The 72,089-nt window shown below is 41.7% G+C and overlaps 3 protein-coding genes across 6 annotated transcripts in view; 1 reads left to right on the top strand and 2 right to left on the bottom strand.

Moving 5' to 3' along the window:
• The window catches only part of CHTF8 (chromosome transmission fidelity factor 8), a 3,038-nt gene extending 1,509 nt beyond the window's left edge, over positions 1-1,529 (top strand). Inside the window, exon 3 of the mRNA XM_072422582.1 lies at positions 1,131-1,529. Within this exon, the coding sequence (XP_072278683.1) occupies positions 1,131-1,352 (222 nt within the window). The 3' untranslated portion in view covers positions 1,353-1,529. The remainder of the gene's footprint in view (positions 1-1,130) is intronic.
• Positions 1,530-6,094: 4,565 nt separating this feature from the next.
• HAS3 (hyaluronan synthase 3) lies at positions 6,095-11,762 on the bottom strand. Its single transcript, XM_072422401.1, has 3 exons — positions 11,095-11,762; positions 7,927-8,028; positions 6,095-7,405 (listed from the first exon to the last, which is right to left on the bottom strand). Exons 1-3 carry the CDS (start codon positions 11,758-11,760, stop codon positions 6,476-6,478), a joined length of 1,698 nt encoding a protein of 565 aa, XP_072278502.1. The 5' UTR covers positions 11,761-11,762; the 3' UTR covers positions 6,095-6,475.
• Positions 11,763-29,298: 17,536 nt separating this feature from the next.
• On the bottom strand, positions 29,299-65,937 carry TANGO6 (transport and golgi organization 6 homolog). Of its 4 annotated transcripts, XR_011922241.1 has the most exons (19): positions 65,860-65,937; positions 64,890-65,551; positions 63,455-63,571; positions 63,071-63,221; positions 60,713-60,849; positions 60,327-60,492; positions 59,883-59,956; positions 58,162-58,274; positions 57,501-57,677; positions 56,659-56,791; positions 56,079-56,267; positions 55,832-55,963; positions 51,531-51,893; positions 51,394-51,451; positions 49,350-49,502; positions 42,415-42,566; positions 42,192-42,305; positions 38,573-38,689; positions 31,277-31,413 (listed from the first exon to the last, which is right to left on the bottom strand). XR_011922241.1 is itself a non-coding variant. In XM_072422593.1 (18 exons), exons 1-18 carry the CDS (start codon positions 65,921-65,923, stop codon positions 31,237-31,239), a joined length of 3,132 nt encoding a protein of 1,043 aa, XP_072278694.1. In that variant the 5' UTR covers positions 65,924-65,937; the 3' UTR covers positions 29,299-31,236. The 4 variants fall into 4 exon arrangements, 3 of the variants coding, with proteins under 3 accessions (XP_072278694.1, XP_072278695.1, XP_072278696.1); XM_072422593.1 differs by lacking the exon at positions 38,573-38,689 and having other exon boundaries at positions 29,299-31,413; XM_072422594.1 differs by lacking the exon at positions 38,573-38,689 and having other exon boundaries at positions 29,299-31,413; positions 56,659-56,788.
• Between the last annotated feature and the right edge of the window lie 6,152 nt (positions 65,938-72,089).

Below are 72,089 nucleotides of genomic sequence, written 5' to 3'. Positions count from 1 at the left end.
TTTTTGAATTGATATTCATTATAATGTAATAGCGCCATCTAGTGTTAACTAATAAAACCACACCAAAATAAAATCTGCAAAGAGCGATTCATGGCAGGAAACTGAAGGATCCGGATTATCGATGGCCGGATTTTCGACAGTGAACCTGTAATAATAAAAGCTGAATTAAAAAAAAAAACACAAAACCGCCTCTAAGTGTGTAATACACATGACAGCCACTAGGTGTCACCAAAATACTACCCTTGCAAACCCTGAAATGAACAAATAGATTCTGCAAATTGAACCAAAAAAACAAATATTTGGAGAAGTTGGATAGTCATGTAAAATGTCTTTTTCCTGCAAAGCAAGTTCTTTTTTCTGTTTGTATTTATAATGTACATTTTAGCCTTGGAAGCTTTGGAAATCAGAGGAAAGGTATTTTTTGTAGTCCTTGAAATGTGTGCCTTGCCTATCTGTGAACTCTAAATGATGCCTTAGGAAGGAATATAATATGGTTGCAGCTGATATTTGTTCAGTTCTCAGTGCTGTGCTTATTCTGAGACAAGGTGGTACTCCCATGGGTGCTTAATATGCCATGCATGGTACAGTATAGTACTAAAGAGAGCATTTATTGTAGTAGGTGTGTGCAAAAATGGCAAACATATGGCCAAGGCTGCCAGCTAATCTTTTCCCCATAAGTAATTTACCAGGCCCTCTTCTGCACCGTGTCTCTGGCGGTGGTAGAGCTGCCCTCCCGATTACTGGTAGGGTAATGATCAAGAAGCAGCATGAAAGGTGGAGGAATAACAGGTTGAATAAGGCAGATACAGGGAGATCCTTTCATTGTAGGTCTTCAAGTACAGCTTCCAATCCAGCAAGGAGAACAGAGAGCAATACCGTACTAACACCACCAAATCTGGGGAGGTCAGCCGTCAATCAAATGACTTCACACTGCAGCTATGAGGTTTAAGGCAATAGAAAGGCATTGCTGTTCTAAGACAAAAAGCAGAGTTTTAGGAGCACCAGTAAAGCACATTTCTAGATGTCCCTTACAAAACAACAAATCTTTAATTTAAATGTTTGTTGCTGCTATTGTTGATGCGATTGCATACCACTGAGACTGATTGGGGCTTTGTGTACTTTGTCATCAGGGTGTCCCCCTTCTCATTATTGGCCATCACATCCTCTATGGGAAGATCGCACGTTTAGAGAAGCCCTTTGCCGTTCTGGTGAAGAGTACCCGCGCCCCCCAGGAGGAAGACGAACCCGCTGCTGTGGAGACCAGCTACACTGTGACTGCACTCATCAAAAAAAAGATTATTTTTAAGACCAGGCCAAAGCCTATCATCACCAATGTACCCAAGAAGGTGTGACATGAAAGTGGTTCATACAGAACGCTGGACTTCTATGGAAGCGTTATGCTTGACGTGCAGCAACCATCCCGCTGAACATAATCATTTCTCTATTTTGTATATCGGGGCTTCTTTTTTTGTTCTAAATATGTACAGGAAAACTACTTGTTTTATTTATATAAAGAATTAAGAATGACATGATTATGTGAATTGTTATTCATTCCTTTCCCTGTATTCCAAGGGCGATACAGCAACAGAAAATCTGTACAGCAGTATGATATTCAATATAAACAAAGAATGCAAGGCGATGCTGCAAGCAAAACTCAGAGCCGGTATGTTTGTATCAGTCGTTTTATTTTAGGAACAATTGAAAAAAATCTTAAAACGCATATCACAAAATAAATAAAGATTTGTAAATAGTAAAAACTGTACAAATACAGACAGCATTATTCAGGCCAGGGACTGGCTCCTATCATGCTCCGTGCAGAGGCCATGCTAACACCCTGCATTGTAACACGAGTCGCTCGCTGCGTCCTGGAGGTTTATCATATGGAGGTGGATCAAACCTGAGCAAAGGAAGACGGTAGCATTGTCCACAGCCACCAGTTGGGTGCTTCGTTGAATGATTGGTTTAAGGGCTAATTTGCTCCGAGGAAGACAGACATATGGGTGCTTTACCCGAACAACTGCCCGCAGAGCAATCTGGACCCACAGCATTCTCTTCCAAATGTACAAAGTATGAGACGAGCACCGGACGAAAATTTAACCTTGTCCAAAGATAGAGGCAGCTCGCTATTTATTGGCAAGACCATCAAAGGCCTTACTAGCCACAGTATAAGGTAATGGAAGGAGGGAGCCACATCAGCTTACAAAGGACATTTTATATCTTTATTGCTATATAGAAAGTCACAGAAAAAGCATTTCAGGGGCTCGCCAGTATATAAAATCTGATAGCTAATTCACAGATGAGCGCTCAACCCAGAAATGTTTTTAACCTGGGGTGGAAGAAATTATAGATGGGTAGAAGCCCCTGAATTGTGACCCAGCTCATTAGTCACCACCCAAAAACAACCGGGTGGTTACTAATGTTCTGGGTGGTGCGCCCAGCCAAAAGGGGCCGGGGGAGAACACTGCAGATACTGGATCTCTATTCCTTTTGGATCCTAATGATAACTTTGATGAATGGGACTGGTGAGCTCCAAAAATGCCTTTTGCAGCTTTCTGTGACTTTTTAAATTGCAATATAACTTGAATTTTCTGCACCTAAGCTAATGGGACAAAGCAGTGTGTGCAGAGTAAAAGGTTTGTAAATTAATTTATGCCAGGAGGTCCCTATAATGAAGAGATTCTTTTAGAAGCTTGATGGTCCTTTAATCAGCAATAATGACCTGTTAAGTTGCTTTTATCATTATTAACCTGGCCCAGGTAGGCTGTAGGCCCATGGAGATTTATGTAGTATTTGGCTTGGGATGAAGATGCCTTTGTATAAGGGCAGCACTGGTGAACTGTACAATTCCTGCATGACGGTCTCTTTTGTTCCCTACATGGCATTGACACTCAATGCCTTTGTATAAAAAGTGCACTTATTCTTCACACCTTCATTAATTGGCAGATTTTAGAAACATCCCTACACAAGCATAAGTTGCTGAAGTTCCTTGCACAAACCTGTTCCTCAATCACTTTCATTTCTGACAATGTTGATCTGCAAGATTGTTCAGTATGGCAATCCATCATAGGTAAGTCGGTTCATCAAAGATTACAACATAATCTAATGAGGAGGAGCCTTGTGAAATTCCACTCAATGCTACCCGAATACACAGAACTTCTGTAAAGCAGCCCAGGAGAGCAGGGATGGGATGTCTGCACAAGATGCGTCACAGCCCTGAGCTTTGTCCTCGTGTGAGGATCGTTCCTGACCATGGAGCATTTTACTATTCAAATGTAATTTTGTAAATGAAAATGTTTTATTTATATTCAAAAAATTTGGAAATGTGAGCGTTAATTTATCTCTATCCCTGGACCTTAGGGGAGTTACTTCAGATGTTGTGAATGGCCAAGTATGAGCAGATTTTATTGGATTCTAATTAGATCGAGTGGATGAATCTTAAAGGGTCAGTCCACTGAACTGTTGAGGTTTGTTCTGTAGGTGGGATCTCAGTGTAGAGTTCCCATGCTGTGTCCATTATGAGGGTCTTCCAACCACCCTGCTAAGCTTTTATTTATATTATGGGCTGGAATATTTGGGAGATCATACTCTTGGAGTAGTAAGGAATTATTAAAGGCCAGGGAGTTGCATCAAGCAGCTCGCCTTTTGCAGGACCGATCCTTTTCTCCATTTTCGGTCTACCATTACGCTTCTTTTTAGTAACCTTTTACATTTTCTGATTTGCCAAGGAAGAGTAGATGGGTCAGTGTTCCCCCAGCTCCTTTTAGCTGGGTGCAGCACCCGGCACTTTTCAGTAAGCACCCAGCTGTTTTTAGGTAGTTACTGATGAGTTGGGTCACAATACAAGGGCTGCTGCCCCCCTACAGTTTCTTCGCAACCAGCTTAAAAAAAAATTCTGGGTTGAACACTGTCGGTGTAGCTGAGCTATAGATGTGGGGCTTTGACCAAAAATCAAATCCTCTTAAGTAGTAAGAATGTGTGCCTGGTTTTTGTTGCTATCTGTGTTTGAGGAGGTGGATCATTATCACTAGGACAGGGAATAATGGGAAATCCATATTTGTCACAGTGGTCTCTGGCACAGGAGGTGAATTGAAATCTTCACTTGGAAATCTTTAGATGGGGACACTAAACTGGTGACAGCTGTCCAGGACTAGCTTTGCTTTTATTTGCATCATGTCTCTGGGATTTCTTGAAATCTAATCTCAGAAATCCTTAACACTGTAAACACCATTAGCAAAAAGAGCAAAGAGACCAGAACCTTGTAGGGCAGGGGTGTTGTTTTGTCATTCAAAATGAATGGCGCTGCAATGCACCAACATGCTGCATGTGACTGCATTGTGCTGCAGTGATTGAACCGTTAGGATTAACCCCAAAGTAATGTGAGGCATTAGGTGAAAGGATAACATCACTTTCATATAGAGTACAGTTATCTTTTGTGTCCCTTTCCTCAGCTAACCCACCCTACTCCTTTATATTTACTTACTGAACTCCAGCAGATGTGGTCCCAGTTGTTGGTTTACATTCAATGCCCTCCTGACCTTGCTTGCACTTAGCCCCATACACTTGTATAGGGCTGGAAGACAAATCTGTGTGTGGTGGTGACAATATCAGCAATACAAGTGAAAAGAATGGATCTCCCCAATGGGGACACTAGCAGCAATAAAAACCCAACACCTAACCCTTACTATTCCTATATACAAAACAAATTGTTTCAGCAATTTATAAATTTTTATGGTATGGGATAGGTTAGATGTTGGTGACTTGCTGGACAAATTTGTATTCTTCTGCAGCAATTTTGAGAACAAATCCATGGGTGCCAAAACCCAACATAAATACTCACATATTTTTCTTCAGACACCAAGAGATGTAAGCTGAACTCTGGGGAAATTACCGAATTGCAAGTTTAACCTCCCTGGCGGTGTGAATATTAAGTATTTTTGAATGTAAAAGCGGTACATTTAAAAATATTTATTATTTTAAATTTCCCGCCTGGTCTTGCCCCCCAGCCACACAGTTCCACTCCCAAGCCACAGGCTCACACGTCTCATGCCCGGCCGGCATCTGCGTTCCCTAGCCTTGCGTCCCCAATGTTCACACTCTGGGGACGCAGATGCCGTGTGGGCATCTTTAGGGGAAGCAGATGCCAGGCATCGCTGGAGAACGCCGCAGGCCCTGCTTACCAGGTAAGTGTTTTAAACTCCCTTGCAAATCCACCCCGAGTGTGTCTCAGGGTTACCGCTTTTGGTACTGCAAATTAGTCCCGAGCCACACTCGGGAATACCGCCAGGGAGGTTAATGTAATTTGTGTTTACTTTCCTCATTCTTAGTTTCCCCAGCAGCCAACTCTCTTCTCTACCCAGGGCTGCCATTAGGAATTTCTGGGCCCCATACTAGGACCCAATGTCTAAATGTTCCAGCATTGCAAATGTCAAGCTCCCTTGATCAGGGGCCAGAAGTATTCCTTGTCCCCCTAGTGGCGGCCCTGCTTCTACCATCTGACACTTCAGGCGGTGGCTGGACCCTCAACATTCTCATTTACAATGCAGAACTACTTTTCCTGCCTTGTATGTGATGAAATCAGAGTCAGCTGCAACCAATGAGCACACAAGAGCGAGTTCAAAGGGCCGGTTACACATCAAGAAAGAAGCCTTACAGGACGGTGAAACCGAGAAACTAAAACTTCTTTTTTATATTCCCTTTGTGCAAAACAAGCATTCATCTCTTGCAGCAGGGGGAAGACTTACTACAAAGGGAGTTTTGTAATTTTCCTAGAGTTCAGCTGTGAAAACCCAACTCAAACCAAGTTTCTGGCAAGTTTTTTGTGTCTGGAAAAAGGGATTTTTCCTCACTTCCTGTACAAGAAGTAAGGGTTTCCTATTCATCAGTACAAGAAGAGGGAGAATTCAAAGTTTCAGAATGGAAAAACGAAGAGAGCAACAAAAGCATTCTCAGAAGTTCTAATTCTTTGTTACTTCTTTGGAAAGTTTCCCACGATCTGTCAGGAAGTGGGGGGAAAATCTCCCAAAAAGGGAAACAATAACAACTTGACAAGAGGCTCTAACTTTACCTGCTCTGTCCAAAACAATATTTTGGTTGAGTTGAGCTTCTGGGGCAGACTGGATTAAATAAAAGAAACCCATTTTAAGCAACCTGTTCCTTGCATTCGATGTAGTTGTGCAGTGTTTGCTCACAGTGATTGCTTTGTCGGTGGCACCATACCAATAATACTGGGTATGTTAAGGCTGTGCCACATATGGCTCATATTGCTTTGGCAACTTGCTCTTCTTATTGTGATCTGCCTGAGGTATATGTATGCATAGTGTAGTCTTGTCTCTGTTAGACTTTGCTGGTGATAAAACTGTCCCTGGTGACCTTGTTCTTCCACCATCTTTGACTCTGGTAGGTCTTGCTGGTTAACTTTTGGTTGGCCCAGCTCTCATCACGCTTATGTTGTCATCCGAAACAAGACCTCACACATTCACACCTCCGCCAATGCCAGGTTATAAAGCTCTTGTTTCTTGCCACAGCGCCTGGCAACAATGGCTACGTACAAACTGAGCAGCGCTAGCCAATAACAGCCATACAATATCGCTCCTGTAACCAGGAAAAGCAGTTCTGTTTCGGTGAATGGGTCCTGACTTTGACAGTACGCTGTGTACACTAAACCACCCAGAAGGACACAGAACCAGACTGATACTGGTACCACCCCAATGAAGTTCACCACAAGCTTTTTCCTCCCTGAGGTACCCCAGCCGGACTTGTTGATGGTGATCACGGCAAACATTTTGGCTGGTAGCAGGCTCGTCATGTAGAGAAGAGAATACAAAGACATGAAGATCATTTCAACATTGCCCCGGAGGAAGCACGCGTAGGTGGCCTTCACGATGCCAACGAGCTGAACGGTTAACAGGAAAAGCATGATGTTCCAAATGCGGCCACGGTAGAAGAGCTGTATCACAGTGGCCACCAGGAAGAATGGGAAGAAGCCGGTCACTACAGACTCGTAAGTCATCCAGAGGTGATGTTTGTGGAACCACAGAGCGTTGTACAACCACTCCCGAAAATAGGACTTGCTCCACCGTGTCTGCTGGTTTAGCCAACGCAGGTACTTGGTGGGGGTCTCTGTCAGGCACTTGGAACGTGCTGTGTACTTAGTTCGGTAGCCCATGCTAAGCACACGATTGGTGAGGTGTCGGTCATCTCCAAAGCTGCATTTCTGGCCCAGGAAGGTCTGATGGTACCAATCCTCCAGGAAAAACTGCAGAAGGTTATTCCGATACATCCCCAGCGGGCCGCTAATGCACTGCACACAGCCAAAGTAAGACTGGCAAGCTCGCTCCACATTAAACGCCATCCAGTAACGCACGCTGCTCAGGAAGGAGATCCAGGAATCATATTTGTTCAAGATCTGGAAGAAATTTAAATAGGAGATCAAGGGGTGGATTCAATCTATAAAATGAAATGACCCTACAGTGTCTAGGCTGGCCCATAAGATTTCAACTGCCACTTTTTAGTACAATAGGAAGCCAGGTCTGATTACAATGGACGACAAATTTACTTTTTTTTTCTCCAGTTTCCACACATCAGCCCATGTGGTCTACTATAGAGTTCAGGTTTCTGTGGGCAACATAATATTTAATGCTCTATAACTTAACACCGTTGGATTTTGTAAAATGAGTGCACCAGAGACAAATGTTTTGGATTAATGCTGGTGAGTGGACCACCCTGTGGTGTCTCACATCAGTCATACTGGGATATTTGGAATTAATTCTTCCCGCGTTGGTTTCCTTGTGCCCATCTGCCCTCTGATATAAAGTCTTGCCCTTTTTGGGGACCTGACCTTACCAACAGAATCAATGACATCCACAAGGGAAGAAGTATACACTTTAGGTTAATTAGCCATTCGATAAAAAAGGTTCTGATATTTACCTGTACATCTCCTCCAACTCCACCCACTTTTGGGTCTTCTTCTAAAATCCGCAGCATTTCTGCAGTGCACGCTGGGTCCAGCACAGTGTCAGAATCACAGACCTACAAACAGAAAAGGTGTACAATAATGTGGATAAATGACTTGGAAGCAATATTCCACATGTAATAAGTGCAAGTATCTAGATCAACAAGACAAACAATCAATATAAAAATTCTGAGAAGGAACCATGGTAGCTGCATGACTTCAGCTGCACTATACGCAAAGGCAAACTGCTGCTCCAATGTGATAATCTCAGCACCCACCATGGGTCTACACTAACAGTCAGCACCCACCATGGGTCTACATCATGGAACTCCATCTCCTCTTCACTGCATTGTCTTTTTCCATCAGCCTTCCTCTCTACTCCATCTTCCCCCCTTTATCATCACTCCTCCATAACCCAACACCGCTCCTAACTTTTATAATGCCAACAATTGCACACTCATCAGCATATTGTAGTATTATATTTATTGCATAATGCAATGTCTGTGTAAAGGGGGTGTCTCATGTTCCCCCATACCTGAAAGTACCAGGATTGGTATTCACTGGTAGCCTAAGCTTTCCAAAAAAAGCAGATTTGTGAAGCTATGTAATGAAACATTGTGAGCAGGCAGGAAGGAAACAGGTGATGTCCATTCTGCAATAAAACAATCCTACCTGCCTGTTTACGCTTTTTTACATTTTTGTTAAAGTATGATGTCCGGTATCTGCCCGCATGTGCAATGGCTACATCATTCCAGCCTGATCAACACGGCTGAAGATCCAAAATCAGAAGGGGACTGGAAGAAGATGGCAACCGTAGTGTAATGTAAAAAAAAATAACTCCATGGACACATCATTCTTTAACTAAAAAAAGATTGTGAACAGCCAGTTATGTTTACTGCAAAAGGGAAACTACCTGTCCTTTCTGCAATCAAGAATCTGCCTGCTTGCAATTTTGGAGTTTTATTGTTCAGTTCTCTTCCTTGGCTTCCATTTCACCTTAGAATCAAATTCATCTCCTGTGCTTTGCCTTCAAATCCCTCCACAGTTCTTGTCCCACTTACCTTTCTGACCTGGTAGAAAAATACTCCCCCTGCTGCTCTCTCTGCTCCTCCAATGACCTACTAATGACTTCCTCACTCATAACCTCGTCACACACATGGCTCCAAGACTTTTTCAGAGCCACCCTACCTCTCTAGAACAGTTTTCCTCTTCATATTCAACTTCCTCCTACTTTCTGCACATTTAAAAGAGCACTCAAAACCCACCTTTTTATACTCACTTACCCGTCTTCTTCTGTCTCTTAAACCCTCACTACTTCCACCATTCCATATCTCCCCTCGTATTGTGTGATACTTCCCCCATCTCCTAGATTGTAAGCCCTTTGGGGCAGGGTCCTCTCCTCCTCTTGTGTCACTGTCTGTAGCTGTCTGTCATTTGCAACCCCTATTTATTTTACAGTGCTGCGTAATATGTTGGTGCTATATAAATCCTGTTAATAATAATATTAATAAAGTGGAACCCAGGGTAGTAATAAAGGATCCAGTTATGGCAGCCTGGTATTCATTAACACATCAATAATGTATTTAAATGCAATCAGTGTAAGTACCTGAATTTGGTTTGGCTTCTTTCCCTTGCAGTCCCTGAGAAAAGCCATAAAACCACACTAAAGGGAACTTTCCTATCCCCAGAATAAGTAGGGTTATCCATGCTTGTTTCACTGTTCTTGAAGTTCCTTTCTTAAAATACCTGACTGGGCTGTATATGAGAAGTTGTATAACCATCTGCCTTTATTACTTTCTGCTGAACATAAAGTTTTAAATATAGATTTCTTGCATTTTTTCTTGAATGTAATATCTTAAAACAAAGCTGTCCAACTCCAGTCCCCAATCACGACACAAACAGACCAGCATATTCATATAAATGAAGCTTGTTCTTAGTCTTTGTGAACCATTTTACTACATTTACTGCAGGCTGAAATAATACTGAAATTATGTGCAGATTCTGGTCCTCCAGGACTAGAGGTGGACAGCCCCATTTATGATAGAGATAAAGACGGGACAGGTATTTGGTGGAGGTAAAGAATTAAAGGGGATGGTAAAGTATTTTGAGGGAGAAAGTAGTGGCAAAAAAAAAAAAATGGGAGATGGGGTGGGAATTAATTCAAAATAAAATAGAATGGGTGGGGGCAGGAACAAGAATATGTAAAGCAGAGCTTAGACTAAAGCAGCGTACAACCCTTATATTATTTTCGCCTGAGACAAGCGTTCATGCTAGTCCCAGGTGAAATCCAGACATTTGTACAGCTGCCCCCAATGTCATTCATTGATTTCTCCTGGTGGATCAATGAACGTTTGAGAATAACCACTGAGCATTTCAATGGAGGATAGCACAGCTGGGTGCTGCACCCTTATCCTCCCCTCTCCATAGAATAGAACAGCACTGTGTGTACAGCACCCATTCGTCTGTCACTGGAACTATCACAAAAGATCATTTCCAGCGACAATTATCCTATGTGTGTACATAACGTACATGTACAGAGAGGGAGAAGCACAACACAAGCTGCCAATTGCTGGTGCTGCAAAGCAAGGAACATTCTAATAAGCTGAGAAAGAAGCAGAATGAGAGATGATGATAATTCAACTTAATGAGACACAAGCTCATTGCTGTGCCGTCATAGGAGTGAAAAGAAGACATAATTGTTAGTTAACAGCAGCAGAAAAAAATCATGTCTCCTATTTTGCCGGACAAGGCCGTGCAGAATGGCAAAGCTGTAGAAATCCAGAACTTGATGGACAGAAATGCAAATCATTGGCAGACAAAACAGCTTTCATATACAGTTTTCCAGGAGTTTAGTTTTAAAGGAACATGAGTGTTCTAGACATGCACTTACATTTCAGGGTAAAGCTTGTCATTTACTGCCCAGAGTCAAATTATATATATGATAATATATATATATGGTGCTATTAAAGCCATGGTAAAACACTGTGATATAGTCGAAGCACAGCAACATATAATCAATATCCATGTGCTTCAACACAGCCTGCACTGCCCATAATTCCAAGCATAAAGCCTTCAGTATTTTACAACAGCAATACACAATCATCCAGCCCCTGATCACAGCAGGGCCACACCATGGATCTTACCTGCACATAGTCCACGCTGTCTGCCAGGGCTCGGAAAGCGGTGTACATCACTTCTCTTTTTCCTCCCCATTTCTGCATGATACAGGTATAGGGAAACTTCTGTACCAGCTCTTGTACTCCTTTTTCACCTTCCTGCCCCCCTTCTTCTGTTACATGGTAGTTATTGTCCCAGACATAGCAGCAGGTACCCTCAGATCCCATTACCTCCCTGAAGATGTCCATCATGTATCTGTCATCTTCCGTATTTCCATCCACCACCATCACCACCCGCAGGTGAGGGTAGGAGAGCCGTCGTACTGACTGCAGGCACTTTCTAAGGTACTCCGGGTCCTCTTGATAGGCCGCAATGCATAGCGCCACTTTAGAATTTCCCTTCGGGAACTTCTTCCTTCCTTTACGCATCTTTCGGTGCTCCAGATAAGCGAAAAGGCTTTGGGTGAGCAGGTGCAGTCCCAAGATGGCCCCGTACAGTCCAAAGGAGAGGTGGTGCCGGTCGGTGTGTATGAACTGGTATCCAGTGACATAGGCAGCGAGGATGCCCCCCAGCACCAGCAGGGCAAAGAGGCTCGTGCCCAGGACCTTCAGAGCCGTCAGCAGCCGCCCTGGCATCTGCCCCAAGACAAAAACAGACAAAGATGAATTAGGCAGAGAGCAGCACCTACCCATAGACACTTCCATGTCACCACATGTATAGCTGACAGTGCCGCGTCTACCAGCTGTGTCAGCGGATCGCGTCCACACACGTGATAACTGTAGTAATTATACAGTTACTGGTAAGGTGTCCTCATTCCCCGGAATTTACTAAAACACTCTAAAATGCCATTAACATCTCCTAATCACTCCCCTTTGTTCTGTTTAATATATCATTGAAAGGGTTTCGTAATAGCTTTTTGATGGAAAAAAACCTGTTGATGTCACAAATATAAACCTGCCTGTGCCACATCCAGGGTTACCTCAAAAAGCCCATTGTGCACTCCTAGTTTTTAATTTGAAGTACAGGACAAAGAGTCCTGATTCTGTGAATGAGCAGACAGTGCAAGAGGTGGAGCAGCTGGGCAAAAGACAATGTGCAGGGCTGAAACAACTCCATATACAAAAATACTTTGCATGCATTGCTGGCTGGGTATTTTTCTGTACTTGCAGGGTCTTTAAAGAGAACCTGTGGATGTATTTCAGATGTAGTTTATGTTATTTTGGCCCGGCATACACTTTAAAGGAGAATCTCATCTTATATCATTTTCACACAATCCTAAAGAAAAGTTCTTTATTAGGTGAACATTTACCCCAAACCTTTTTTTTTCTAGTTTAGGATATGTATGGAGGAATATATGTATTTTTCTTTGCCCATAGTTAAACATTTATAAATTCCCATACAGCTTTTGTATGAATTCTTCAGTGTAAAGGCGTTTTTACACCAAGCTGTGATAGATTTGCTCCCTGGCAGATGACACAGGATTTCCCGAGGTTTGGTGTCTAGGTGACACCTGGTCCTTAACAGAGCATCCAACAGGGAGTGATGGGCCGGTAACCCAAGTAGCCACTTTGCTGCAAGGATGTCACCAGGCCCCGGCCCCTATGCTCTCCCTAGCAGTTGCATACTCTTACTTTCTCCTATGCTTGAAGTCATGTGTGCTAACATACATTCATGTTTTTGTGAAAAGCAGCTGAAGAGTTTGTAGTGGGCGAGGAGGTTGGTACAGAGGCAGAATGGTAATACAAGGTATATGGCAAGGAAGTTGATTAGGAAAATGCCCCGAAACACCCAAGCATTTGAAATCAACTAAAACATGCAAATATACAAATAAATTTACAAAATATTTATATATATAAATCAATATTTTCAATTGAGATGTTTCAAGCATTTTTGGGCATATGCATGGGTGTTTATAGGCATTTTACCACTTTCCTAATGCTACAGGATTCTTTTTCTTTACAGCCCATCAAAAAACACTCTGTGGCCATTTGGAATGAATGGCAATATCAAAAATGGGCGTTAAAGGCTGGGGAAACAGTTGTGTAGACTAAATGTTGGAAAAAGATAGGAGGCAACAGACCTGTCATGGATCAAGCAATCCCATATGGTCTCTGGTGGCTGGCATCTTGCCAGCTGTCGTTCACTTGCACCGCTGCGCTGGTTTTTAAAGCACCAGTGCCTGCATATTTGACATCTGAGAGCAGTATTACTGGTAATGCCCGTTGTTGCTCTCATTCATTCTCCTGCAAGGAGAATTTACTTGTAGCGCCTCCGCCAAGGTGGCGGTTTATTGACGTGAGGAAGCCGTAACTGCACCACAACCTTATGGCCAGTGTGATCACAGCCTAGCAATGATTGATAGAATGAAACTTGTCTCCTGGGGGATTCTGCACTTTCACTTTTTGCATTATCAAACAAAATTCGTCTAAAGCTTCAGGTAAATTAGAAATCCCCATAGAAAGTCTTTCTTGACACGGTAATAAATGGCTCTCCTGCCCATAAACATCACTGAGAAGAAAACACCAGTCACTCACTTGGCTCATAATTAGGGCTTTCAGAGTTGCATGAGAAAAAAAAGGCTGATATGAAGGTTGTATATAAACCCAGCTTCTCAGATGACGGAGCCGAGTACAACAATTGCCGCATGAAACCCTAACATTATCCATCAGGCCAGGGCCTGTCATCCTGCAGCCATCCCTTCAATTTTGTGTTATTATCAGGCGATTTAGGTCAAATTAACTTTTGGAAGTGTTCATTTTCAGAAAACGCTGATCTGAGACATAATCTACGGATCCTGTAATACCCAGTATTGTCAGAACAACAGTGAAGCCTCTGCCAAGAGGGACTCAAGGTTCTGAGAGTTTTGCGGGACTGTTTATAACCGAAAGTGCAAGAAACGTGACCAATGAGAAATGCGGAAATCACATTCCAATTTATTTGTCCGAAAAAAGTGGAAGTTTTGTTACACCAGCACTTCCTGGTACCCAAACACCCGGGGATGGATCCCTAGTTCCCCCTCGAGCTGGAAAATTTCAATGTAACAAGGGGAAATACCATCATGTTTTTTGCTCCACCCTTAATCTTCATCTACCCAATGGACCCTAAAACATCCTAACTGAGTCTATGGTTCACTTCCTACCCCTGCCTGAGTGGAAGGAAAATCAAAGCCCATGCAAAGAACCACTTTCAAAATGTTGAATTTTGAACCACAGTTGGATGGGATTCTAGAATATGGAACCCCAGATGGCATCTGTAAAATTCTTCTCCTGCAATGGGACGTCTTGTAGTAGGGAAGAGTTATAGACTCCATCATGTTTTATTGATTTATCTAAAAAATGACTTTGGCGTTCCAACCGGCATAATTATTTCAAATACTCCTTTACATAATGGTGCCTGTTTTGGCCAGGAAAGAACAATAATGCCACATGCACCCCAAAACCAAAGCTGCAGTTTTCTGGGACTTGGGTTTTGGTTTTCTTGGTGGACAGGGTACAGGGTGGTTTAATAAAATCCTGCTGGCTGTATATTTAGTGAAGTTCCCCCCCCCCCCCCCCATAGATATGCATGATAGGGTATATAGGATGCTTCCATGATACACAGCTGCTATAAAAGAAACCCATAAAGCTAAAGAACTGGTAGGGTGATGAACCTATTGGTAGGGGTAATGCCCTTGCCAGGATATGCCAGGATTCCTCATTAAATGAGCCTCTTTCATCTCTGAATGGGATGTACATATAATCAGAATATGAAGAAGTTATTTCATGTTTGAACTATCAATACCACAAATCACTAATACACCTTACAAAGTAAAGGTTACATAGTTAGCAAGGTTGAAAAAGACATAAGTCCATCAAGTTCAACCACTGGGGAAATAAACACATCCCAGATACAAAACCCTATGGACATAGTTGATCCAGAGGAAGGCAACAAAAAAAAAACCCTGGTACAATTTGCTCCAACAGGAAAAAAAATTCCTTCCTGATTCCATGAGGCAATCGGATGTTCCCTGGATCAACATTCTCTGTTTTTTTTACTTTAAAGCTTTAATACCCGGTTAAATTATGTGCTTCTAGAAAAGAATCCAGCGTTTTCTTATATCAATCTATAGAAATTGCTGAAATGGTCGTGTTACAACCTCCCCGGTGCTCTGCTCACTTCATTTACAGTAATTATTAATTGTCTTGGGCCCCAGGGAGGAAATCAGAAAGCCACCTGTATGTTGGACACAGCGATTGAACTTCCTGGGAACCAAAGAAACATCAAAGGAAGGAAGCGATGAGGAGGACGAGAAGGGCTTATAATGACAGGTTACATCTCACTGAATCTAAAGCTTTTCTTTTAACTCAGGATAAGGAACTACAAAGCTTAAATAAGCTGAACCTAATGCCCCAGATGTTCCAACCTGCAGCAAGATCCTACAGCAGGCTGAGGGTACAGCCCTACTGCAAATCCAGGCAAGTCAAATCACTGATAATACCATCCTGTGCAATCAGAAAGGCCATGCTGTATATAGATCTTTATTTATATGGAACTCGGTGCAGAGTAAATCCAGAGGGCACTTCACAGGGTCACCAGGGGTGGATGTCAAACACTGGTAACTTTCTCGGTGTCCTGTATCACCACCAAGGTGGGCTTAGATCCAACGGGTGGCTTTTATCGTTTTTAAATAATGGCTTTGTCACCATGGTATTTACAACTAGAAAAAGCAGCATGTAACATGGTAATATTTATTGCCCTGTCTTGGTAATAGGGAACTTCTCATTGGCTGGGGACAACATGGACCATGGACATCAGAAGCAAATTAAGACCTGGCCTTCAAAATAAAGAGATCAACTTTTCCCAATGGTCAACTAAAAATTTACAGGTTCTATGGAGAAGAAGGTGAAGTGCATCTGAATGACCCAAGAAGTGTCTCAAGGTGATGCCAACACCACCCATCAATAGAAGTCCTTCAAGTCCCTTTTCCTTGGCAGTGATGAAGACCGGTCTTTGGTCCCAGTACAGTCCATGAATCCAGATGTTACCCCATATAATAGATATCATTGGACTGGTATACCTGATGGAGATCAGCAGTTGCCTTCCATAGGTGAGGGGAATGACCCCTAAATGGCAGCTAGGAATCTCTTTTGTTCCAGGATGGGGACATGTGAACAGCTTTTTGAAGTATCACAGGAAAACTGTAATTGGCTTCTTTGTGTCAGCCAGCAAAGCCAGTGAATGGTAATGATATGAGGATGGTAACGCCTTCCCTATGGCACAGAACAAAGGGAATTCTCACAGTGAAAGTAGAAGACTTTTACTTTCTTTTTTAATAAATTGATGCCAGGTTGCTCCAATGCCAACACCCCCCTTCTCCCATTCACTATACTGGACCAGAGTTTTCCTGCAGTACAGATTCATTGCATTTTAATTGCATCTCCTTTGCTGAGAAAGTCTCTGGCAGTGCTGCAGTGCAGGTGACACGATATAACCCTTCCTCAGAGACCCAAAGCTGACCCAAATGTCTACCGGTCAGATACTAGATATCAGCCCACCTCTTTATGCTGTCATGTATTTCACTCTGGGCGCATTGAAAGAAGACATAATACACAACCCTGATACATATACCTTTCATTTAACTGTCAGTATTCATCAGCTGGAAGATGAAGAAGCAGAGTCATGTGACCTAATGTGCAAATAGTTCTAATACAGAAGTTTCACCATGCAAGTTTTTTCTTTGGAAATTTTATGTCTGTTGGTAGTGATAAGTTGCACCTGTTTGCCACAGATAAAGGTTCTGTCTATGTATTACAGTTATCATAGGAGTGATAATTATTCGGAAGCCCCTCAGTCCAATCTGCAAGCGAAAGGCAATTTAAGATCACCTGTCATGAGTACATATGGAGGCTGTCTTTGTTGCCTGGCTGCCATGCTGATTCTTTGAAGTTCATGCATTAGTCGCTGACCCTGAATAATTATGCAAATAATGACTTTTCTGACTTCTGTGATTTGCATATTGGTCCTAGGTCTGTGGCTCAGAAAATATTAATAGCCAGGCAGCTAGCATTTCACTACAATTTTATTAAAAAAAAAAAGAATAATAAAATACAATTAGGTGCCCGCTGTAACTTTTCATTGGCTGCTGACAAAAATGTAGGTAGCCTCACCAATGGGAACTGCTGACCACATGTCATATCCCTTTAAAAATGGCTGCAACTTCAAACCCCCTCCAAAGTTTCAAAACTTTTTGTTCTGTTTTAAGGAGGTGCTCTGCAAAGCTATCCCACCTTTGCGGGACTACAAACATCAGCAGCACAGCTGTCATCCCATCATATTGTCACTTACCTCCCTATAGGGGGTTGTCAAGAAGAATAACTGCAATAGAAGAGGGGGAGGGGACACAAGGAATCCTTTGACAATGACAGGAGGGGGACACTAATGATTTACAATGTAACTGCAGAATGATATAGATACATTATAATAGCAGCCACCTATACTGTTGTGCAGTATGAAGGGGGGTCAGTATAAGAGCAGCCTGGGAAAAGATCAGAGGATTGTTCAGAGCTTCATGCAGAACAGCTTGCAGAATTGCTGGACTTACCGTGTCAGTTCAATGCACCATCAGATCACTTGCAGCATCTTCCCCAGGGTCATTTCTCCTTACAGTGCCCGGGCAGAGCTGGCATTCCATTCACTCAGCATTGCATCCCCCTTCCTGCAGCATCAGTGCTCAGCACACTGCACTCCCCTGGCTGCACTCACCTCTCCCTGCTCCACTCCCCCCTCCATCAGCAGGTTGCTTTAACTTCTCCCCTCCCACCCCATTCACCAGCCCACCACCTACACAGCAGCCTGAGACCTCCTTCTCTGGGTCCCCCCTCTTCTCTTGTCACCCCCACCTATGACATCTTCTCTCCTGCCCTGGCAGAAGCTCCCCATGTGCCCAGACTGGTCCATACACACCTCACCATGTGCTGCCTGCAGGGAGGGAGAGGCATGATGTGCCACAGTGCTACTCTGAATAATAGTTTCTCTGAGTTGTCCCCTCTTCTCCTGCCACCCTAACCTATGGCACCTCCTTTAATGACAAGGAACTTCTCATATGCCCAGACAGCACCTCACACACCCCATTGTGTGCTGCATGCAGGGTTTTACAAGACATGGAGGGTAAGATATACACAGTCCTGCTGCTGATATAATGAGCAGTTTCTCTGGGTCCCCCACTCTTCCTCTGCCACCCTAACCTATGGCACCCACTGACAGTGAGCCCCTCATGTGCCCTGACTGCTCTATGCACACCTTATTGTGTTCTGCCTGCAGGGATGAATGGCATGGGGTACCTGCACACAGTCCTGCTGCTGATATAACTAATGATTTGTTCCTCTGGTTGCCCCCTACTCCTGCCATGACAGCCCCCAATGTTTCCTGACTGGTCCATATGTGCTGCCTGCAGGGATGAATGGCATGGGGTACGTGCACACAGTCCTGCTGCTGATATAACTAATGATTTGTTCTTTTGCTTGCCTTTGGCTCCTGCCACTCTCCTATGGCACCTCCTGCCACCCCCCAGGTTTCCTGGCTGCTCCATATACACCTCACCATGTGCTGCCTGCAAGAGAGGGAAGGACATGGGGTACTAGTACACAATAGTGCTGCTCATATAATGTGCTGCTGGTAGAGACCTCCATCTCTGCCCCCCCCCCCTCGGCTCCTGTACCCTTCTTCTATGGCACCTCCTGCCATCACAGCCCCCCCATGTTTTTTACCCTGCTCCATTTACACCTCACCATGTGCTGCCTGCAAGCTTTTACTAGGCATGACACCCTGGCACACACACAGCCCTGCTGCTGTTGACATTCCAGGGCAGGAAAAAGTGGCATAAAGTATATATTTAGAGGCAAGGACAGCTGGCAATGGAAGGAGTTGGGGGTCTGCCTGCATTCTGGAATTATTATGGAACAACTGCTGGCCATGACGAGGGATCAAGGTTAGGAGATATTTTTGGGTTCAGCTCTAAAAAGCAGGAGCTAAAACTTTGGGTTACAAATACCTATTGTGCAAATCAATGCATTTATAAAGCCATGTGTATTCAGTTTTGGGTAGGGGAGGGAATGACCAAAACACCTGCTGGGTTCATTGGTGCTGTTTTTGGATAAACATTTCACTTCCTGCCCCAAAGACACAATAGGAAGTCAGGGGAAATTCTCTTAGTTGTCACAAGGACAAGTGTTTCCATTGGAAGATTTCTCCCCCTTTGTTTCAGCACCAAATGTTATATTTTGGATTTCCCATTACTTTCTGTACAGATGACAGAAAGGGTGAATATAGGGTGAATCTCCCCAATGGGGACACATGCAGCACTGACAATACTGATAGGGGTGTGAATGGGGCAAGAACGACTGATGCCCCATAAGTGGTGGGTAAGCCAGGTTCGACCTCAGTATACTCTGACTGATGTATTGCCATCCGCCCTTCCCTATGCAAAGCAAGATTGCCGTTTTGTAAAAGAACCGCACCCTCCCATATCCATGTACTATGGGGACACCACCTCTTTGCCTGGGGACACAGTGAGGAAACTGATCCACAAATTATTATCTTTAACCCTTCCTGCTGTGAAACATTCGCCAAGGTTGTGGCAATGTGCCCACCAGGGTATGGTATCTTTATCAGAGGTCCAAGCAATTAAGACTTCAATCATTTAAACACTGGCCCAACAGATGACCAAGCAACCTCTAGGGGGCACTATGACTCCCATGGAACATTAAGACATCTATGGGGTCTATGAACGCTATATATGGTGGTCAGATATTATATGCAGAGTGGGGGTGATGCTGACAGCTCCCAGAATCAAGGGAAAACATATTGAATAGACAAGGCCCTTTATTTATGAGTGGCTGGCAAACTGGGCAATTACCCAGGACCCTCACCTTTTCCAGGGTCCCGTTTGAGAGAATGGCAGGAGGTTTTGAGGATAATAAACCTCTAATATAAGCAGGTTTATTCTTTGCTCTCCTACAGAGCTGTGCACCATGTGTGTGGAATATTGTGCCCCCCCCTCCACTGGACACCATGGTTTCTCCCATGTCTTGCATAGACTAAGGGTCAGCGGGAGAAACCACAGCATGCAGCAGGGGGAGACCTATTCAATACAAAGCTGGGCATGGGAATGATGTTTTTGCAAACCTGCTTCCTTTACATTTCCTCTCTTGAAAGCTTCAAAAACCAAATGCAAATCCCACCTAATGCAAACCAAAGCCCATCAATTCCGACCTCTAGGCTGACGTTGACATTGCATGTGAGTTTGTTGGTGGGTAATGGTCACCTGATTACCTCTTGAGGATGGATCAAGCTATTGAGCTGACCAGTTTCCTTCCATTTCCTTGAGATTTATTGATTGTACACACATTACATCAGCACCGTGTGTAACCTTATATATTATTCACATGGTCCCTAACCAGGGTCTTGTAACCTCCAATAAAAGTGAAATGATGGTGGGGGGGGGGGGGGGGGGGGGGGGGGGGGGAGTAGGTGTGTAATATTGTCCTTCCTATAAAAGTATATCTTCCATTGGGCTGTGCAAAATAACATGAAAATGTAGAACCAGCCTTATGTTATGTAAGCTGCAGGGAGTCTTGGGACTCTTCACAGCAGCTTCCTGTTTCAGATCTATTGCCAGATTTGCAGTAAGTGTAATGATTAAGACAAGGAAAAAGGAATAATTAGGTTGGTGATGACAAGCTCTGTATTTCTCTAATGACAGATTTCCTTTAATGAAATCCATCCTGCAGCTCAGTTCAGACTGGAAGCCAATTTTAGAATGAGGGTCCCGCACCTGCTTATAAGGGGGGATGGAGTTGTGGCCTCCATCATAATGTCATTAGCAAAGATCAGCTCTTCAATTTAAAGGCAGATTTAAAAGATCCAGCTTCCTGTGATCCCTGTGTAATAGAACTCTAGATGAGTCTGTGCCAATCGAGGCTTTATTGATTTTGTACACTGCTGTCAGTCTAACAGTGTGAACAAACTTACAGGAGGAGAAAGCCCAGGATGACTTATTTATTGTAATACTGCTCCTATATGATTGGATCAGAAAGAATAGGAGGGCCCTTAACCAAGCTGTGCCACTGGAGTGGAGGGAATGAAGGATCACAATCTGGCTGTGCTGTCTAGCAGGGTTGTCTGAATTACATGTCTGGCTGAGCAGAATTATACAGAAATCTTTCACACGTTCAGTTCAGCTGTGTATGTAGTCATTCGCATTAAGGAAGTTCTCCGGCTTTCAAGCCAGAGATTATCCCTGCAGTATTTCTTTCTACCACTAGATGTCCTCAGTATAAGGGACTTGGATCTGAAAGAGGGACAGTCACTCAAAATCAGGGGCAGTTGGGAGGTAATAGGAGGAACAATCCCTCCATTTCAGGGACACTAGGGATGTTTAAAGAGGGACAGTCCCAATTCAGTGACAGTTGGGAGGTATGTAGAAGGAACAGTCCCTCAAATTCACAGACCGTGTGGAGGTATGAAAAAGAACAGTCCCTCCAAATCAGGAACAGTTGGGAGGTATAAAGAGGAACAGACCTTCCAATTCAAGGGTAGAATAATGGTATGAAAATGGACAGTCCATCCAAATCAGCGACAATTGGGAGGTATGGAGGGGGACAGTGCCTGCAAATCAGGGACAATGGGAGGTTTGATGAGTGAAAGTCCCTCCAATTCAGGGATGGTTGGGAGGTTTCCAAATGGACAGTCCATCCAATTTAAGGATAATTTGGTGGTATGAATAGAGACAGCCCCTTCAGATCAGGGACAAGATATGAACAGGACAGTCCGTCCAAATCAGAGACGGTTGGGAGGTATAAAGGGGGTCGATCTCTCCAATTCAGGGACAGTGTGGAAGTATGGAGACAGTCCCTCCAAATCAGCGACAGTTGGGAGGTATGAAGAGGGACAGTTCTTCCAATTCAGGGACAGTTGTGTGGCATGAAGAGGAAGGGACCCCCTTATTTCAGGAACAATTGGGAGGTATGGAGGGGGACAGTGCCTGCAAATCAGAGACTCAGGTTTGGGGGTATGAAGAGGGACAGTCCCTTCAGATCAGGGACGATGGGAGGTTTGACCAGGAACAGTCCCTTTCTTTTCATCGACAGTTGGGTGGTGTGAAGTCCCAGTCCCTCCAATTCAGGGACAGTTGGGATGTATGAGGAGGGTCAGACCCTCCAATTCATGGACAATGGAAGGTATGCTGACACCGGCACATCTTCCATGGCATCACCATTTGGCTGCTGTCCCATTGCACAGAACATGGATCATGTGATATGTGGTTTGATTTGGGGATTTCAGCCCTTCCTCATATGTGAACCCTGCTGCTCCACCTGAGCCAAGGTGTTCTGGGAAGAGGTAGGTAGTTTAAAGGGAAGTGTTTTCTTATGAGGGACTTTCACCAGTCTGGAGAACAGCTCCAGTATATGCTTGGTGTAGAAATCCCCTGTCCTTCCTCCCCTGGCAGTGCCCAAACATGATCCAATATCACCCACAACTAACTGGCTGAATGCCAGACAGGGCTGGGCCCCTTCCCACTCACTGTGACATCATCATAGAAGAGAACCAACTTCAAAAAATGCTCAGAATAATTAAATATCTGGAATGCCCATTTTCAGTGTATTTCAATTCCATATAATATTTTCTCTTCACTTGCCACATGACTTTATAAATAAGGCTGCTCCAATTCCTTAGCACCCCCCATTCTTGCATATCATATCCCCCTCCTTTTCTGAGAGTGTCTAATTACTGTCTGTGCTGACCCAACCACTTCACCCTTACAGCCAGGGAAGGAGTGATGAGTAATACTATCCCAGATTGGCAGTGCCCATCACCAGTCTCAGGGCAACTACATAAGTGAGGCTTTTACTTGTTAATAATACTTCAACACTCACCTTCAATCCGGCAATGTGCCTAGCAGTACCTCTTCTTGGCCACCAGATGTCCACGGTCTTGCATGTTGAATGATGTCCAGTGTCAGTCAACCCAAAAACTAAGAATTTCAGGAGGTCACAGCCCTGTCCATGACTTTGTAGTCACTGCCAAGCCCTTCATCCACAGTGTAGTGGTGCAGGGGGGGGGGATTTGCATCAATGAGGACCTCCCAGCCATGGAGACGAGGTGAAGAAGAAGGTGAAGAAGGGGTGTAGCAAGAACTCCTGGGCAAAATTTTGGATGCCTTTTCCCAGGTGTCCATCCCACAACTTATTATAATTAACAAACCTGCATTGGACATATTTGCATATCAAGGGTCACAGAATACAGTCACTAAATTTGTTTCTGCCTTTCTGCCCTTTCATGAACCAGCACCCCCACTCCACATCTGCTGCCCTCCTCCTCTCAGATACTGCCGGCCATGTATTCCTAATGCCAACAAGCACCCCCTCCTCCACCACAACTATGCCACAGCTATAGAGGGCAAACAGCTCGCCATATACCCCAGCAGCCTGCAAGTATACTGAAAATAAAACGCAATATTTATAAATGCTATATAAATGTTTATAATTGTTGGGCCCCTATAGCCTTTATAGGACTATGGGCTCTATAGCTTGGTATCCCCATGCCACTAACCTACGGCATCATGTGACTACCATGAAGACTTCATACTGCACAACATACAGCCAGTGCAAGCCACTACTCTAGGGGCAGAGGGGCTTTTATCATGGGTATTACCAACCGTTCATACATCAGCCACATGGGGAGGGCATGGTTTTTATTGAGCCTGCAAAGCAGAAACTAGAGCCCTTGGTTATAATCATTATGGCTCCCCCCAGACATATATATCAGCACATTATACTGCACATAGAATGATGGTTTTAGAAGCAGTAACAATTATTGCAGACATACATGCAGAAAAAAACCCAGCGCAAGTACAATGTGTTTAAATTGCTTGTCTATGTCCCTGCCAACATCTGTAACCCAATACTGAGATGAGTGCATATATTCACATTACATACAGAGATCAACTGTTTGTCCCTGGCGATGTCTTGGCAGCTCTGCCTGAGACGTGGCATGTAATGCCCACAGCCTGGCTTATAGCGTACGTTGTACAAATCTCCTCCAAGCCAAGCACAGGCTCCCGAGCACACGGCTTTCCACTTGGAGTTTTGCAGAGGGCACCGGCCCAGGAGCATTTCAGGCCAGCACAAAGCTCTTCAGTGCACAAAGGCAAGCGGGGCACAGCCAAACAAAAAAGACAACTTTTCCAGGAGCCCCATGGTAACCGGCTAACAAAAGCCACAAATCTGGGGGTTTAACACCAGACATGGCCTGCATGCAGAACCTAGGGAGCTGGCACAGCCAATAATAGTGCGGTCGTGTGACCGATAGACTGTATAACCCCACAAGACTTAATCCAAAACTTTTTTAATGCTTTCTTCAAATGGCGATTCATTTTTGTTGCTTGCTGCTCTGTGGGGTGGCAGTGTAATAACATCACCGAATGGGTGGTATTTTAAGTATCCTCATTGGAAGATTTTACTTTTCAGCCCCAGAAACAATGGTCAGCGGGACAATAAGAGAGGGGCGAATGTCCCCATCGGGGACACAATCAGCAAAAAAAGCCTGAGGGTACTGTTAACCCTTCTCCACACTTTCCAAAAACGTGCCATGTTTGGTCATTGTGATCAGACCCCATGTATGATCATCGTCACATGGGGGAGGTCACAAGCTTGCCGCTAGTTCCCCACCATTAGACCAATGAAACAAGCACCACAATGCAATAAGGAGGGGGAAGGTATTTTCTAATGGGAGGCAGTGCTATCAGGGGACTCTGTTACCATATTTTAGACTTCTAAATTATTTTTATTTTGAAAAATGAATATAATGATAATGTTCAATATGCTCCCCAGAAATTCTTTTAAGTTGGGTGGGAGCCCCTGTATTGTGACCCAGCTTTTCAGTAAGCACCCAGAAAACCCCCGGGTGGTATACAGGAAAGTGCTGGGTGGTGCGCTTGGCTTAAAGGAGCTAGGGAGAACACTGATGTAGTTGTCAATGAAGCAATGTTGGTTTAGCCAATCGTTTTTTGCGTAATAACTTTTGGTTGGCAAATTGGAGGCATGGCAGGGGTGTATCATTTACCTACATGATTTCACCAAAAAGTCCCCCTCTTTTTTATCTCCAAACATAGTGATTCCATCTCACCATTCAACCTTCCATAAAGCTCCATCAAGGAGTCAGAAAAGGACCATAGAGGTGTACATACAATACATACATACATACAATGGACCCCACCATTCCACCTCCAATGCCCATATGTATCTATATAGTTGCCCAGCAGATGCCATACACATCTTTTCTTGAATACTACTATAATATCACTATTATTTCTCCATTCAAATTCAACTATTTTGTTCCTATTTTTACAAATGAAATAGAGTTCTATAGATCACCTTAAAAAAAAAAGTGACTTGAGTACAGACAAGAATGTTGAACTCGTACCACAGCCTAGGCAAGGGAAAGGATTGTTCTAGCCCAGCTTTCCTTAACCAATTTACCTCTGAAGAACCCTTGAAATAATTTTCAGGTCTTGGGGAACCCTTAACAAAACCAATTTATTGGGGGTCAATAAGAACCCTCCCTCCTAGAAGACCACCCTCATAGACAACTAACAACATCATTGAGTCATACAGCTGGTTCTACCAAGTGGTGGTGGCTCAAGAATTATGCCAACATCATCAAATCAGAGATCAATTGGCCACAGTTTGAGGAACCCCTAGCAACCTCTGGAGGAACCTTGGTTGAGAATGCCTGGTTTTGCATCAGCCCAATATACTATATGGCGGGGCATGTGCGGGACATTAGAGGATGCATCGTTCATGCTACTGTATGTTGTCTCAATCATTAGGATCATTCTGAACTGTCCATGCACATTACAATTCCTCCTCTGATCTTATTCAATTGCTTTAATTTGCAGCCTCTATAGCCCATATTCAGTAAATTGTACATTGCATCTGTACCATTGGTCAGCATTTGATACAACTTGATACAACTTGCCAGCAATCATTAAATACTGAGATATCGTTTGTTTGGAAGTGATCTTCTTTTCTATTTATTTGCATCGAATGGCAAAGAAACCCCATAACCTTTGTAAGGAGTACTCACCGCCCCTCGGGCCATTAAATATCACAATGATCTCCATCGGCACGGCCCCATGGCAGAGCTTTCCATCTACGGAAGGCCCCCATTAATCCGCAATATAAAGGGGGAAATGTCTTTTTTCATGTCTTACCTTTCACATGGAGCGGCCTGTCTTACGGCTCCCTCCCTCCTACTTTCCTACCGGGATATAAATAAAATTCAGGGTTTTTTTTTCCTTAAACACAAAAATCTCCTTGTTTAGGGCTTGAAACTGGATCCAGGAGAGGAGAGAGGAACAGGCGACTCATTCTCTCATCCTCCTCAACCTGGAGAGGAGGAAAAAAAAAATCATCCATAGAGACCATCAATGCACATACACCTACAAGGGGCGAGTGCAGGGACCCTCATTATCATGTGCCTGGAGGGGGGTGTTGTCATTAGCAACCAATTACTTTTTGTTTTATTCTTCCACACTAATAGGGGGTTAAGGGCAGAATTTAAATGGTGGTTACGTACAAACCGTTCTACCCTGTGGGATAAATTTGGCACAGGATAAACCATGGGGTACATGGGACCTTTTTACATAACTGAATTAAATCCTTGAAATCTTTTTGGATAAAGTAGATGATCAGATCTCCATCATTGTGTTTATTGCTGTCTATGGGGAATATATTGGAAGGCAAACTATAGGATTCTGGCAATAAATATATGTATATGTATATATATATATATATATATATAGAGAGAGAGAGAGAGAGAGAGAGAGAGAGAGAAAGAGTCCATATATATGGGACTGAACATTGCATAATGATGTGAGTGCCAATTAGTGCCCTCACCATCTAATTCTTATTATTAAATGGGCTCAGCCAGATCAATAAATTTCTGGTCTGGAGTTGACTAATAGGAATATAAACTACCAATGTATTGCAATAAAGCAAAACCGCATGCATGCAAATAATTACCCATATGAATTATACGAAGGGTGCTGGTTTACCTGCTAATAGATTGGTATTTGTCCAGTCCTTCGTTATATGCTGCTCCATCTGGAAAGGCAGGGGAACCCCTATTTGTCCTCGCTCAGCAGGCACAACTATATTGCACCTCATCTGGTCTGAGCTGTATACCAGGTCATGTATATCATGGTTCTCATTTATTATTTATCTTTTCATTATTAGAATGATATGTATATTCTGTACAGTGTGCATGTTGGTGGTATAAAACTAAAAAAAATATATAATCTGCTACAAGAAATATGATTTTTTTTTTTTTGCAGCTCATGATACAAGTCACAGGAAGACAGGAAGGCTAATTGCCATCCAGCGGTTGACAAGTGGACAGTAAAGAGTGTACAGCATAGCTTTATCATAGGAGGCTATATATCATTCCACTTATGCACCAACACCACCATACTTCTCAACGTGGGGGTTCAAAGTGACAGCTGGGCATCCAGCATTCCTAAAAGGAGGGGTCAGCATACCAGTCCCAGTATTCTTTTTAATAATCGAGAGGTGTATAGCACTAAATCCAGATAATGAATTGGTATCAAATCAATATCTTGTCATGTGGAAGCCGACTAGTGTATGGTCGGGAGACTAATGATCAGTTGTGTTGGATTAGATTGTATATAGTGGGGAATAAAGCAGTGTGATGGGTGGTGTTGGGAACTCCTGTGTTACAAAAAGTGTACAAACCAGAAACAGGTGTTCCTAGAACTCCATGCAAGCAGAGGATCACCCAGCATAATTTTCTGGTGTATTAAAAACTGAGAGAGTGGTATATGCATTCCTTGTATATCCCCATAGAAAAAATTCAGACTGATATAAAATATAATTTACTCCATTTGACTAAGTTCAGATTGGTGCGCTTGTCAATGGGACTGTGGTTACTCCTCACTGTCCAATTATTCCTGAACTATCCCAAAGCCCTCCGTATCAAAAAACAAATTGGCAATGTGGAAATCCCTTTTTGTGCAGGAGTTTGGTTGCCGGGCACTTTTTGTATTCAGGACTTCCATAAACTTTCAACCTGTTCAGTAAATACTGATGAACATTCCCAGACACTTAACAGATATAGAGTGGTAAGCCACACGGTCATCAAACATCCGCCTGAGCTCAGCTTTATCTATCGGCATTATTTAACCGTAAGACCTGTGTAGGTGCATGATGCAAGAAACTAATATTGTGAGGATATACATGTTACTAATATTGTACAGTAATACCTTAACTATGTGCTGCACATATAACAATTAACATTGAAATGATATAAAAACAAATCTACATTAAATCCACTGGGGTTAAGTGTGTCTGGAGCAGCCATTCTCAACCAGGGTTCCTCAAACTGCTGACCTCCATTTAATAATTCCTGCATAGTTCTGGGGCTGACATCACCTGGTAGAGGCAGCTTCATGATGGTTTATGGTGTCTATAAAGGAGGTATTCTAGCCACCAATGTAAGGGAACATTCTTTTCGAGAGATGTTCCCCAAAAATGGAAATTATTGCAAGGGTTCCTCAGGGGTTAGAAAGGTCGAACAAGGCTGCTATAGAGAATATACCCAAAGTGATATATTATTACATTGGAACCCCTCCAATTTTTATTAATGCCACAAAGTGTTATGATATGAACCCTTGAAATAACTTTCAGGTCTTAGGGAACCCCTGCTATATTTAGTATATCCACTGCTCACAGTACAATAGTATGAAGACCGGTGGGAAGAATTCTTCTTACATTGCTGGCCATTGAGGGAAGAATGTCACCCTTACAAATAGCCAAAAAGATCATTGGTGTAACTTGTCCTGAGCAACAGAAACTGCTCATTGCTCGAGGAAACCCAGCAACCTCGAGAGTAACCCCAGGTGAAGAAACACTCTAGCGTTACCTCCCAAGTATGCCCATAGCAATAAAAACCACTGTTTCACATTTTGTAATTGCCACATTTTGTTTTTGTACACATTGCTATTACCTGTGCTGCCTACGATTTGTCATTGATTGTATCATTTCCAGAGAAACCATCGCAAGGAATTGACCTTTTCTAGATGGGTCAATGTTTTACCTGCTTGTTGCCAGGACAAGTTTCTTTATGAATGAAATAATATCAGGAGTTCTAAAACAGAAAAAGAAAACCAGAAAACGTTTAATTCAGTTTTATGTAAAATGTGTTTAATTTTCATGTATAAAACTATATATTTCATTTTACATTTACACAGTATATTCATCCACATAATGGATTGGTTCTCTGATTGTAACAATACTGGTAACATGATCTGAATCCAGATGACAGTTTTTGTTTTTTTCAGAGGTTGTGTCTAGAAAAGGGTTCAAGTTTTCCGATACCTATTTTGATGGTGTAGTTAGAGTGGAACTGAACTTAAAAATAAATCAATTGCAAACAGGAAGTTTTTTATTGCAGATGAGATATTACCTACCCGATCCTATTCCTCTGGTAAATGGAAACTTAGTGCACACGGTGCCAGAATTAATTCATTCTCATCTACAGAAGTTTCATCATCCCAGCCAGAAAATCTGAACCTGGAAGAAGATCAGGTGAAAATATTGTCACCGCCATGGGGGAGTCATCAAATTTAGGTCTTCACTTATTATCCTCCATTGCTCAGAATGGCCAGTAGCTGACTGCAAGTTGATGTGTGTGGTCCACATGCACACAAAACAGTTGCATCCTCAATATTGTAATATGTCAATGTGTAACATGTGGTGACCGAGTTCACAATATCAGATTGCAATAACGCCACGTGTTGCGTTGCCATTCATTTTAAACACCAACCACTACGGCAAAATGCTTGTGTTCCACGGTGCTGCACAATTGCTTGCTCCAGGTCAGCGACTCAGAACGTACTGAAGCCAGAGCTAGGCGACGAGCACTTTTAGAATGGGATGCTCTATATATCTCAGTTTTTAATCATCTATAAATGAAGCACATCATTCCTTGGTTCATGTCTTGGAGGAGTTTCCCTACTTTTCTTCTGTCATGTTCATGTTGCCAGACAAACAGGTCGCTGCACGTAAAATTGTGAAAGAGCTTTTGACATTTTGCAATGTGAAATAAATAGTAAATTGTGATTGTTGACCCTGCTTTTACACCTTCTGCATTGATAATACATTGAATCATTGATGGATGTAACTTGTTATTTTAGAGCTGCATATCTTATTTTTCGAAAGTATCCCGGCCAGGTCTTCTCCATCCTGTGCACGCACACTGTGGCCCTGTACAGAACGGCTTCCTGTAAGAAAATACTGAGGACCGCAGGATGGAGAGAACATGGCTGGGATGCTTTCATAAGAATGGCTGCATGGCTCTGAGCAGAAGCGTGAAAATGATGGTTAAAAAAGGGACAGAAAAAACCACTGACCTAGGCGGGCTGCACTAAGTGAGTAGGGACAACCCTTACAGGAAAACTTGGAACAAAGGTTGTCCCTTTAATTTTTACTTTACATGTAGAGACCAATTGCAACATGTGAATGGCAGGAGACGAGCAGAGAAACTCCACCACGGTTTGAACCAAGAAATGAACTTCCTTTATAGACCTTTAAAAATTGCTAGGTGGCTGACTATCCATGACTTCTATGAGGTCAGGGTGAAGTGAGAACACTTACAGTACATGTTAAGTTATCTGGTTTGGAAAGAGATGTGTTAGAATACCTGTCAAGTTTTTTTTGCTTTCTGGGTCAAAATGAGAAATATTCAAAATTTTGAGTGGTCCCCAAACCAGGCAGAGGGGGAAAAAAGTCCAAAAAGGTTCATTTGTTCTGGAGACAACAGTCTAGAAGGGCATTTTTCTCACGTTTAAGTGTTTTCCTCCAATTTCCTGTTGTGTCTTGGGAGTAGGAAGTGAAGGGCAATTTCTCCAAAAATATACAATGCAAAAACAACCCCAGTTTTTCACCTTTCCCAGCTCTATATAAAACATTTTGCTTTAAGATATAACTATATCTACAGATCGCTACCATGACATGGCAGCCAGGAAGCAGTGGGTTTGGAAGACAAGGTCAGCAGTGAAAATCCTACAACCTAAGCTGAGTTTAGAAGCCATTTCCGGAAGATTTTTATGTCTGCTATGGCAACACCACAATCTTTTTCTCCAACTTCTGCGGTGGGAAAAGAAAAGCTCTCATGATGGAGTCCAATTCCTCCAGGCCTAGCTGGGCATGAAGAACAGACACAGAATCCGTTTCACACCGAACAACAAACTTGAGCAGGCGGTACAGATCCAGGAGGACATCTCGTAACACCTGAAACAACAGACAAGAGAAAACCAGTGAGGTGCTTCTGCTGGAAATACTTATACTTATGACAGTGATGGTTTTGTAATCTAGACTCTCAATAGGACACCTGCCAAAGGAAAACATGACAGACTCCATAGAAATTCACAAAGGGGAGGCCAGCTAAATGTTTGGCTATCCCTGGCTATGACCCCTTTGGCTTTGATACTTTGAGTAACTGATTTGGAACAGGTATTAAGTTAATGAATCCTGGCTTTGGATTTTATAATCTGCATCCAAGTCAGTGACTTATAAAGTATCAGAGCCAGAGAGTCACCATCACAGCCAGGTAACGATCGAGTTCAGAATGATGTCTGCAATGGCAGTGTTTGCATTTCTATTGTAACAGATTTTTAATAAAGCTTTAAAGCTAGAAATGATATATATATTAAATATTAGAAAATTATTTAAGGACAGACTCATATTTTTGCACTGGGGTAACATGCACACTGTACACGATGTTGCACTGCGGTGGCGTTCATCTGGATTAGAATTACAATATATGATAACACATAGATGTATGCTATTGTGAGCTGCATTTATAAAAGCAATGCATGTATCCTTATGGTATATTTACCACCGCCCCATGTTCTGGCTGAAGGAGACCCCCAAGGGCATTTTTAGGAGCAAGACTGCACCATTGCACAGAGAGGTTTGCTGAATTGAGAGCAGAGGTGAATATCGGACTGGGTGGGCTGCATCTAGCACAAAGGCATTCATTAAAAGGATAACACATACTAGAGAGACCCTGTCACTAACTTTAAAACTTACAGTACTTACATGGTTTTCCCTTTCAGTAAATACTTTATTTTCTTGCAATGTGCACGTTAGAAAATTTTTAGCGCAGCTCCTCCTTTGCACATTATAGACTTCTCCTCTAGGAGTGTTTAATTAAGGTTTGTGCTGTCCCAGCTACCCTGCCCCTCCCTACATGACCTTTGGAGGAGGGGCTAATGGGAATACTAGCATATGATCGACAGCGCCAAGTCTCCTGGCATCACATACAAGATGGCAGCACCCAGCAGCAGTCTCAGGGCATTTGGATATCTGCACATGGGAGGCATTTATAGGTAAAATCATGCATACGATATTGTAAAGGCACAATTAATCCTACAGGAAAACTTTTTTGTTGAAATGAATACAGGGTCTGTTTAACAATAGTTTTGGAAGCTGTAATACTCCTTCAAACCACATTAGGATGTGAAAGTATCTGATTTTCTTCCTCTCTGGCTAAGAATAGCAGTTCCTAGTTTTCAGGTTTCCTTTGTATAACTCTCAGCTCCATTCTTCATTGTCTCTCACACCTGATGACATCCTTCACACTTATTTCTTGTAAAAATTTACTCTTCTTCTCCAATAATGACATTTCCTAGACTACCCGTCAGAACTAATGTGTTGGTAAGGAAACAACAGGAGGGCGAAGCTTCAATTTCTGACTATGACAAATGATAAAGAAAATAATATATTGTAGAGTGATGACAAAATCTAGTAACACAAACACACCAACTACAGCAATCACCTGAGGGTTTGAAGTGTAAATTATCTTAGCTTAGGGACAGTTTTAATTAGTGCATGGATTTCTATGCAGAAACGTGATTTAATGCAACATCCAAGACATGATGGTGTACTAGGTTTCATTCATTCATTCTTAATGGCAGCTTATGAATGCCTTTCCTACTGCACTGCAGCACAATATGAGACAGCACACTGCCACACATTTGTGCTTGCACAATTTTTGGTGCATTGGGATTTTTGGGTTATCTTGTTGCTCAAAGTAATGCATGCCAACATAAATAAAAAGCGAAGGTGGAGCCATAATGGAAGAGGACAGAGATAGCTATTTCTGATACAGCCTTATATATGAGAACTAAATAAACATATCTGTCAAAAGAACAGTTCCTAAAGTGGAGCTAAACCCACAATCTTCATCTGTCCCTGTTCCTTCGCAGGGTGCCATCATCTTCTTCTTTTCCTGGAGACGTAGATGATCTTTGGCCATCTTGATTGCCCGGGCTGGGATGGTGTAACTACCACAAGGGCGCACATGACTTCAATAATTCCCAGCATACGCAGGGGAAGCAAGAATTGCCTGGTATCTTGGCAACCAAAGCCGAAGCTGCGCATGTGCACCTCAGATTTTTGGACAGATACCGATTAGGTATGTTGGAAGGTTTATTACAGAAGGGATATCGCTTGTTCTTTCTACAATAATGAATGAACTAATCATAGATTTTTAAAAGTGGAACTTTACTTCTGCTTTAACACCTCTTCCATGTGAGCATTCCCTTAATAGGCTGAAGGTATTCTATCCTCTGAGTATAGAACAACCATAGTGTCATCCATCTTTGTCCTTTCACCCACATGTCAGGTGAGGTAAGGTGTATGCTTGTTTCTTTATTAGCTGTGAATATCATCAATTATAAATCTTGTACAGGCGTCTGATCGACATTGGATAATTGTTAGTGTGATTGTTTCCGGTGACAGATGAAGAATAAGAGCTTTACGCACAACAATGCTCTGTTCTATTGAAAGGGGAGTGGGGAGGATGAGTGAGCAGCACTTTGTTGTGTTCTTGCCCATAGAAAGGCGTGATCAATCATCAATTTGCTGTAGGAGATTGATAAATGACGTTGGGAGACCACTGTACACAACAGATTTTCACTCAAGATGAGCACAACCATTCATCTCAGGTAACAATTATCTGACATGTGTATGAAGCTTTAGGGTCTCTAGCAAGGACTAACCTAAGCTGAGCACATCAATTCCTTACCTTACCACAAGCCTATTACTACAGCTGTTTAATGTAAATCTTAAGACGTAATATCATAATGACAATAAAACATTCTTTCTATAAAGTATATAATACCTAAATAATAAGAAAGAGAATGAAAGAGAATACCCCCCCCCCCCAAATTCTAAAGAACTCAAAAAATACAAATGAAAAAGTAGCAGGCTGGCAAAGGTGCCAACCTGCTACTGCCAACTTACTGAGTCAGGCTTTATCAGAATTAAACCAAAAACTTGGTAATACAACTCCTACTGATCGCCAATAATCTGGAAGATCAGACCACACATTCTTCTGGCTGCCTGACAACCCCACAAAAAATGCTCACAATCCCAGTTTGGCTTTTAGGAATGTTAACAGTGGGTTTGGAAACTCACCAACAAAAACATATTATATATCATTATTATTTAATATATTGCAGTTTATTTGTATTTTATTGTGGTGGCTGCATTAAGCATTTTTTATTGGTGCTGACAGGTACAGCTTAGGGCAGTGTTTCTCAAGCTTTTTAACATGGGGGAACCCTTGAAATAACTTTCAGAGAACCCCTGGTATAATTACTATATCCACAGCTCACAGAACGTTAGTGTAGTGGTCAGAAAGAAGACTGCCGACCAGTAGGAAGAATGCCACCTTTAAAGAAAGCCAAAATGATCACTGGTGTTATTTGAAACTGACCTGAGAGTCACAAACTGCTGATTGCTTAAGGAACCCTTGGCAACCTCTGGTGAAAACCCCAGGGTTCCACGAAACCCTGGTTAAGAAACACTGCCTTAGGGTAAAGCAAGAACCTTAAATAAGAGGTTTAAAAAGGGATAACTAAGGTCGGGTTCAGATCTGCCTCCGGATCAACTCCCTTTGCTAGTCGCTTGGCCACTCGTACCTCCGTTCTAGTTTTTAAAGAACCAGTGTCTGCAGATTTGATAGCTGGCAGAAGTAAGTGGTACTGAACTGCTCATTGGCGCCCCCCTTTCATTCTCCAGGGCAGTGGTCCCCAAGCTTTTAGAGCTTGCGGACCACTAAATCTAAGGACTCCGGACTGCACAAGTGCAGGGAGCCATGTGTCATTCAAAGGAGAAGAAACTTCCCCCCAGAGTGATGTCATGATGCCAGAACCCCCCCACTCCAGAAAAACAACCCGCCCACCGTCCTGAGCCTGCAATGCATATAGCAGGCATGGTCTGCGGCTTTGGCTTGTGCGCCCCCTTAAGTGGGGTCCTTCTCCTAACCCTGCTAAGGGTGCCCTAGACAGAGCCGCAGACCACCTCTGGTCTTTGTGCTCTTGCGGCTCAGCTGTCAAGATGGACCAGGGGTTGGGGACCCCCGCTCTGGGGAGTGCCACAGGTAGACTCTATACCGAGTGAAAATATATAAAATTTATAAATATATAAAATTTTTCACTAGCAAAAACAGCTGACCAACAAAACTGTTCCCACTGAACTAAATGTACTTTTTCTTTTACTTTTAATTTCTTTTATACGTAATTCATACGCAGTTCATACATACACTCTCCATCCATCTGACACTGGCTCAGCCCGTCTGTCAAATTTAAAACTCATCATGGCCCATGAGCCCAAAAGTTTGCTCACCCCTGGTCTACACATAGTGTCTCCTCCCGAATTAGCTGTTCACTGGCATATAGATGCAGTAATTGTGCTGCAACCTCATTGCCAGTGTGAACATAGACTTAACCTTTAAAATGGGAATCATAGATTTCCATCAGAACTGTACGTCCTCCAATGTCCTTTGTGGCAAATTGCTTGCTAGGGGCGACAGATCCAGTTTTCTTCATGCACATCCCTACATAGAGGTATATGATGATCCCTTACATGTCAGTGACCTCTGCAGGGTTAATACAACACCTCCAGCATTCAATGGTAGATAACTCACAACAAAGAGTGAGGATGATGTTATTGATCGTTAACCGCTGCAACGAAGAAAACGGCAGCCACCAGAGAATAGAATGCATAGTACAAGATAAAGACGGACTCAGTGGCTAAGGATGAGAAGATCACACCAAGGACAATCAGCGGTGAGATATTTGTACGGAAAAAATTGGGTGAATCAGTAAGAAACATCTGGTAACCGTTTAATAGATGGATGCTGCACATGTACAGTAAAATCACCATAAAGGAAATTATGTTGATATGGCCTTTAAAAAAGTTATGTTGATTTTTTAAAAGTGACGTTCTTGTCAGCTAATTACCAATTTTAATAATGATGTGACCTTAATAGTGTCATTGGTGTAATAACAGTAGGATCACCTGGTATTAATTTACTGAAAGCTGCAGAAAATTGGAGTTAAATAGCTTGTTAGCAATAAATCCCCCTTCATTGGTGTTAGAGTCAGAGGTAAGCCTCTCTCTTACTGGTGTCGGCTTCAGCAATATATACCCTACGTATTGGTGTTCACTGATTGCCTGCTCTCGCTCTCCCACATTGCATTAGTCTGGAACCACACTATCCCTGTAGGACATTGTCAGCCAAAGTGACCACTTTGCAAGGTGTTGGAAGCTGTGAATTGGGGAACTGTCCTGCTGAGGCCTCACAGGTCTTAAAAAAAAAAAAAAAGGCAGGGTCGCTATCAGGAAAGCCTTGGTTTAAAACTAATCTCTGCAAAGCAAAACCCCCTCCCATCCCTCCCTTCTAATCAGCAGCTTAAAGAAAATAATGAAATACTTTCATCACTTCCAACAGGTTCTTTTTTTTGATCTTCCAACTAAAAATTTACAAACAGGTAGACTTTTCAATGCAGAAGATTGATACTGTATCACTTCTGCAATATACGATTCTTACCTTTCTGGTACAATCTTCACAGCTCAGTGTATAATGCTTAAAAGAATTGAATTCCTGCGTAAGAACTGGTGACTCATGTTGCTGCGGACAGCTAGGGCAACTGAGGATCCACAACCTGGAAGACCAGCCAAAGATGTCCGCACCGGACATCACCCTGCTGCATCGTAACCAAGTATGGTTCTTCTTGCATAGATCAGACATCTGTGTACCTTGTTGGCACCACTTCTGAATGTGGCAACCAGTATTCTAGTGCTGACCGGTCACCTCATCTCCCTGTTGCAGTCCTCTATGGACTGAGAGGACCTGTTCTGCTGCGCAGCCATTGTGAAGTGTTCAGGTCACTCAAATATCAAACTGGACATTTGCAGAAGGATCCTCATCCTTTGCAGTGAAACACGTAAAATACTCAGGACCTGGCACCGATATATGTGAAACCTTTATTTAATAGAAAAAGACTCCTCCTGCACCATCTACAGCTGGACACACATTAAAGTTATACTGTCATTATCAGTAAAGGCTCATGTTTTATAGATACTAACTTTTTGTTTCCTCTCTTTTAGTGTTACTTTGTACAGATGCTGGACAAATGTCACTAGTGTTCGCTTACAGCAAGTAGTAGTACAGACAGTGATGTTCTATTGTTTTTTGGAAGAGAAAGGGCAAGTGGAAGGTGGCTCATGGAGTTCTTCACTCATTGTGTAGTTTAGTGATCCAGCATGGAGGATTGATCAACATTATTCATCGGCTGGTGGTAACACCAGAACAAAAATCAATAATTATCCAAAATCTAGCCTCTGTATAAAGCTAAAGTCCATAGGTATATAACATAAGGCTCTATAGGTTGCTTACCGTTACCGTGTATTCAAAGCAGCTGTTATGCATCCAAGCGGAACACATCAACATTCAAATCCTTATAAAATTCTAAAATATTAAATATTATTCTAATAGGAAATAGCAAGTGGTTAAAATGTGAAGGCTACAGTAAAAATGACTGATATAAACCTATAATAATAAACAATGATGATGAAATTCTAGCCCGGCCTTTAGAGTTATATTATTTCACAGTGGAGGTTATTAGAGAAAATAAGGGGGGCTGGAGGGGAAGCGGAGAAGCTTGCAGAGCCCCTGCTGTTTTATAAGCAGAACTTAGTATAGGTAGAATTAAACAGAAATCCAATACAGAGCAGCCAACTCCTGTCTGAAGTGCCGCGACATAACGCTCAATCTGAGAACTATTCTAAAATTTTGACCTCCATGTTACAGAAACAGCCAGTAGGACCAACCACTAGTAAATAAAATGGTAAAATAAAAAGAAACAGTGTTATAGAAATAATGGTAATTCTAGCTTTGAATTGAGCATGCTTCTCTCCAAATGGCAGACACAGACCCCCTCTATTGCTGCCCTGGGACAGATCAACCAGAAGGCAACCTAGACAAGATCCTAGAAGTCGTCAGGTTTCCTAGGGGCTCACCCTTAGAACTGTAGGTATTAAGGATGCAGGTGGTTAACTTGTGCCATTCAATCAGTATGTTTACTAAAAATCAAACCTTTAGGGGTTCATTTTTGATCACGTAACTGATGCCGGTACAATGTCAGAGATCATATTGCGCGTGGAGAATGCCATTAGACTACTGGTACATTTTCATGGCTGTAAGGTCAGTTCTCTATATTAAAAAACAGAAGTACAGTGTAAGTTAAATCATTTTTTTCTTTTAACTTCTACAAAAATTGTTAGGTATCAGTGACCCTTTTTTCATTAATTGTGTCTAGAAATAATGCTGTGACCTTCAGACCGAGCAACCAATGCACAGAGGACATCAGCAGGTGACCAGCTCAGGGTGTTCTTGGTCTGACACTTTCATTGTGTGAAAGATTTTCACTGCAATCAGAATATATTTCTCCAGTGAGCCTAAAAATAGAAGCCTGGGGAGGGCCTGAAAAATGAACAGAGCGGCAGAAATTGGCAGTTCATCACGGTGGGTAATTAAGAAATTGAATCTGTGCAGGAGCTGAGCTTAAAATACTCTTCCAAGCCGGCTGCTAGCAGTACGCAACATGGAATTAACTCCACCAGTGCCTTGGTGGTCTGAATGTCGAGGAATCATTATATACACAAGAAGGTAGATATGAGAAGAGCATGGGATCAATTCAGGGAAAGATAGTGTGTACACTAAGCAATCATGCACATAAACAATGGAGCACGTCCAGCCGTAGTATAGCCTGCTGGGGGTCAGTGATTGGCTGATGGGATTCAGTGGGAAAGTGCTGGCTCAGCAGCCATATCAGTCATTCAGCATTACTCGGAGAACTGTGCTGTGTAATAACCTAGTGATGCCCTGCAGCTACAGAGACTGAAGTAATGGCCTGAGGCCGTTCACAAGTTCTACCTGTAATACAATTACTGTGCCCAGCTAAATTAAAACTGAATTCCAGACTTCCTTTAAATCTACTGGTAGGGAGCTTATTAAATATGAGAACGCTGAGGTGCTGTTACTGATATTACCAAGGGGGCCACACAATATATGTAGTATTTATAGGGGCAGAGACCGCCTGCCTGCTACAGGAGACAGGCAGAGATTTGGGTATACTATAAATGTTGTGGAATTGGAGAGAGTGCAGAGAAGGGCAACTAAACTAATAAAAGGAATGGAGGAGCTATGAGGAGAGATTAGCTGAACTGAATCTATTCTCCCTTGAGAAGAGATGTATAAGGGGAATATGATCACCCTGTATAAATATATAAACGGTCCATATAGAGAACTCTCTTCCCAGTTATTCACTTTAAAGGCATTACAAAGAACAAGAGGGCACTCTTTGTGTCTGAAGGAAAAGAAATGTAATCCTTGGATAATGAAGGGATTCTTCACTGTAAGGTCTGTGAAAATGTGGAATAGGCTCCCTACGAAAGTCATTTCAGCAACAACTAAAAATTGCTTTAAGAAAAAGCTGGATGCTTTTTTAGAAGCACAGAATATAACTGGGTATTAAGGCTTTAAAGTAAAGATAACAATGTTTGTTGATCCGGGGAAAATCCAAATTGCCTCAAGGAATCGGGAAGGATTTTTATCCCCCTGTTGGAGCAAGTTGAACCAGGTTTTTTTGCCTTCCTCTGGATTACCTTTGTCTATAGGATTTTTATCTGGGATATGTTTGTTTTCCTTGTGGTTGAACTTGATGGACTTTTTTTGGATGTCTTTTTTCAACCTGACTATGCAACTATAGGAGATGGGCAGGTATGTTTCAGGGGCCAGACAGAGACTACTAGCATGCTACAAAAGAAAAAAATGATTAAAGGACATGCTACAGGTGTGGTAAATACTAGGGGTATTAAATGTAAAATGATTGGGAAGTATTGGGAACATCTTAGACTAGACTACTTAAGATTACCATGATTACAGCCCTTTTAGATCCATGCTGCTACATGTGCTCCTTACAGTCCAAGTAAACTGTTTACTGTTATAATAAGAAGAGCAGAAAAAAGACAGCAAAGAAAAAGTCAGTACTATTACAGCCAAAGAGATGGTAAGGGGGTAAAATGTAATATTAATGTCCATAATTTTGAAATAGGATGTCACACAAGCTCATATAAGAGTGATGTCTGACGTCCACAAACCTTTGGCCATATGGTATACCTTACAGATGGGTTATGTTGGAAAGTGTGAAATAGCATGTGTAAACCTGGAAGAGAAAAAATGAAGGTGCCAATGTCCACCACACTATAATTACCATTTTTAAAGGGGTCACATAAAAAAAAAATCCTTCTTTGCACCAGATTTTATGTCCATACAAGTTACAGCTAATTGCTGTAATAACACGTCCTGGCATTAGGACAGATGGACATATGCGGGAAGCAAAGCCATTGCTATGACTAGTCCTCAGCTGGCCCTTCTGTTAAGAGCGAGGCAGAGAGGATGAGCAGTACATTTATCAGCTCAACTCCCAGTAAAGTCAGGCAAGAATTTTTTATAGGAAGAAATGGCCAAAGCAATATTATCCATACTGTAATCATTCACCTGAAACTGGTTGTCTGCTAATATTTAATGTAATGTTATACCATTTGTAAATAAATACTCATTGTAAAGCCCAATTAAGCCTTCGATAAAATCAAATACATCCCAAAGTCCAAACTCTCAGTTTGTTTTCCTGACTAAAAAAGCCTGACCCTGGCGTGCATGCTCCAGAAAAAGAACACTTGCTCACTGGTGGGGAGGAGTGGTATCTCTGCAGGGCTCAAACACATTTTTCGTTTAGCAAAGCACATGCTCCCTGCTTTTAGGAGAGCTCTAGTAGGAGCCTTGACCTCAGCAGAGAGACCACTGACACCAAAGTGTAGGGATCCTTCTCTGCAGCATTTGATTTTATTGGAACAATAATTCAAAGAAAACCTAAAGTACGTTTATGATGCTTTATACTCTGGTACCACCTACACCATTAAAAAGTCCCCTAAAATCCTTAAAGTAGAACTAAAAGTTTCGACCAGGTGGGCCAATAATGCAGAAAGGGACAGGTGATCTCCATTCTGCAAAAATCCCTCCTACCTGCCTGATCACTTCAGAGAACTGTTGAAAAAGCTGAGCATGCGACAAGATACCTGAAAGTCCTGCTTACTTTACCTTTACCGGGACTGAATGAACTTTAGTACACCTGTGAGGAAGTTATGTCCTCCCGACCAGACCAATCAAGTTGTCTTAAGGAAATAAAAAAAAAAAAAAGAATGGCGGCACCCTGGAACAAAACAGGGACAGGTCTGCTTTTACAACTCACCCCTGTCATGTGATCCCTCATCACCTCCAGTTGTAGGATATCGAACTCTACTCTTTGCCCTCTTCTGCCCGTTTGGTCAGCTGATCCAACTAGTTTCAGCCCCTGCTCGTGACATTTTGCTAAAAGGCCCCGGAACCCTGCAAGACTTCCTGTTAGGACCTGGGAAGGGATTCTTCCAACAGCTAACGAGAGTGACAATGTCACCAGGAAGCAACATTAGCACTGTAAGCTTGGTTTTTAGTTTTAGACTGTAAGTTTTAGGTAGGAAATAGCTTTTTGGTAGAAGATTAGATACAAAGGTTTGGTGCAGGAAAGATTTTTTCTCACAAGAGTTGAGCTTCGAAAAGGGTTTTCTGTGTACATCGAAAACTAATCATTATTAGTTAGAGGCCACACACTTACCTCTGTTGCTCGCGAGCTCAGTCCTCTTAAAAGTAGCACCACCACATTAATAGCGGCCCGGCGCACCTCAGCCACCGAATCTGTACGTATCAGCGCTGATAAACAAGAGCTCACCTTATAAGGAAATACAAATATTCATCTGTTATTATGTGTAACCTGAAAACTGATATTTCTGTAGGGGTCAGAAAATAAAAGATAATTATTTGTGAAAATGAAGATTTACCTCGTGGACAACTGGGCCCAGAGAAAACTGAAGCTGCTTGCACAGCTCTCCAAGGTTGGAAAGGCTACTGGCCCTCAGAGAGCTGTCTGGATCCCGGGAACCCCTCAGGAAAGCGTGAATTAAGGCGTCCCTGTGTGGGATGACCATGTCTCCTGCAAACAAAAGAAAAAGATTAATATATTGGATATAAGGCACTGTATATTAATCAATGTTCTCCCCAGCCTCTTTTTACTGGGCGCACCAGCCGGCACTTTTCAGCAACCACCCGGCTGTTTTTGGTTGGTTACTGAAAAATTGGATCAAAATACAGAGCCCCCACCCACCTACAGCTTCTTCTCAATCAGCTTAAAAAAATGTAAGGTAAATACTGTTCATGTGCAATAAGGAAACATTCTTGAAGTGACTGAGCCTTCCATGTGAAGCATAGAGGAGCAGAAGGTGTCATCAGCTGAGCCATATGCTAGTAACACAGCATTGCAGTGAGACCAGTCATGGTAGAGAGATGACAAAGGGAAGGTAAAGTGTATTTCCACCTATGACAAATTGCAATATTGACCTAGATATTTGAATTTCACACATCAGTGTTCAACCCAGGAATTTTTTAAGCCGAGTTGGAAGAAATTGAAGGTGGGTGGCAGCCCCTGTATTGTGACCCAATTCTTAAGTAGTCACCCAAAAACAGCCGGGTGGTTACTGAAAAGTGTTGGGCTATGCGCCCAGCTAAAAAAAGCTGGGGAGAACACTGAACATTCACAGTCTTGCTCACCCATATGTAGACATTTATATGGTAACCATTAAAAGACAGGATGAGGATTGAAGTGTATGTCAACAGGGCACATATTTAATCCCTTCAAACCTGTTTCAAATACAGCATGAATGATGTGACAACACAGTCTTTTTAACTCTGAAATCTTAAGCCTGTGGGGTCAACCCTGCCTACTTCCTTTGTCAAGTTCTTTTCTTTGTGCTAACCTTACAAAACACTTTCAACTGTATAATTTGCCAACCAAAAACAAGCAGAAATGAAGTTCATTGTTAGGGTTTAAATACATTTTAACTACTACAAATACTTTGCCTAACTGCTGTTGAGATAATACAACAGCTACACATGAAGTACATTGTCATTACTGAGTTAGACAACTCTCTGACCAGATCTGTAAGAAAGAACAACTATTGTGTAGAATGTATACGAATGATGAAATGAGCAAATATATAAAGGATTTTGAGAGTGCCATCTAGGATACAGGGACACGTGTGAGATGTTTTCTGAATATACTGATCAAGCAAAGGAGAGGGTGCTTGATATCCTAGATTGTAAGCTCTTCTGTTCAGGGTCCTCTCCTCCCCGTGTCACTGTTTGTATCTGTCAGTCATTTGCAACTCCTATTTAATGTACAGCGCTGCGTAATATGTTAGAGCTATATAAATCCTGTTTATTATTATTATTATTAATAATAAAAATAATAATAATAATATTAAAAACGTGAAATCAGAAACCTGAGTTAAAAGGTGTTGGCTAAGAGTGCATCACAGACAAGACAGAAGAATGAGAGTATGTCACGGAGACTACTAAAACCTTGATGCTTTCTATAGCAAGATGTGTGATTTGATGACCAATGGAAAATTTCCCCTTATTTACATTGGAAGCCTCCCTAAAGGAAAAATGTACTAAAGCACACCCCCACCAACATAAATAGAGCCCACCTAGAGAAATACTTTGCCTAATCAGAGATATTAGGCACAGATATTAGATATTAGGCAGATATTAAGTACACACATGCAATAATTGCTGTTGGAAACTGCACGATGCATGTCTGAGTGCTGTACATACAGTGTTGTTCTGCCCTATAGAGAGTGGAGGGGGAGAATGACAGAGGGGCACCCAACTGCAGTCTCTCCCCTTCACTTCCATTACGATCGCTCGTCATCTGTGGATCCACCAGGACAGATCCATGGACGAGCGCTGTAAACACACCAGATTCTCATCTGATATCATCCCTGAGCCGATTATCGGATGAGAACCATTGCAGGTGTGTACGTAGCCTTACTATGTAGTACCACTAGGTGCAGAAGATTCTGAAAAGGTGCTTTCTGGTGAAAGTGAATTTCTGCATTACAAAACTGCAAGCAGCATGGTTTTTATTGAAGCAGGAACAGGTGATGTCCTTTCTGCAAAAATTCATACTAATTTGTCTGTTCACAATCTTCTTTTCTAAATACACTGCACTGCACATACACAGAGTATGATTGGTTTTTCAGCATAACTGAATGAACTCTCATAAGCATGCGCAGGAGTTATGCCACCCCGGCCTGGCTGAGGATCCAACTCCTGTGAAGATGGCAGCACCTGTGCTGGAACAAGGACAGGTAAATGAAAATAAAAAATTGCAATCCAGAAGGTATGTTTATTCGTTTGCAAAAGGAACATTGCCTGTTCTTTCTGGAATAAAGGACCCGCCTGGTCACAATTTTTTCTTTTTGACATAAAGTTCCACTTTAAATATTAGACTGGATGGGGTGCACTTACAGTGGGGTTGGCCAAGTTTAAAAGGACAACTTTTACCAAAGGTAAATTTATCTTTTACAGCTAAAGTCCAGGCTACACAGACTAAACACATGAGCCATGCGTGTACGCTTTTGAATTTTGTGGTCTTTTGTGTGTTTCTTGTAGATCTCCAAAATAATCCATCATAAAAACTTCTACACTTTGTAGGTGTTTTCATGTAATAAGACCAGTCACTGCTCTACTCTGTGGTTTTGCAAGATGACTGGTCTGGTATCCCCCCATAGTTTCCTGCAGGCACCCTGTTATTAAAGCATTTGTTGGGCTTCTCCTATTGCTTTTGCTTTGTGAACAGGCTATGTGCAGCACAATGATGATGTCACTGCTACTTTTATGAGGTAATATCTGGATTTGAAATGGTATTTGGCTCACACAAAGTAGAATAATATCCTATAATGAATGATAAAGTAGATGCATGGGATTCATACAGAGCTAAAATCTCTCTGCACAGAGAAAGGTTATTCCCACATGCAATCTCTATTACAGACATCCGATTTCTGCATTTCCACAGTGTTAGTCTGTAGCCTCTGGTCTTGCTGACAAGACTATATGGAACCAGACACACACCTAGCTGAGTAATAAGGAGTCATCATAAGAAGCTTTCCTGGTCTGACAACCAGGATGTTACTTCCACCTACATCTTGGCCTTATCTTCACCCACTTACCTTCCAACAATTATCTTTTAATTGCTGATTTACATATGGGGCAGACACAAAGAGTAATTGTACAAGTAGCTAGGATGACCGATAATAAAAGGTAAACCGTGCTTAAAAAAAAAAAAAAAAAACCCAACATGCATTTAGTAACACATTGCACTTATGTAAATCTCGTATTTAGGCTGAACGCCAGGCAGATAGAACAGATACGATCTAATGGAGCTCTGTATTTTTTAAGATAACCTTGGTATAAGTCTCTTGCAGTCACAGTGAGAGAAGGAGGGGAAGAAAAAGGAGTTCATTTGGTGAACTGCAATGAGCATGCCGATAGTAGGATAGCAGAATGAAATCATGAGCTACCTGGACTTTTTTTATTAATTATTATTATTATTATTATTATTATTATTATTATTATGTCCTCTTTGTTTTATTTTTTAAAATACTGTTTCAGTTTCTGTGTATCTCTCTCTTTAATATCCAATAAAAAATTTTTTTGCACATAAAGTGATGAGCTTGTCAGTCTGCTGCTTCCCTCTTTGCTGTCTGGTAATGACCTGGAGAAGGGACAAGACCTGCAAATGTTACATAAAGCAATCCAATCACGGATACTATATATGTATCTCATCTGTGCATTTAGCGGTTTGCATGGGATTTATATTTAATTGAACCTGTACTTGTATGAACCTGATCTTAAATATAAAAATTTGCAATTGGTGTATTTTTACACTACTACTTTACAATTTGTATGAAAATGATAAAATCCCAAAAAATGTTTTCAATTTTTTAGTCCCCAATTTGTTTTCTTGTTTTCTCAATGGAAACAGACAGATCATTATTTTACTACAGACAGAGAGCATCATGAAAAACATTGATTTCAGACCATGATGGTGGATGAAAAGGATTATTATTGATTAAAAGAATACAATGATGAAAAGCAAAATTACTACTCAGGTAGTTATGTGATTAAAAGACAAAAGATTTCCTTTCCTTTGCCTGTATTAGTGGATGTGGGACACACAGGACGAAACACGCAGGGAAGCCCTGTAAATCCTGGGAGAGGCGGACACCCATACACCTGGGAAATGCTGAGTCTTCATACAGATCTGAGCCAAGTCATGTGACAAGCAGGACGTAGGCGAAATCCCTCTCCCTGAAGCACCATTACTCAGTTCCTTACAGTAATAGGTACAGCAGAAAGTGAATCATAGTGAAATAATGAAAATGATCTGGGTCAAATATATATATTGCATATATGTAAATGGGCAAGTGTAGAGTTTTCCAATCTGCTTCGGTGAAGTTTGCAATAAATATGTGGCACAATTTTATATGCCAATTACAAAAGCATCTATTTTCTTCTGTTTTGGAGCACAACACAACAGATGTGATTTACATGTTGTGACTCAGGTGACTTAATGGAAACAATGGGCTCCCTGTGTGGCCTATCTGCACAGCTGTAAAGCATGTAGGTATTATATATAGAATGCAGGAGACATTATAGTTTTTGATCTACCCTGTGGCTAAAGTATATGTTTGGGGGTGAAAAAAAACATATTCACTCTATCTCATGAACATTTTCTAATGCTTTGTATACTTAAAAACAATGCAAATTCAGGAAAATACAGGTTGCCCTGCCAGAAATCCCATAAACTCCCAGCTTCCTTATGATAAAGTATGATCTGCTTGTTAGGCACACGACAGATGATACCCGTCCGATAATCACTTTAGGGCCGATATTAAGACGAGAATCTGGCATGTCTACAGAGCTCATCTTCATGGATCAGTCCTGGTGGATCCACGGACGACGAAGGATCATAATGTAATTGAAGGGGAGAGAGATCTCGTTCTCCCCCTACCCTCTCCATGTATGTACAGCAGCCATGTCCAAAGTCTCGTCCGGGGGCCAATTGCGGCCCGTGTTCAGATTTCCACCGGCCCGCAGCCTCTGTCATAAAATCAATAATATGTGGCCCACCAGCACTGTTGACCACTGTATAAAATACATGCGTACAAAAAAGCTGTAAAATATTTCATTAGATTTGATCAACCGCATTGCAATTATCGTCCCGCTACTTGGCAGGCATAATCGGCATGACAGGAGTCCCCATGTTTGCACAGGGAGTCCCCTACATCATTATAGTGGGCGTGTGCTGTGCGGGATCCGGGCGGACCATGCCCATTTTGATTCCAAGAATGTGGAATCCCTCACGTCACCCTGGTGGGCATATGCAGTGCTGGACCCGCACAGACCACACCCACACTAACCATGAGTACGTGCTGAATGGTTGGCCCCCACACATTTTTATCTCACCAAAATTGGCCCTCTTTGCAAAAAGTATGGACACCCCTGATGTACAGCATTCGTTCATGCATCGTTCAGCCTTTTGTCATTGGAAAGGACCCTAAAATATCCTAACTACAATTATTGAACGTGTGTACGCAGCCTTACCCCTGGTAAACAATACACCCATTGAGCCCCATTCATTGCACAAATAGGCTGCAAAACCTTGCCAGCTCCATCCCTTCCTCTTTTACTAGCCAATCTCTTAATGCTTACCACTGTCAGCTCTCTAATCCATTACCCCCACCATTATCCCCTCTTTCTTCCCTTCCTTTAATATTCTTCTCTCCATCCCCAAGCCAAATGCCAGTCAACCTCTGCATCATTTTGTACATAAACACATACTCCTTTCCCACGCCGGATTGACCTTTGCATTTTTTTGGAATGTATACCTATAATTACACTCTACGTAATTATTATTTCCATTTATATAGCGGCAACATATTACACAACACTTTACGTGTCACTAACTGTCGCTCAGACTAGCTCACAATCTAATGTCCCGGTCACAGTAATATGTACTTAATGCAGTGTAAAAACAATTTTTGCAGAAGTGAAACAGTTTATTCTGTATGTTTTTAGGATGTAGGAGGAAAACACAAACACAGGGAGTACATATTTCATGCTAAGAGTATCCTGACTGATACTAGACCCTAACGCCAGCCATTTTTACGCCATGGCTTGGTATAGTCACCTCTTCGTATTCTAATCATCAGGTCTCTTCTGTACAGGGGCTGATTGCCCACCTGCATGTGTATCCCCAGTGAGCTATCTGCTCCTGTCGGCCATCATTCTAATTGACTCATTCAGCCTCTGATCCACAATGAGAATGATGCTGCCCAGTTTTTTCTAGTCAGGTCAGGTAATAATGAAGGCTCAGCATGCACTCAACCTATATTAGGTAAATACAATATGTACTCACAGAAAATATATGTAGAATTTTAAATTCCCCCCACATACTCTAAAGTAGGCACACTCTGATATCTTTTACCCATCGCCACTGCTAACCTCTACCCCAGTGCAGCTATTTTGAAAATTCCAGTATTCCCATGTATGGGGGAAGATGTAATACTGCCCCTGCCCTTCTACAATTTAGCTGTAGGGGAGTGTTGGTGGTGGTGTAGAATACTGGTGGTGGCTGTAGGAAGGATCGGTGAGGATGACGAGCGCTGTACAAACTTCAGATTCTTATTCGATACTAGTCCTCAAGCGATAATCAGATGAGAATCATCTGACGTGTGTGGGTAGCCTAACTCCAGTAAGGATCTTAAATATTTGAAAAAACTGCATACATATAAATACATTTTCATGTTTTTTTTTTTTTAAAGATCAAATAAAGTAGGATTACCTTTTGGTCACCAACACAGCAGACACTTACCCAATGTTCTAGTGCACCTCATCAGGGCTTCCCCCACCTTCATTCTGGTCTCGGGAGACAGTGTCTTACTTTTTGATGATGCTGAGCCAACGTACTGTGCTAAGAGGATAGGAAGGATGCGCTCTGGGATGTCTCCGGAAAGTACAGCAACACCTGTCCATCAAAATCACAACGTGTTATCAAGGTCATTTGTCAGTGATACCACATTTTATTTAGAAGACAAAAGCATCTATGTACAGTGAATGCATTGCACTACATAATAAAGGTACCCAACAAAGGGTTTGTTTGTTTTTTTTTTTTTTATAAATTCACATTACCTATAGGGCTGAGCTTACCTGACCCATGACAGTGAAATAAGATGCAAGTTCTTTAATCAGTCTACCCATCTATACACATATACAGACAGCCATTTATGTTGGAGGCACAGGAGGCTGGCAAAAAAAGCCATAGATCTCCTTTACAGATTTAGACAGACACCTAATGGTGCCACTATAATCTTGAATTTTTTTGCAGGTACAGATTCACTTTGCTACTTCTGTACCTGTAGAAGCACCTAAATATGACCGATATATATCCTATGAGAACCTCTTTTGGTTGCTTTGAAGCTGATCTATTCCCTCAAAGTACTTTATTAATGATTAGTGAGGCCTCACAGGAGGAAGATCAAAGCTGCCTCAATCTTTGCCCTTTGGTTGGAGAACCTGGGAGGGGGGACCTAAACATAGGTTGTATTGTCTCTCTACTACAATGGGGCCCCTTCTTGCTCTAGACCATTCACTTCCCTCCACTCATCCCTAAACATCCACCATTATTATCAGTGGAGCAGATCACAATGTTAAGATGTTGAATATACAAACCACCTGCTTAGCTAGGAAATAAAGAACTCCATTCTATACAAAGGGAGTGATGTTGATAAAGATATAGCTAATCCCAGTTACTAGAATCCTATATAGGCTATGATGTTTTTTTAAAGTTGCTTTCAGTCTTTTAAGGTTTGCAGATTTCATGCAAAAAAAGCCTGGGAGGGCAACCGCCACACAGTTGTGTTCCTGTGGCTGTCTCCTCTGCTGTGCTGACACACTCAGACACGGTCCACCTTGTTACCATCAGGAGGCTGGTGCAGAGCTATGTCCTGCCAACACTGGATTGTATGCAAGTAGACAGAAAGTTGGTTTAAAAATGCAGAATATGATTTGCAGCAATTAGATGCAAAAAATGTAAAATGTCAAAAACAGTATTATATGATATGAAGGACCTATGATAACACAGTGCTTTAGAGTTCTGAAGAAAAAACAGCTCTGGAGGCCCCACAGGAAAAATTGTTTTGTTAAGGTATCATTGAGGGTCACCGTCTACTTCTAGGGTTAGATGCCCACTCAGAGATGACACATTCAAGGTACTTGTACATCTTTTGACTTTTTAATGATTTAATGTTGAAGCCTCTTACTTTGTGATCACTGGGAAAGAAAGGATGGAGGAAATGCTTCCTCCTGCTTGCAGAAGACTAATGGTATTGTTTCAATTTAAGAAGGAACCCAATTGGAGCCCAAGAATGGCTTTTTAACGATAAAAGTTATGGATATTTCAGATGTTATGCTGCATTAGGAAAATGATGTGACAAATGCCCCTGCCCTACAGTTATGGTCAGAATGCTACCCTTACAGTATAGACAACTAAGATTCAATAATGTCCTGCATGTGGCTCCGCCAAGTGACATTATACTTGGAATCAGACAGTAATACAATCAGTCAAAGCTCCAGGTACCCAGGCAACCCATGAAGGAACCCTACGGTTTTATGGAACGCTGGTTGAGGATGGCTGATTTAACCCCTGTATTGCAACAGTGGCAAAAGGGAAGGTGAAACTCTGTCTGAATGTTGATCAGATGAGATTACATGACCAATGCTTTAGGTTTTAATGAATGGTACAGAAGGCAGAGCGGAACAAAAGCTTGCATTAAGCAAAGCAAGTTCAGAGCGGTCAGAATAATAAACCCTGCTTGCTGTATTTTAATTTATTTGTCAAAGTGCAACTAAAAACTTACCTTGGATTGCAGAGAGGTACACAAAAGAGTCTTCTTGCTCCAAATTATCCATAAACAACTGGAAAAGAAAATGTTGTGAGGTGTATGATTTTGTAAAGAGCAGGCTACTATGGCCCACAATATCATCCTTTCCTTACCTGCATCACCTGCTCCTTGTGTTCTGTCACTTTCGGATGTCTATACTCCAACAGCCGTGTGAGAGTGCGCAGGGCTGCTGCCTTTGTGGGGACATCGCTGTCTGTTGCGGACTTTAGCAGCTCCTGGATATCCAGCATGTCAGAGGTCAGATGATCTTTGCTGGTCTTCTGCTGCTTCTCCTCCATTTTGTCTGCCTCTTGGCGACCAAACGTTCCTTGTGTGAGCGGGACAGCACAGTGCGTGGCAATGGTAACACGTAGGTCACTAGCCAGCTCCTGAATAACAGGCTCTGGGTGGCAGCGGGACACGTTTTCCAGCACTGGAAGTAAGCGCTTTAGATGCTTGAAATCTGTAGAAGTTAACTTAAGAAGAAAAATAAAAAATTGTATCACAATCAAAAAACACAAAGCCTTAGATTGACAAGAGGACAGATTCCTGGACATTCAAATTAAATTCATCAGCATATTTATATATATATATAGTTATAAAAATCTTTGTTGGATTTTAATTATAAAAAAATGGGATTTAAATTTTTTTTATAAATAATGCAACTATATCTGACAATTAGATGAATAAATAAATTAAACTTTAGCCCGAGGATGGCAGTGATCATCACCAGGCTCAGGACTTGGCATTTATTGAATAGTTTGTGATCTTATAGCTTCATGAAAGGTAGCGATATATTTTTTTTTTTTTAAATATAGAAGCTCCAATGTCACTCTGAAATTGCTGTCTGTGAGGATAATTCCTTTTGGCTGCCCATCAACAGGGTCCTGTCAGAATCCTGAAGAGGAGTCCTCAGCAGTGACGTCAGCATGAGGGGTATAGCCAGATTAGGTAGATCTGCACAAACCTGGCTGCAAACTGAGCATAGGCTCATGAGGTCACCTTTAGTAAAAACCACCATACACCATAGTGATCAGCAGATCCAGTGACACAGGAAGATGAATTTTCTTTTACAACCAATCAGTATAAAGTAACTTTCGAGCAAATGCTCAGTTTAAGGTAACTTTTGAATCATTGTAGTGAGACTTGGATTATAATATAGGGTGGGTGGTACTTTAATGACCGCATGGAATGATGTTCCTGACCTGGTGTATATAACATTAGAAAATATGTGCACACTATAGGAGGAACATGAGAAAACCTGACACATAGCAAGGGACCACTTTTATACTTTTCCAGCTATAAATGGCACTTATATAATATTGTTGAGTAACACTCTTCTAGATTACAGGCTGGATAATAGGAGAGGCTGCAATTAACTCACTTTCCCGGCTCTCCAAAGGGCTCCTGGATGTCTGCTCTGTGCCAGTTTACTACAGGGCTGGGCAGAGAGGAGTCATAATCACCTTCCTTCCTACTTACTTACTTACAAAACATCACGTACTATGCAATATGGTAAAGGAAATTTCCTTCTTTGGCTTAATGTAAATTATTTACAGATGTAATGTAAATTTATTTTCAGAATGACTTTTTCATGAAAGAAGTAAGGAGGCAGCAGGGGTGTGCCTGACTTTGGTAAATTTGATCACAGATAAGAGTAAGCATAACAGCAATGAGTGTCAGAAAAATATTAGGAGTTTCTTATCTGTATATTTTAGGTTAGTGACTAGAGCCGTTTACAGATAGAAAATAAAAAATGTCAGATCTTTGTGATCGTTTTCAAGTTATAGGAGAGCTGCACACACAGTGCTGTTCTATGTACAGCAATCAAACCTGCATTGTCGTCCATCAATGTCAGGGCACTGTTGTTCAAATGCTAGATTTTCAATCATCTAGTATGTGTATGTAGCAATGAAGTCAAGCCATAAGGAAAGACCGCTAAAGAAGCAGCAGGGGAAGTTTGCAATGGCAACCTCCATTGCCCTCATGAAAGTATCCAATTTAGTAGTTGTCACTTAAGGTGGCTGCACATAAAGGGAGGATTTTTTTTTTTTTAATCCTGGGTGGTTTTTGAAAAGGCAAAGCGATGACAAATCTGGATATTGTCAAAGCTTAACTGCACCCCCCTATTATCCCATCTTCACATGCCTATTGGCCCATGATAAAGACTGGCTGCCTTATTGGCCAAACAAAAATACAAAGCAGGAGGCAGATTAGCTCTAATACAAGGAAGTGCCTGAGCTTTGCTGGTGTGCAATATTTGCCTGTGGGGATGTGACTTTAGGGAGCATTCATGCCAACACATTGCGGTATGGAATGGAAACATGTGCATTAGCTCACAGGTATATGGAATGTCCATCACAGTGACACTCTACCTAAATGGTACCTCAATGGTCCCACACAGTAAATAAATAAATATATATATATATATATATATATATATATATATATATATATATATATATATATATAGCACACATAGTGTTGTGGTGCATTGAATAAACACAGGTACTCTTTATGTATGTGCTAACCAATATTATCACTATGCAGCACCCTACTGGTTCTGATCAGGCTCCAGAACTGACTATGCCGTTTTCAGCACCTTTGGTCCCCCAGTTTACAACTAAACTAAACATATATTAGAAGGGCAGGCCAGTGGTTTACACTACTTATCAGCACTTCTCATTCCTTGGAACCTTACCATAATAGCACTCGGGATGTTGTAGAAGATAAGTAAAAGGAACACTATCACTTGCCCATGCAAGGTGTGACTGTCTTTTTAAAGGTAAAGTTTCTTATCCATATTGAATATGATTTACCCATACATACTCCCAGACTAAAAACTCTACCACAGCCCAAAATGATTGGGCTTTCTCCTCCATATTTTTATGCCACAAAAGTGGAAAATACTTCCTAAAATAATAAATGTAGTCGTCTTAAGAAGCATGTAGGCACCCTAGGGAACATTCGATTGCCTCAGGAAATCAGGAAGGAGTTTTTTCCGGTTGGAGCAAAATGTACCAGGGGTTTTTGCCTTCTTCTGGATCAACTATGTCCATATAGTTTTATATCTGGGATATGCTTATTTCCCTAGTGGTTGAACTCCATGGACTTATCCCTTTTTTCAACCAAACTAACTATGTAACTATGTGTTGCAGTGTTCACATAGTGTCCGTCTATTATAGTGATGAAAGTTTTTGTTTGCACTGTGGCCTACCCCTTCATCTACCTACTGGCTACAGTGTGTGACTGGTGGCTTCACTTGCCAAGGTTGGTAGAAGTATAAAGCCAGCACAAATCTGAAATGCTTACATTTTTTAAAGCCATTTTAATACAAATTCTCAATTCAAAAACATTTCTGGTGAACACAAATTTCTCCCCTATGTCCTTATTCCAACATTTAATCACTAGGAGGTTTCATACACAAATATTGGTACAATGGGCCTGATTTATTAATGCTCTCTAAGGCTGGAGAAGATACACTTTGATCAGTGAAGCTGGGTGATCCAGCAAACCTGGATTTGAGTTCTTAAAAGTAATTTGCTATTTGTTAGCAAATATTTTCAATCCTTAGACCAGATCCATTCCAGGTTTGATGGTTTATCCAGGTTCACTGATTAAAGTGTATCTTCTCCAGCCTTAAAGAGCTTTAAAATATCAGGCCCATTGTATCAGAACATTTATACGACATAAAATAGTGACTTGTTTTGGTAAACTTTCATGTAATGATTTTTGTGTAAAGGACAAGTGTCACACGATGGGACATTGACTCACCATACTGCAGCCTACAATCACACAATGATAAAGTAATCTAATGTATGCATTAGTTGATTTTTAAAACAGATCTCTTACCCATTTTTTTTTTTTTTTTTGACTCAAATACTGAGACGAGAAGCTGAACCTGCCCTCTAATGGAAAAGTGACTCAGCCCTCTTTATGGATTAATGTTTTGTCACCAGCTACTAAATATCAGCTTAGTAAACCAATAAATAGGATTAACTCTTTTGCCTCTTTTACTCACTTTATGCAGTTATTTCACTCTCCAAAATTTTTTAATGTTTATCTGTTTTACCTATTTGCATTTCAAAAACTTGTTAATAGAAAAATTTTGGGTTGAGTTTTTAAAACTTTTTTTTTTTTTTAAAACCCAACCCCCTTGCATTGCTACAGTAAAACTTTATGCACATACTAGGATTTAAACTAAGATGCGCTCAGACGTCCCTTTCCAGTAGCTGCCTTTCAACTGAAAATGCACGCTTCTGGGCACAGTTATCCACTGTCTCCATTATCTGTTCACATGCTGGAATATGAACAATATATGAATCCTTAAGTACCTTATGTATACGTGCAACTGTCTTGCCATATTCCTTATAGCATATTGTAATAAAAAATTACATTTAAATACTTCACTAACCTCCACTGCTCCCAGCATGGCAGCTATGAGTCCCATGGCCATACTAAGAGTCTGCGTTGCCACTGTAACTCCATCCGAGGTGCCAAGGCTTGAACAAGCTCGCTCTAGAGTCACCAACACAAATTCTACTACCTGTGTGAATATGAGAAAATGATAAGCTGACATGACTGAAATACACCAACTAAGTTTTTTGTTTATTCAACTTTTAAAGATGTCCTGTATTATGGAATTCCTTGCTATTGCTCACCTGCTTGACATCTGTGAAGATAGAATCAGAGATCCTTTCACACAATACAGAGAGAACCTGCAGGAGCTGAAGGTAATTTTCCTGCTTCTGGTAGCGAAGTGTCAACTTCTGTTCAATATCAAGTAAGCTATCACCTGAGTTAGAATTAACTTCTTCACCTTCTTGTCCTGGTGTGATTGGGGTCAGCTTCTACAGAAAGTCAGAGTAACCATTGTTACAGAAAGGTAAAAGAAAATTCCACCAGAGTACCATGGGGGTATAAAAATATAAGGGAGTATATGATGTGAGCCCATAAGTGCTATTTTAAAACAGTTTAATTGAAGGGGTTTGATCAATGCTTTTCAGGGTTTGCTTACTGATGCTCTGACGTATACATTAACAAATATTGTTCCACTTTTGTCACAATTCTCTCCCACTTACTGCAACTTTCCCGGTTAAAGACTCAAAATACGTTCTTAAAGCAATGACCCTTAGAAAATGCAGTTCTGTATGTGGATGTAGTGACATCCAGAGAGTGAAATGTGACTAAAGAGTTATCACTAAGAGATGAGGCAAACTACACTTAACTCTCTGCAGTTACCTTTAGGCAGTACAAGAAGAAGTCTGCAGCCAGTCCAGTGTGAGGATTCACAGAGAGTAAATCCACTAAACACTGTATCGTCCACTGATCCAAAGACACTTTCTCGTACAAAACATCATCTTCATCCTCACTGCTGAAAAAATAAATAAATAAAAAAGCAAAGAACAAAAACCTAATTTCTATAGAAAAGTTAAAACGGGTACATGTGTTTTTACATAAGGATTGTTCAGTGTAGCAGCACAGAAAATCTCCACGACCATCGGAGCAGAAAAGTAGGACCAGGGATATCAAAAGCCTAGCCAGCCAACAACTAGAAACAAGATGTGTGTGTATGCATGCATATAAATATACATACCATACATACAGAACAAAAATGCTCATATTTACACACTCTTATTATGGGTTAGGCTTGGTGAAGGGAAGGGGATGTAAGAAAATCTAAACTAATGCTTTATATTTCCTATAAACATTTATTTAATTTAGGTATCACCAATAGAATTTTAGACCTGCCATTATATCCATAAATATGGATCTTGTGCCAACTAGGGGGCATATTAGAGAATGCAAAACAAACACGGGAGAAATTTACAGCACAATGCATATGGTAAACTCCATTAACATCTCTTGCTTCAAGCAAAAGTATGTTTTATTATAAAGTCTTTAGGGTGGAATTATTGTTCTCATGATAAGTATTCTCTGTGAATTTTCAACACCATGTAGAATTGTTTCAATAACAATCATTTCTGTACATTATCAGGATTCATAACAATAATCCATTTTATTTTGTTGATGGTAGTGCCATCTAGTGACAACTAGTAGAAAATTAAATATACAAATCTCACCTTTTCTGTTCTTGCACAATAATGACAGCTCCACCAAGGCTTCCTGGTTTGATAAGGCAACATTGAGGCAGAGAATGGGCCCATTCCTCCAGGCCACTCAGCCCTGCCATTGCAGATACTGCAGAATCTCTGTTTGATTTCTCCAGAAACCAAAGAAGGATATCCTGGCATGGTGAACTGGAAAAAGGAACAGGTTATTCTCAAACAAATTCAGCTTTCAAACTCACCGACAACCTAAAACATTGAATAGTTAAGTCATAAGAATTGTCAATGTGCCTGCACTTTGTTTAGCATGTACTGTGGGAAATCTTTTGAAAGGATATTATTATGTAAAAGAAAGAAAGAACTAAGTCACAATGATTGGTGTAGATATAAGCTGTATTTGTCACAAATACACAGTATCAGAAGTTGACAAGGAAAACGTTTCGGGGTATCCAATAAGAAGTTTGTAAATATTCAAGAATGTTTCACTTCTAGCTGCACACAGAACCTGCTGAGGGTCCATTTTAGACTTGCGATTGACCACAGTATTGTACTGTAGGCTAAACGGCACTCCTAACTTCTCCTATTCAACCAAACCGGAGCACTTGGGAACCATTTGTGCACACACTTTGACCATGGTTGTGTTGTAGTGGCCAACTTAAGGTAGCTGCTTACTTACCGTAAATGAGATACATTCTGCCGAGCAAAGCAATACAAAGAGAAGACAGTGGAGAGTATCTGTTTGGTGTAATTCAGTATTCCTGGTGTGGGATCGTTACCAACTACAAATACCTGCAATTACAACAATGGTAGTGAGACACACAGCGATTGCAATACTGACAATCAGACACAGAGCATTTCCCCCCTATAGGAAATAATCAAAGAACACCACTAATAATAGCATTACAAGCAGAAGCACCTGGCTAAGTTATCAAATATAATCATCTTACTGTATTGGGCATAAAGAACATTTATTAACCATTCACTTGTTCATCAACTGGCCAATCTAGGAATATCCAGTGTTTCTGCCCAACAAGGGAGGGCTATATTGTGTGATAGAGCTGCACGTATCTCAAAAATGATTGAACAGAAAAACAAATCCTTTGACAAGTAAACAAGTTCCCTTTAATGTATTTTGTATTAGTATGTAATTAAAAAGTGGAACTAAAACCTTCTATATTCACCTGTCCCCGTTCTGTCGAAAACATCACCATCATCTTCCTTCTTCTCTTCCTATTTGCAATCTTTGACCAATATGATTGGCCGGGACAGGATGACTTAACTCCTGGGTATACCAGCTAGCAACGCACACAGCTCAGCTAGTTTGACTATTCTAGGAAGCGATCAGTCAGGTAAAAAAAAAAAAATCACATCAGGGACATCACCTATCACTTTTTACAATAAAACCCTTGCCCTACTGGGAGTTGGCCCTTAACACTAAATATTAAGTACTTACCTTGACATCAACACTCTCTTGGTACTCCATATATCAGACCATCCATGAGTTATGGGACATTAATTTTCCTACAATGGTTTTTCAGATGACAGCCCCCCCCGGTTGGTTGTCTGGTTTATTCCAATTGGTTTTTTGTTTTCTTATTTTGTTATCTAATTTGTTACAGAAATATGAGGATTAAAATGTTTATTGTACTACACAATAAACCTGGTAAGGAAACGACTAAACAAACATGCCCAAACTAAAAAAAAAAAAAAAGAAAAAGAAAAAAGGGACAGGAAATGTTGATGACTATGCAAGCAGTTTTTTTCTTTATTGTATAATTCTGCTCATTGTTCTGGCTGGATGCTGGCTATCTGTATGATTGCAATTTATGTGATGGTTATTTATTTCTGTTTGGTATTTCCATTTCATGTCATTAAAAAATAATTAAAAAAACCCTTACCCTGTCTGATCACATTTTTTTTTTAAGTTTTTAGTTCCGCTTTAACACTGGGATCTATCATAGGCTGGTGTCTAATACGAGCAGTAGTGAAAAGAAGGGGGGGAGGCCTGCAAGGATACATGCTATGCTTCTTACAATAAAGCAATGAAGTGAACCTATAGCAAAGGTTCTGGTACTGCTTTTAAGTTGTTTCAAAATATGAAGGTAATGAAGTAATTACACCAGGTTGGTTGGATCTGGTGGTGCTCCCATGTCTGTTTCCAGCAGACAAATACAGACTGCTTATGGGAGGCTAATTAATGAGGTTATACAGCCATTATATTCACTAGTGTTTCTTAGCTGAGGAATAAAAATGAAAGTGTGCACACATCTCCTTATTCCTACCCATCTGCCTCATCCATGTTTAGTATACTTTTTGCTTAGTAAGAAAAGGACACTTACTATATAAAAGTATTGGAGCTTTATTATATATTTAGCTTGCTACTTGACTTACACTTACCTTAACAGTGTCCTCCACACATTGAGACAGTTCTAATTCTGACACCAAAGTCTCTCCTGAGACAAAGGGCTTTTCTAGGAGAAAGAACAAGAAATGTGAGAAATTATACAAAAATTGTATCTATAGTTTTTTTTTGGTACATGCAGCCCCCATCCTACTTAAATTTCACCTATCACATTAGAGTGTGAACCTCATAGTTAGTGACATGACTATGGACTTTGTAAAGGGCTGAGTAATATGCCGGTGCTAATTAAATACTGTGTAAAAATAATTTCATAAATAATGATACAATATTAAAAGCAATTATTAATTGTAATATACATAAAAGAAACAAAACATCCAACATACAAATGCAGTCATAAATTGTAAAATAAAATCAAAAAGGTTACACTGCATTGTATTTGAGCATACATCACTTCACCATGGGACAATGTGGCTATTTACCTGCCTGTAGCGCAGTGCAACGCAGCAGAGGTTCCAGCATTGGCCGAATTAAAAGCTTCTCTGCCAACTCTGGCTGATCACGACCCATCTTCAGAAACGTTTCAGTGGCCACTTTCTGAAACTGACGTGCTGTCAGTGTGTTCTGAATGTGTAGTAAATCCAGGATCTACAAGGAAGAAAGGTTTAAGTGGATGAAAGACTTGTGCTAGGCAGTGTCATTTCTGAATCTAAAGTTTATTTCACCACTCTGTGCCTTTGTCAATGACACTAAGAGAACCCCTGGTACCTGTTAGATCTCTTTAATGCCACCCGGGAGCTGCTTGGAGCAACTCGAGCTCAGCAAAAACTTGAGCTCATGAAAAGGCTGCAGCAAAGTGCATGGTTACCTGTGGGCAGACCTTCTGGTAATACTCTTCCACAGTAAGTGATTGCTGAGGACATGATGCCAGGACCTTCGCCACAGCGTCACATTTCTTCCAATTGCTGGCAGCAGCTTCTGCGTCTCTTCCTCCAGCAGCACCAGCTGTAACATGAAAGCAAAAAAAAAAAAAAAAGTTTTTTTTTAGCATTATTATCCCCCCGCTGAATTCTCTGGTAGTGAATACTATGGTCGTATTTTTCTACGTCTCCTATTAAAACAATGACTTGTTCTGCCACCTAGTGGCCAATCCTCAAAAGTGCACAGCTGTCACAATAGGAAATAATTAGGAAAGAAACACATTTTATGAGTGAACTGAAGAGGGAATAATTTATAAATGGAGCCCAATGAAAACACAAACAGCTATTATGCCTTCTACCTATGCATTTCTTTATCCTCAGTAGCTTCAGAGCTGAGATATTTCTAGGTTAGTTTTGCCATTCAGACATTTAACTATTTGTTGGCAATCACATAATTTTGCTTTTGCTACAAATCTCAAGCAGCTTACTGGAACTGCTAAATTTCATAGGAGTAGCAACTGCTATTTAAACAGATGGAACAAACAATGGAGTAAGATACACAAATAGCATGGAGCAACTCCTTTAAGAGAACTGTTGTGCATAGTTAAGGCACTGGTTTTATGTAAGCTAACTTCTGAAACATCAAAATAATAATTTTACCAGCACAGTTATGCTAAATCTTCTTTGTAGTTCCAAGTTATTGAGGTAATGGCCAGTATGTGGTGATGTTTCTAGGCAGCTCTGGCCTTAAATGTAACTAAAGTCAAAATGTATTAAACCCTCCACCAAAAGCACAGTGTGATTACTTCCTTGATTATTTCTGTTCTAGCTTCTTTTATTTTCCCACTCAAACCCCACTCCCACTTCAGTTCCATAATGTCTGTTATTAAGTTACCTATGCAGCCATGCAGGGTTCCACAGAGTCCCACCATAACCACCCATGTGTACTCGCTGCCAGTAATGACTGCAGCCAGATCTTCCAAAACTGTCTGCACTGATATGGACAGAGAAGATTTGTGCTGTATATCAATCCACTTCCCCAAGGCAGTTCATTGGCAGTGGCTCCCAACTATAAAGTTGTCATGCTTGTGATATTTGTAGATGGCTCTAGAGCAGGGGTGCCAAATCTGGCCCCCAACGGCCTTTTTTTTGGCCCCCAAAGGAATCCTAAATATGAACTGCAGCTGGCCTGCTGCTGCATTGAAATAGCGCTGCTACTACAATACCCGGCATCACTCGAGTCTGTAGACCAGCGGGCTCTCTGCCTATGCGTGGCACCGCATTGGACTGTTTTATAGATGCAAATAATGCTGAGAATTTTAGTAGCCGAGTTATTTCAATAAAGAGGGAGTTTCAGCGGCGGGCCACTCATAAGATTTAGCTCTGCACTGGCAGTGTCTGGCATTTCCAGCACTCCCCCTCAGCTGTACTTTTCCTCACTACTCCAAGGCATGGACTAATAGTTAGATTTTCAAAGAAGAATATTGTTAATTTTATTGTTTGCCTGTGCAAAAAGGTTACCATTGAAATTTAACTCAGAAGGCTACAAATAGAGAAAGAGGCATAAGATTTTTTTCTTAAATAAAATGCCTATTATGCCTCTTTCTCTAATAAAAGCTTGTTTCATATTGAATGTGAAGCAAGATCTCTTTGTTTCCATATGGAAATGGTTTATATCTAATGAGAATAAAACATTTCCTCAATTTTTAAAATAAATTTCAAGGTTGGCCCGCGACTTTGTCAAAGTTTTTAATTTTGGCCCTCTGTGTATTTGAGTTTGACACCCCTGACCTGAGCAATGAGGTATGAAATGTGCTCCCGAGGACAGTTATGTGACATTTCAGTGAGGTGCTCAGTGCCTGCTTTCCATCCAGAAGATCAGGAAGTCAGGTTGAGTAATCAAAGGGGTTTTTATTATACAAGATCACATGAGTATTAGAAAAAAATTAAAATGTTCTCTTGATTTGAATATAGATAAAAGTAAGGTATGAATAGTTTTTTGTTTTGGTAGAAGAAAACTATAGCCAATGGTATAATTAGGTATATCATACGATCTATAATGATATATCCTATGTTTTTCCTAAATCTCTCACTTTCACTGTAGGGATGAAGTCTCCATGAGGGATCTCTTGGCAGCTGTTGTGCTACAGACAGATCTGAAGTTCAACCAAACCCTGGATTTCTCCTAGCAGGTAAGTTATTTCACAATAGCAGCCACGGTTGGGCCCTTCTTGTTATAAATGCTACATAAAATATTGTTCTAACCATTAATTATTAGAGCATGCAACAGCAACCATTCAACCAACCTCCAGCTCCTTCTAGGATTCCACGAACCACAGCCTGAACCCCGCTGGGTTTCATTAATCGCTCTGACAGCAGCTGACCAGACAAACGGCGCAGCCAGGCAGGAGCCGGGGCCCTCTGCACTGAGGATGAAGCTCCTGAAGGACGTGGCCCCTAAAACACAGAACAAGGTTTATTAATTATTTTATCAATAAGTTTCAAGGTAGGCCCGCGACTTTGTCTAAGTTTTTAACTTTGGCCCACTGTGTATTTGAGTTTGACAACCCTGATCTAAGATTTCAAGAAGTCTGTTGTTACACTTTAAACAAATGGTATGGATAACCATGTAAAAAAACAAAAAACACAACAAATATTAGCATTCACCCTGAATGACAACAGAGCCTTACCTGTCTGGGTCCTCCTTGCAGAATTAACAGTTCCCTGATCACTAGCGGCTGGTACAGCTGATCCATTAGCCCTCTTAACGCCTCCTTACATTGGATCCTCTCACTTTCTGTCAAATTCTAAAGAGAAAAACAGTAGAAAGTAATCAGTACATTGATACAAAATATTACATTGGGCTTTACAAAGTCCATTGTCATATCACTAACTGTCCCTCATTCTTTAATAAATAGCCCTGTAATATGTCTAGAGTGTAAGCTCTTCAGGGCAGGGTGCTCTCCTCCTGTGTCACTGTCTGTATCTGTCTGTCATTTGCAACCCCTATTTATTATACAGTGCTGTGTAAAATGTTGGCGCTAAATAAATCCTGTTTTTTATTAATATTAATAATAATTATAATATGTCAAGAAGATCAATGTGCTACTTACTTGTTTATCACAGAAGTTATGCTGGCAATAAAAATATTAAAAATGTTTTACGTATTGTAAAAGTGAGGTTATGTCCAAAGGGGATCAAAAAATCGTATTGTTTTTTGTTGCCAAGCCAATTGTATTAGGAAGAGTGTAAGGAAAGAAAAAATGGCTTTTTTATGACAAACTAATATTGTTAAAACAGAAACATTTTATTGTAAATATTCAAACACAATTAAAATCCAAAGGTAATATCATTACAAAATAACAAATAGAAGTAACAAAAGGTATAATATAATCAAAGGACAATGTTTTTTGGGCTTGTTACAAATAAATCATAAAGCCAAGCTTTCCTTACACTCTTAAATGTTTTTGTGGCATTGTATCATAAGGCTGCATACACACATGCGATAATTGTCGTTGGAAAGGATCTTTCACAATCCTTTCCAACAACAAAAGACTGCACGATGCATGAACGAGCGCTGTACATACAGCGCTGTTTTTCTCTGTAGAGAGAGGAGGGGGAGAAGGATGGAGCAGCACCCCACTGTGATCTCTCCCTGTCACTTTTATTATGATCATTCGTTGTCTGTGGATCCACCAGAACGGACGACGAGCGCTGTACACAGGCCAGATTTCCGTCCGATATCAGCCCTGGGGCAATTATCTGATGGGAATCATCTGACATGTTTACGTAGCCCAATGCTATGTACACGTCAGATGATTAGATTGGTCGGGCTTGTCTCGGGGGAGAATCTAACATGTGTACAGCGATCGTCGTCCGTCCTGGCGGATCCACGGACAATAAACGACAAACGATCGTAATGAAAGTGAAAGGGAGAGAGCGCAGCGTGTCACTTGACAACATTCATAGCTCTGTCCTGATAGATCTGATGAGTGACCGCTGTCTGGTGAACGACAACCACATGCCGCTTGCTTACTCTCCCCCCTCCCCCTCATAGAACAGAACAGCCCGGTCACTCTTTTATGGTTTCCAATGACAAGAACTGAGCGCATGCTCCCTGTATACCTTCACACCGCCCTCAGTATGCGGCTCTATCTTCGTCTTGGTTGGGCAGTAGCCCAGCTGGCACAGTGCGGCCATGAGATCCCCCAGATGCTGCGTATACAACAGGCTCCCCAGGGACGGATGCTGGGACACCTCTAGGAGGGTGGTGCTGGTAGCGTAGAGCCTCTGTTGGCGCGCGTTAGGCAGGTCACATGACACCATGGAACAGACCAGGGCTCCGAATTCTGAACGGTGTTGCAGAGGAAGCCCAATGCCAGGCAGGAGATAGGGACAGATCCCCATTGAGACCACAAACTGCAGTGCTGAGCGGACCGTCTTCTGCTGGGTGATACTGAGGGTATCTGGGCTCAGGGCTGGGACAGCCTCAGGGGTCTTAAGATTGGGTTTAGGTGGGGTGAACGAAGCTGCCAATTGAACCATACACTCCTTCAGACACAGGAGCAGCACCAGGGCTTCTGATATGAACCTCCACGATGGATCTGCCGGGGGTTCCGAACCCTCTTGTATCAGCTTGGTGTCCCCTAAGACCTTCGTCCGCAGAATTCGCAGATTCTCCCACTTGGGGGCAGTTTGAAGCTCTTCCTGCAGGGAGGCGACATTGAGCTGCAACGTGCTGATCAAAGCAGCCTGTTTATCAGTATCCTGTGCAGCAGATCCAGCCTCTAAAATGGAAAAAAACACATTTATATTTAAGTTTTCCTATTAGCTGGTCTGGATGATCACATTTAATAAATAGGAGAAGGATGAAAAACCCTGTGTAGTGTTTACTGCTATGGGCAGCTCTGATTTTTCCTCATTTCCTGTCCTGGTGACAACACACAGGAAGTGAAGTGAAATCTATTACAGGCAACACATTTATGAAATGCTCGCCGATACTGAGCTCCATTACTAACAATTCAAACACAATAGAGATGTACAAGGCCAGGTGCATGCCGGGGGCTACTCCCACAGCCACCCCGTCTGTCCTCACCTCGAGGGGTAATTAGTATTTTCAAAGCTTCTGTCACTTGAGTCACGCTCACAACACACGCCATCTTGCTACACCCAAAGTCGCATCTGAATGACGTCACGGCAGCTTCGGCGCGGCTGAACACAGAGCGGCCATATTTTGTGTGGTTCTGGTGATGCATCACGTGATGAGCAGCGGGTCTCATAGAATTGGAGGGAATCTCATGCTGCTTGACAACATTCCATACAGGTAAAGAGGACCTGTCATCAGTGAGCCACAGAACTGTTCTTTGCTACTATTATGAAAATTGTTAGTGGAAGCAGTGCCTAATGCGTGTTTTATTGTTTTTTTTTTAAGTCAGACTGTACAAAGGGAAATAAAATAATAAAGTTAAAGGTATTTAATTCAGCTATTGAATGAAATATGTTATAGTGACCATCAATGTACAGATCATCTTGAAGCTGAATACATTTTGCTGGTAGAATGGCCCATTTAAAGTAGAACTCTGCACCAGGCCATGATGGCTTATCGCAGACCCCCCAGTATTTCGTATTATATCTATAGAGAGGGACAGACATCAAACCAACTTAGGATATACAATACAAGCCCATCCTTGATTGGCTTTGGTGGGAGATTGGGCATCAAAATGACATAAAATACAAACTACATGGCATTATGTGCACTGGTGAGGGAGTGGAGGGCATTAGACCAATATACTGTACAGTATACAAGGCCTTCTATGATGGGTCTCGGAGAGAGAAGAGGCACCACAATGACATATAATATAGAATACAAGTGTTTTATTATCAGTCACAGAGAGAAAGGGCATCACAATGACATATGATGCAAAATAAAAGGCATTCTCTGGTTGTCCAAAGAGAAAGGGGGAAGCAAAATAACTCATGATACAAAGAGGAGAAAGAGGAAGCATTAAAATAATATACCATACAGAATACAAGATGTTGTGTGACTGTTGAAGGGGACAAAACAACATACAGTGGGGGAGTATTTGATCCCATGCTTATTTTGTACGTTTGCCCTCTGACAAAAAATGACAAGTCTATAACTGTAATGTTAGGTTTATTGTAGGTGTAAGAGACAGAATAACAACAAAAGAACACTCAAAAACCCAGTGCTCAAAAGTCAGAGCTTGATGTGCATTGTAATGAGTAAAATAAGTATTTCATCCCCTATCAACCATCCACAAATCATTTTCCATTCCCTGGCTGAGGGAAGGAGGTGCTCACCCAAGATTTGACCGTACATGGCCCCGTCTATTGTCCCTTCTATGCGGTGAAGGTGTCCTGTCCCCTTAACAGAAAAACACCCAACAACAGAATGTGTCCACCTCCATGTTTGACAGTGGGGATGGTGTTCTTGGGGTCATAGGCAGCATTTCTCCTCCTCCAAACACGGCGAGTTGAGTTGATGCCAAAGAGCTCAATTTTGTCTCATCTGACCACAACACTTTCACACAGTTTTCCTCTGGATCATTTACCGTATTTGTCGCCGTATAAGACACTCCAAATTTTAAAGGAGGAAAATCTAGAAAAAAATGATTCTGAAAGATTATTCCCCTTCTGATCACTCATGTGCCATTCATACCGGTATTCCCCTTCTGATCACTCGCGTGCCATTGATTGTCCCCTTCTGATCACTCTGTGCCATTCAAATTCCCCTTCTGATCACTCTGTGCCATTCAAATTCCCCTTCTGATCACTCTGTGCCATTCAAATTCCCCTTCTGATCACTCTGTGCAATTCAAATTCCCCTTCTGATCACTCTGTGCCGTTCAAATTAACCTCCTGATCGCTCTGTGCCGTTCACTTACCTTTTTTTCCACTGTACGGCAGTTAGGGCAGGGATCAGCAGGGGGCGCTTTGCCGGCTTCTTTCGCTCTGCACTGCAGCCAGGAGGAGACACACGCTGCAGCCAGCGAGGAGAGGGGACACACGCTGCAGCCAGCGAGGAGAGGAGACACACGCAGGATCGGGTATCGGGTGAGTATCTTATTTTAATTATTTTATAACACGGTTTTTGTCATATAAGATGCACCAACTTTTCCCCCCAGTTTTGGGGAAGAAAAAGTGCGTCTTATAGGGCAAAAAATATGGTAGATGTTCATTGGCAAACTGCAGATTGGCCTGTATATGTGCTGTCTTCAGCAGGGGGGACCTTGCGGGCCCTGCAAGATTTCAGGCCTTCACGGCGCAGTGTGTTACCAATGGTTTCTTGGCGACTATTGTCCCAGCTGCCCTGAGATCATTGACAAGTTCCCCCCGTGTAGTTCTAGGCTGCTTGGTCACCATTCTCCTGATCATTGCAACTCCACGAGGGGAGATTTTGCATGGAGCCCCAGATGGAGGGAGATTGACAGTTAGTTTGTGTTTCTTGGCGATAGTCTTGTAGCCCAGTCCAGCCCCTTGTGTAGGTCTACAATCTTGTCCCTGACATCCTTAGACAGGTCTTTAGTCTCGGCCATGGTGGCTAGTTTGGAATCTGATTGATTGCTTCTGTGGACAGGTGTCTTTTATACAGGTACTGTAACAAGCTTGGATTAGGAACACTCCCTTACAGACGGTTCTCCTAATCTCAGCTCGTTACCTGCATACAGGGAAGACACCTGGAAGCCTGAAAGCTGGTTGATAGGGGATCAAATACTTATTTCACTCATTACAATGCACATCAAGCTCTGACTTTTGAGCACTGGGCTTTTTAGGGTTCTTTTGTTGTTATTCTGTCTCTCACACCTACAATAAACCCACCATTACAACTATAGACTGGTCATATCTTTGTCAGAGGGCAAACATATAAAGTCAAACACTTCTTTCCCTCACTATAAAATCAGGGGTGTAGTGGGGCGCACACGAGTGCGCCATGCCCTCATTTTTTCGAGAATGGGCAGCTGTGCCCACCTTTTTTTTGCCAAGTATTCTTTGGTGGTCTGTGGCTCTGGCTGGTCCACCACACAGGGTCAGGAGAAGGACCCCGAAGGTCTCCCATTGTCTCTTCGAACACAACCCGCCCACTCTCCCATTGTAGGCTCAGACCTGCGATGGGAGAGTGGGCGGGTTCTGGCATCATGACGTCACTCTGGGGGAAGTTTCTTAGAGTGACACATAGGCAGGGGTGTAGTGGGGCGGACACGCCATGGATAGTACTGTGCCCCCTTTTCTTTTTTACGACTACAACCCTGCATAAAATACAAAATGTATGATTGGCCAAGGAAAGAAAGGCAGCATCAGAATACCATACAATACAGAATACAAGGCGCTCTGTCATTGGCCAAGGGGACAGAACAAGCATCAGAATTATGTATAATATAGAATATAAGATGTTCTGTGTTTTTCAATTATTGTTTTATTGTTAGAATGAGTAAGGAAGAGTTAAAACTGTATAATAAATTATTTTTTTGCTGTTCTTCCATCTGCAGAGATTTCCTTTCACATTCTGTCTTGCAGAGGCAACTGGAAATGGGGGAAAACATCCCCAAAGTAAACAGAATTCCCATTTCTCCTCCGCCTCACTCATCCCAAGCACCTCATTCTTGATTTATCTGTTAAACAATTGCCCAGGCCCTGCATGCTTTAGCTTTGCTTCAGTTTCTACACAGCACGTCACGTTGGATTTGAAGAAAAGCCAGGCATCCTGACATGTCTACTGAGAATGGATTGAGCATATTGCAGTACTGTGTTTCGATTCATGCTGCCTTTTCTGCTTGCCATGGGGGTAGGTGACTATATGGGTGAATTCTCCCTGACCTTAATCTGTAATACCTCAAAAAGCTCTCCAAGGCCGGAGAGGATAGACTTTCATCTGTGAAGCTGGGTGTTCCTGGAATGGATTTCTTCAAAGTCATTTGCTAGCAAATGTTCTAAATCCTGGAGCAGATCCATTCCAGGTTTGCTGGATCACCCAACTTCACCGATGAAAGTTTATCATCTCCAGCCTTGGAGAGCTTTATTAAATCAGGCCCATTGTCTCTGATCAACTGGACAAGTAGATGGGGGAATTTTATTCACACTAGAGTACTTCTGATGAGGTATACTGTAACAACAAGAGATAAGGTGGTGCTGGGTGCAATGAAAATCAAAAGAATTGGTGACAACCCTTCCAGATTCTGTAAACATCAGGGTTGTCGAGATCTCCTTGCTCCGTGCTACTTTCCATTTTCTCGCAGTGGTGGGTGCCATCTGTCAGGTGGGTATAAAAGGGTTCATACCCTGCCATTAGACTCCCCTTTCCTCAATGGGCCACAATGTGGTAGGGCCTATTATTAGGCACCAGCTATCTCATATTTTTATGGTGGTGATGGTATTTTATGAACAGTGGACATTTGAACACAAGTCTACCCACATCATCACCACCACTTTCCTACACCATGTGCCATCTGTATGGTGTTAGAAAGGTTCATACCCTGCCTTTACACTCCCTTCGCCTAGGATTAATGGGCCACGAGGTTTTAAGGACTGGCCAGCAGCCATTTATCAGGTAACAGCTATTTCATAATTATGTGGTGATGTTGGTATTTGGGAAGGGATCGGGGACCCTTTAGAGCAGTGGTCGCCAACCTTTTCGGACCTATAGACCACTAAATTTATGGGCCCCAGACTGCGCATGTGCGGAGAGCCGTGTGTCACTCAAGGGGGAAGAAACTTCCTCCAGAGTGATGTTAGGATGCCACAACCCGTGCACCACCGTAAACCTTCGATCCCTAAGGGGGACATGGTCTGCGGCTCTGGCCGGTGCACCGGCGACAGAGCGAAATGTTCTCGTGGACCAACTATCGGTTGGTGACCGCTGCTTTAGAGCACAGGCCCCTTAGCCTTCCAACACTTTCCTACGCCCATGGTGATGTACCATTCTGTAATAATCCCATTACAGATCCCATTACCTACACACCTACCATTTTGAAAAGGTCCTAAAACCCAAAGGTCTAGTATATCAAATACAGAGACCAATATGTAGCATGTCTGAATTATTACTATTCAATTTTATGTACCCAGCCAAGGTTGAGATGGGGGTCAACATTACTCAGTACTGACGGTTAGATGAAGACAAATCCAACACAGATGCCTGGACAGCCAAGATTAATATCAGCATAAACACGATTCCAGATAACATGAATCAAATAAAAACCAATGGGCCACATGATATTTCTTCTAAATAACTAAGTTTTATTTAATAAAGAACTGCAAAGCATTTATGGGGAATTATTGGAGCATTAACTCTGTTTTGCAGGATTCCATTATAGATTATCACAATCTATAACCTGCCATTGTACAAAAGTTACCCAACATTTCTAGTTAGCAAGCAATAAAACAGGAAACATAAAAGTTACAACTTTACAGGTTTTTGTTGCATACATTTGCTGTATCAAGGCACCTCTGTAGGGTGTGTAGTGTGGAGCTCAGCACTGTATGCATGCCCAGTTACAACATCAGTGGCCATCCAATGGCCAAAGAAGATCTCCATACATCAAGTATGTATGTAGTAGTATGCAAGTCTGCCATGTAGTCGGTGGAAAGCATGGTGGCTTCCTAGGATGCAGAGATGGTAGGATCTTGGACCTGTCATGGCTGCAGGGCACCTGCACAGGTAGTGCATCACCCACCAATGAGTTCTGCTTTACCAAGTAGCTTCAGTTGCAGGCTGTAAATATTCATATCACCTCCTGGCTATAAAGTGTGCTGAAAATGGATGGTACAAAAAATTAGCTAAACTTCAATACAATTATTTTTCAATAAAACTTAGTAAAACTTTTGTTTTCTGTTCAACTAGTTTTATTTTTTGCCAACAGCCACCCCACCCACCACCATGATAGACACCCTCCAAACCCATGCTTCATAGCGTTAATGATAATAGACTTTATGTGAATCTGAAAATGTAGTAGTTTGCCATCTTTGCATACTTACTGTCTATTACTTTTATTAAAACTCTTCCAGAGACTCGTATAGGGCTAAACTCAACTAAAATCTAGAAAGTCAAAGTTGATAACAATCGAAAGTTTCTATTAGACCTAATTGTACATTTGTCAATCCATAAAAAATAGCTAAATGTAAATTTGGTTTTATTGTATATAAAGTGTAATTTTTGGATACGTGTACGCTAATCTATAGACGTTTTGGATATATTAGTGTATAACCAGCATCCCTGGCAGTTACTTTTATTACTGTCCAATTGGGGAGATTTACCCCTGATATCCCCCATTTGTCTTGTGGGCAGATGTGCCAATCTCTGCCGTGCAAAAG

This window comes from Pyxicephalus adspersus, chromosome 9, assembly GCF_032062135.1.
Source record: "Pyxicephalus adspersus chromosome 9, UCB_Pads_2.0, whole genome shotgun sequence".
NCBI lineage: Eukaryota > Metazoa > Chordata > Amphibia > Anura > Pyxicephalidae > Pyxicephalus > Pyxicephalus adspersus.
The sequence above is the reverse complement of the archived record's forward strand: the minus strand, read 5'-3'. Positions and strand labels throughout refer to the sequence as shown.

Coding starts and splice junctions, on each gene's coding strand:
- HAS3 (XM_072422401.1), bottom strand. CDS start 11,760: ATGGGTAGGTGCTGCTCTCTGCCTAATTCATCTTTGTCTGTTTTTGTC. Junction 8,029..11,094: donor ACAGCGTGGACTATGTGCAG/GTAAGATCCATG, acceptor TTCTGTTTGTAG/GTCTGTGATTCTGACACTGT. Junction 7,406..7,926: donor GAGTTGGAGGAGATGTACAG/GTAAATATCAGA, acceptor AATTTCTTCCAG/ATCTTGAACAAATATGATTC.
- TANGO6 (XM_072422593.1), bottom strand. CDS start 65,923: ATGGCGTGTGTTGTGAGCGTGACTCAAGTGACAGAAGCTTTGAAAATA. Junction 56,792..57,500: donor ATTGTGCAAGAACAGAAAAG/GTGAGATTTGTA, acceptor TTATTTTTTCAG/CAGTGAGGATGAAGATGATG. Junction 42,567..49,349: donor GAGGTGCACTAGAACATTGG/GTAAGTGTCTGC, acceptor TTTTGTTTGCAG/GAGACATGGTCATCCCACAC.